Below are 71,102 nucleotides of genomic sequence, written 5' to 3' on the forward strand. Positions count from 1 at the left end.
AGCTGTCCGAGCGGGATTTGGAAATAGTTACAAACTTCCAAAATAAATCGATGGGTGGGAAACCTAAGGCCGCCCTGGAATTGGTCCAGAAAGAAACAAATGGTGCCGATCGGCGGGTTATGGGGCCGATCGGCCGGGCCGGCTATAATTATTTCATGGTCGTCTGGGATCCCGTACGACCGAACAAGATGCCGAGCGCCCTCTTCATCAAACCGACTCTCCATGGTCGCATACCATGGACCGTGAACGTTGGTCGCGGGTTCGGAGGAGCTTGCCATCTCGGAGAGGTGAAAGGATAGCAGGAAATCGAAGGAATGGGAACGAAAGAGGCAAAGTGAGCAGGGAAGACCTAGTAAGTGAAGGAAGAAGACTCACTGAGGAGGAAACGACCGGAAAGGGTCACTGATGAGATGATCGCCGCCTAAAAATGAACACTAGATCGCCGGAGACCGCAGCAACAGAATGAAGCAGAAGGACGAAGCGCGAGCGAGTGGGCGGCCGAGAAAGGGGACTGAGGCTTTATACGGCCGAGGCCGGTCAGCCTCCGCCGTTCGATCTAGGTCACGAGGAACGAGGACGCCATCGAGCCGTCCATTTCAAACGAGGGCGTCCCATCGTAAGTGACGCCGCCGCCACACGATGGTCGACACGTGGAGCTGTGTCACCAAACGCAATTAATGCGCCCTTACCGCGCACGCTTCGCCTTAATGAAAAAGATTGCACGATTTTCGAGAAGATTTAGACAAGCGAACATCCACGTTGAACGCCAAGGCATCCAAACGAAGAGCCGAGCGGCTGAATGTGGCCTAAGGGCCAAGCGGCTCAAGAGATTATAAGCAACGGTAAGGCGACTACCGCTCCGTTCGGACACATAGTCCAGTCAGTCGGACTCACTGCCTCCTTCGACTAGACTTGAAGGAGAGGCAAGTGATCCGGCAGTAAGAAAGGGGAGCCCACCTCCTGAAGGGTCCCAGCTTAAGGACGGATGGAAGGCTGGCCAAGCGGGTAATGGCCGCGTTGAGGAGATAAGCAGGTCCGAGTGGAGCCAGAGATAACCCAGCCAAAGGCTAGGGTTTCCGACGCCAAGGCAGGAGGATCGATGGGCCGAGCGGGAGTCCGCTCGGCTGGGACCGAAGGACCGAGCGGGTGCTCCGTTCGGCCAGGATAAGGGCGAGGATACAAAGATTAGCCAAGGACCTATCCGTTCGGCTCGAGGTATGGAATGTCTGCGGAGGCACGTCTGATGATTAGGCCGTACACAAGATTGCACGATGGAAGATCTCGCTGTCACATCATGGAGAGGTGGATACAGTAGCGGTATGTCCCCATACATGCCCTTCTGACAGACCCATACCTGGGCATGGTCGAAAGCAGATGATTGCTTCGATTGGCGTGCCCAGGCCCCTTCGATAGGTCTATATAAGGCCCCCAGTTCTTCACCGGAGGTACGCGCATCTGGACCTCTGAAGCCACCTCTTTGTTATTCCTCGCTTGACTTGAGCGTCGGAGGGTCGTCGCCGGGACACCCTTCCCGGCTCGGTTTTGTTGCAGGTTCGCCGGAGCACTCGAGGATCCAGCAGGGAGCGCCACGTCCCCAGCGTCCATTGACTCCTGGTTCAGACAGGATCAATAATGAACTAAACAAAGTACCAAAACTAATTAACATGCATCATAAGAAGATCACGAAATTAAGCTAACAACTACACATTAAACAAGCATAAGAACTTAACTATAAAATTAAACAAGAACAACAAATAAATCCTAGTTAACCAATCCAATCCTCCACGATCATACACCAAGCCAACTACCCTTCGCTGTCACACAAAGGGCCCAGATCTGGAACACCGGCACCGGTGAACAGCAAACTCAACTACTGCCCCTGATCATGACTGGAAATTGATACATAATTTGAAATGGAGCTTGCTTCTCCCGGAATTGGACACACTGAGATTGCTGGAATCATGCCAATCTTCGGAACACCGTCAATGGAAGTCCACAGCACTGCTCAGTGATGGAAGAAGGAGAAATTCGCCGGAGAAGAAGAATCCGCCGGCTGTCCCCTGTTGGAACCTGCTGCTTTCGGAACGCCGTCCGCAGGTAGATGTCCGCTGAGGTAGGGATGAAGAAGGACTACCTTGCCGGAGGAGAACGCTCCGCCGTCAAGAGAACCCTAGACCCAAGCCGCTGTCCACTCAAAGAAGTCGCTGAGGTTGCTGCCGTCGTCGCTTGGAGCAGATTGGAGAAGAGGAGGTTGGTTGTGGAGGACCGGCCGGCCGGCCGGCGGAAAAGGAAGAGAAGAGTAGCCGCCGGCCGGTGGTGAGGAGAAGAAAGGAGAAGGAGGCGCGGTGCCCTAGCTCCGCGGGGAAGAGAAATCGCGAGAGAAGAGGAGGGCCTCGGCACTGTGCCGTGCGGGTGAGAAAAGGTTTCTTAACGGGTTGCCGGGATTGGGTTAGGAGGTGAGGTTTTGTGGATTTGGTTGATGGGATTCGGATCCAATAAGAGATGAAAAATTGGGTTTTTAAAATTGAGCTTGAAAAGTGGGCTTTTGGATTGGGCTTGAAGATTGAATTTGAAGAGTAGGCTTTTGGATTTGAATTGGAGCTCCACTTCTTAGATGAACCCTTGGATGCCTTGATCTCGATCAACGGTCCAGATCGCTTTAAATCAGGATGAAGGGCTGGATCACTTAGATCTGAATGAAGGAGCAAGATCTCTCTACATCAGGATCAACGGTTCAGATTAATTTAGCTTGATCTCCTCCGTTTGACCTCCAAATCAAGTCAAATTTGATCTAGCTCGATCCTAATCCATGGCTCTTTGAATTTCCTACAAAACCACATAATAAAAACATGAAATTAAATTCCATAATTTGTAAGAAATTTGCAATTAAGTCCAAAATATATTCAACTCACAAAATGTAATATAAACACAATATTAATCATGTGAGAAGGTAAAAATGCTAAGTCTAAGAGCCAAAACAACCAATAAAAATACTCATTATCAACTCCCCCACATTTATTCTTGCTCGTCTCGAGCAAGTAAAATAAAACAAGAAAATAACTAAGATGAATTCCCCTAGCAATTGTCAATCATACATAGAAAATAGTAAAAGAGAGTTATCAAGGATTGTCAAATTCAAATAACTAAAACAATCATGGATTCAATTTATACACAAATTAACAAACATGATAACTTCAATTCATAATCAATAAATTGAGGATGATAACAAAATAACCTCACAAGGAAAGTGTTTATGGCTCTCTTCTCATATACATGTAATAGTGGAGCTCACTCAAGCTACTCATGGATTCATGCACTACCATATGCTTGCTTTGCTTCTAATCTCCACCACTATATACATAAGAGAGCACAATAAAATAATGAAGACATTATTGAAATGTAAGGGAAATATAATCAAGGCAAATGATAGTGGTAAGAAAAGAAATGAAGAAGATAAAGCAAGATTATGGTGGAAGACATGGATATATTGGAATGTTACATAGATGAGTACAAGAGAATAATGCCCAAAAAGATATTTCATCCAAACTTCCAAGCTAGCTTTTCACAAACTCAATAAAAAATATGAACAACCTTTACTCTAGCATTTCAATAAAAATACCACTCATGATATACAATAAAATCTAAATGTTGCTAAAATAAAGATTATCACTAACAAAAAATTCTATCACTCTTTCAACAATACAATAAAAATGTGAACAATTCCTACTCTAGCATTTCACACTAAAATTTTACACTTGATATACAATAATATCTCAATATCACTAAAGTAAAAATTATCACTCACAAAAATTCTACCACAAGTGAATACAAAATATCACATGTCAAAAGCTCTTTTTGTTTCTTTTCATTTTTTTTTTCTTTTTCTTGTTTTTTTTTTGTTTGCTGTTTTTTTTTTCATGTTCTGATTTGTTTTTTTTTTTTTCTCTCTTTCTTTTTTTTTTCACTTTTTTTTTTCAACATGTTGTGTAACTTTCCTATGCATCATCAATAGCTCAATAAAAAAGATACAAAGCATGGTTTACCTATGGTGATCAAGCATGGTTCAACTATGCTTTCACTAAATTTCACTAAGCTATTTCTCTCCCCCCACACTTAAATTTTTGTATGTCTCAGACAAAACACTCATAATGTAACATCCAAGATATCCACATCCAAAAGAAGGTAATAGAGGGAAATAAATGGAAATAAATGAAGAGAGAAAAGAACGATATGATAAATAACATGAATTTTATTCAAGAAGCATGTGATAATAAAAGGGATGAATAAAAGAAAGTGAGATAGTCTTCATAAAAATCATGCAAACCTATGATAATGTGGTCTCGAAAGAATTAAGCAAGTTCTAGAGTAGCATTAACCACAAGTGCATCACACATCCATAGGAATAATAGGCTTAAAAATATCCTCACTAGGTATATAAAAAAGTATCATCTCAATCTACCAACATAAAATCCATCATCAAGTTGTAATCACATGCAATCCAAGAATCCAATCATGACAATAAATCATCGAACTCGACAATCAAATTTAACTAACTTTTACAATTTCTAAGATGATAAAAAGAATGCATAGGAAATTTATTATGAAAAACCTAACTAGACAAACTAAAAATAAACTATCAAGCAAAAGTAAACCAAGCAAACAAAGTAAAGAAATATATACAAGTAAAAATAAAAAGAAAAAGTAAGATGGAACCGACTCCCCTGAAATTCTGGTGGTCGGAGTCGATTCAGTTCCAGAAACCATTCTGGAAGTAGGATGAATGTAGATGAAGTGAGGATCGCTCCCTCCACCTTTGACTCCTCAAAAATTTTCTCCGGTGGACGAAGACGGTTCAGTTGGAGTGTCCACTCCAGGAGCTTCATTATTGCATAAAATGTTAGGGCTTTCTTCAAGTGGTAGCAAGCATCCTTGAGTAGTAGACTGCTAATGAAATATCTGTAGAAATCCTGCACACTAAAAAGAGGACGCAATTCCTGCACGCATGTTGTGTGAGAAGGACTAGAAATATTAACAAAATCAACAGAGCATGAATCACAAAATGCATCACATCCACTACAATCAAAATGAACTACCTCCATGGTATTTCCTAAAAATTCAGAAGAAATATCATCCTTACCATTCTGAACGATACCTGAAGGCTCTAGTATAGTGAATGTGGCATCATCTCGATCAGGTAAAGGTACTGGCTCTGGATCAGGTTCAATCAACAGAAGTGATTCTTGATTTTGCCCTACACTTCCATCGTCACTAGGTACAATAAAAGGCTCAATTGGTGGTAGAATAATCGAAGGAAGTGATTCTTGGGTCTCCCCTACACTTCCATCATCACTAATAACAAAACCTGCAACATCAAGACTATCTAAAACAACAATATCATCAACAAAAATATTATCATAATCAACTACAACATCACAATGTAAAAAAGTAGAAGAATCATGCAGAGTAGCAGAATCAAAGTCAGGAATATCACAAACTCTACAATCCATCTCCTCGAGAATTGATGTAGTAGGTTGATCTGATAGCAACTGTAACTGTGTCGATGAATGTGTTCTTGGCTGAAATTGTGTTTCTTGATGTTGTACAAGTTGTTGTGACTGCCCCCTAAAATCCTGCTCAGGCTGATGCTGAAGATATGATTGATAATGTTGAGACCAATCAGAATTCCCTTGTTGTGTGTGTTAGGATCGATGGTCGCGGCTAGAGAGGGGGGGTGTGAATAGCCGCCCCAAATCGTTCGTTTCTTTCTACAAATCAAGGTTAGCGCAGCGGAAATAAATAATAGAAACGACAACGGAGAATAGCAAACCTCAAACTCGTCGATGTAACGAGGTTCGGAGATGAAACTCCTACTCCTCGGCGTGTCCGTAAGGTGGACGAAGCCTATCAATCCGTCGGTGGATGAGTCCCCGGAAAACCGGCTAATAAGAACACTTCTTCTGGGTGGAGAAACCTCGCCACAGAAACTTCTTGCAATAGCAAGAAAGGTGTACAAAAATACAGCACAAAACAGAAGATAATATGAATGTACAAAACAAAGCTTGTCTACTGTCCTTGTCGACTGGAATCCGAAGCAGCAACTTCAGGAAACTCACAGCAGCAGCTGATCAGTCGAGGAAAGCTCACCCGAAGCTTCAAGAAGGAGCTCACATGAAGCTCAGTAAGCTAAGAGCTCAGCAAAGCTCGATCACAGTCAGGAGTAGGAAGAAGAAGAGAAGCAGCCACTGTAGAAGCCCTTGAACTCCTTTTATAACCTGCACTCAACCTGCACTGCACCTGCAAGAAGAAGATAAGACTAGCCGGAGCCAACGGCTAGGGCCGGACCGATCGAACATCTCTCGACGGTCCAGAAGACCGATCGGTCCCGGGACCGATCGAGCTTCTCGATCGGTCCAGGGACCGATCATGCATGTCCCTTCCTTTCTCCCGAACTTGCCTTCGATCATTGTTTCGATCGGTCTTGAGATCGATCGATAACACTCAAGAGGCTATCGTTTGTTACCGATCGGTCACCGGACCGATCCGGATACTGATCACCGGATCGATCCATCGATCGATCCGAGCTTGGTTTTGCCCAAACCAAGTCCCAAACCTTCCAAACCAACATCCGGTCAACCTTGACCTGTTGGTAGCATCCGGTCACTCCCTTGACCTGCTAAGACTCCCCAACAAGTGTCCGGTCAATCCCTTTGACCCACTTGGTCTTTCCAACACCAGATGTCCGATCACCCTTGATCCATCTGGATTTTTCCCTTGCCCGGCTCCACTCACCAGGACTTTCACCTAGCTTCACTCACTAGGACTTTTACCTGGCTTCACTCACCAGGGTTTTCCATCTGCCCGGCTTCACTCAATAGGACTTCCAATCTGCCTAGCTTCACTCACTAGGACTTTTACCTGGCTTCACTCACCAGGGTTTCCCATCTGCCTGGCTTCACTCACCAGGGTTTTCCCTTTCACCTAGCTTCACTCACTAGGATTTTCACCTGGCTTCACTCACCAGGATTTCCCGACTGCCTGGCTTCACTCACCAGGACTTTCACCAACTGCCTGGCTTCACTCACTAGGACTTTCACTTTCACCTAGCTTCACTCACTAGGGTTTTCACCTGGCTTCACTCACCAAGATTTCCAATCTGCCTGGCTTCACTCACCAGGACTTTTCCGTCTGCCTTCCTGATCTAGAGAACGAACTACTGAGCCCTCTTTGACCTAGTCCGAAGAACGAGCTACCGAGCCCTCTCCGTCTTTCACTTCCGGTCCAGAGAACGAACTACCGAGCCCTCTCTGACCTAGTCCGGAGAACGAGCTACCGAGCCCTCTCCGACTTCCACTTGCCAAGTTCCCATACTTGGACTTCTCCGTGCCAAGTCTCCATACTTGGACTTTCTCCCGTGCCAAGCTCCCTGCTTGGACTTTTCCCGTGCCAAGCTCCCTGCTTGGACTTTTCCGTGCCAAGTCAACTCACCTCGGGTCAACCAGGTCAACCTTGACCAAGGGTTGCACCCACAACCTCCCAAGTTTCTGTTCTTGTCAAACATCAAGATACAACTTGAGTCAGGTCAACTCGAGTCAGGTCAACCAGGTTGCACCAACAATCTCCCATCATGTTCTCGTCAAACATCAAAATACAACTCGAGTCAGGTCAACTCGAGTCGGGTCAACCAGGTCAACCTTGACCTAAGGTTGCACCAACAATCTCCCCCTTTTTGATGTTTGACAAAACCATAACCTAACTTAGGTTTTCTAATGTTCTTCCTTGAACATTCTCCCCAAACCTACACTCTCCCCCTTTTTGACACACATCAAAAAGAGTGAATCAAGGTCAAGAGTTTCTTTCTAATGAAGGTCTCATACCTTTCATTGAAACCCTTAATTTTCCCCTTGATACTAAGGTCAACAATTAACTTAGTGATAATCTCATATCACTCAAGTCTTTAGGAGTAAAAACTCCCCCTAAAAGTCAACTTCCCCTTGACTAATAGGTAAAACTCCCCCTAAAGATCAACTCCCCCTTGACCATTGCACCAACAATGTCTTGGAGAGTTTCAAACCTTTAGAACTCTAAAACACTACTTCCATAGCTGCAATTTCAGACAAACAGTCGAAATTCAGCAGGTTGGCACGCCCTGATCGGTCACCAGACCGATCAGGCTCCCTCTGGATCGGTCACAGTGACCGATCCAGGCTCCCCTGGACCGATCAGAAACTCTTCTGATCGGTCCACAAACCTGATAAAAGTCTGATAAGTTCTAATTTCTCTCCACGAAATTCAGAAACCTCTAGAAAATTACAGAAAATTCCAAAAATTGTGAAATTTTGAGGATACATTCCTCATAACATATACTATCATGGAAAAATAGTTTTCTATTAAAATAACTTCCATTTTTCAATCTTGATACAAATTTCAAAAGTCTTTGAAATAGCTCAAAGTTAACTTATCTTTGTATCAACTTGTTCAATGATGAATGCTATCACTAGAAAAGCTTCATCAAGGTTTTTCAAATTAATTTTGAAATGATTTTAAACCAATTCAATTTAGGACCACAATCTTAGGGCTAAATGTACATAACTTGTACATAAGCTTTCCCTATGATCCCCAATTTTGAATTAGGCTCATCTAGGTACAAGAACTATGCACCTTGTTCATAACTCATCATACTAATATCTCACACACATCTAAGGTGTATCAAACACATCCAAGTCAATTTTGGTGTGAGATATGGGTTTAGGTTATCTTAGGCTAAGGTCTCATGCATTTTCTAAACATCAATTTGATCTCCATATCAAATTGTGTTTTTAACCTTAAATCAATTTCATTGATTATAAATGCAAGAAATGATGACATGGCATAAAATGATATCATACATAATAACATGTGCCAATGTCATGATGTCATGGCATAAAGTATGAAACTTAAATAAAGCATGGCATATAACTAACCTAAGCATTATCATGACATTTCAAATGATAATAAATTAAATATGATGTCATGACATGGCATATGACAAACAATATATGGCAAATAACATGTAAAGGTATAGAAGATATCTAATTCTAGCCTTAATTGCCATTTTTGATATTTTTGATCATTTTGCCATAGGTTCTATATTCCTAAGTGTAATAGACCTAGCATCTTATACCAAAGATTTTTAGATCACTATGTGCCAATTAGATTGACTCTAGACAACTCCTCAAATTTGATTGGCACATCCTAATCACCTTAGGAATAACTTTTCATTTCATTTTCAAGGCTTGATTACACCTTGAAAATTCCTAAAGTGCCACCTTTTGCCATGATTAGGTTAACTACCTATTCAAGTAAGGTTGGCACACCCTAAACCATCTAGCGTGATGAAATCACGCTCCTAGGAACCCAATACCTATTTGAGCTCATTGGGTTCACTAAATATTCACTAGGGATGACTTCCCTAGCAACCCTCCTAATGACCCTCCTAGGCTTTAAAGCCTTGGTCATTTGGGACTCATCAAGATCAACTCTAGGGGTGACTCCCCTTGTGACCTTGGTGATGGTCTTTCTAGCCTAGGTCTTGTTCCATAATGGAATGGAACATTATGATAATTGGGCTTGACTGCTTGAGACTTAGGTTTGTGACCCAAACCTTTCTTGTCCTTGGACTTGAGTTTTTGACCCCTAGACCCTAGAGTCAAATCCTTAAGAGCCTTTTCTAGAGAGTCAAGTCTTGACCTCAAGACTAGATTTTCTTTCTCTAATACCTCAAGCTTTAATTTATCATTTTTCTTTGAGGTATTCCTAGGCATGTGTCTAGTTGATTTGGGATTTCTACCTAGGTTCTCCCTAACCTTAGATGAGTTAATCCTAGGATTGACATTTCTAGTGTTGTCCTTACCTAGGCTAACATGTTTAGCACCTAAGCACATATATTGGTTCCTAAAGTTAACATGCTTATCATTATTAACAATTGCAACAAAACTACTAGCATGTGTCTTATTGCAAGAGTGAGACTTAAATGTTACCTTAGGGTTTGCCTTCGCTCCCCCTATTGACGTGCTCGGTCTCTTGTCCTTATGAGGTTGCCTCCCCCTCGGACATTGACTCCTATAGTGTCCCCTTCGCTTGCATTGGAAGCACACCACGTGCTCCTTGCCCTTGCGTGTTGGGACTTTGGCGTCGGTAGAGTCTTTCTAACCCTCTTTGGACATTTACTCTTGTAATGTCCAAATTCCCTACACTCAAAGCACATTATGTGTAATTTGCTAGAAACTAAATGGCTTGAGTTACCTAGAGTTGAGGATGGATAAACGCTCTCTCCTTCATCCCTTCCGGAGGTAGAGGCTTCTTCTTCTTGCTCCGAACTTGAAGAAGAACTCTCTTCCTCTTCTTCTTTAGATGTTGAGTGACCCTCAACTTCTAAATCCATTCCTCCATGAAGTGAGCTACTTGGCTCACTTGACTCCTCTTCATGACTTGAAGTGGAGTTCTCCTCATGGAACTTTGCCAAGTTGTTCCACAACTCCTTGGCATCGTTATATCCACCTATCCTACACAAAACATCATTAGGTAAAGAAAATTCAAAAATTTTCAATACCTCATCGTTGACTAGGGATTGGTGGACTTGTTCCTTGGTCCACTCCTTCTTCTCTAGGGTTTCTCCTTTCTTGTCCATCGGAGGCTTGAAACCTAATTGAACACAACTCCAATTTTCAAGGTTAGTCATAAGAAAGTACTTCATTCTTACCTTCCAAAACGCGAAGTCGTCGCGATCGTAGAAAGGTGGAATTGTGACGTCTTCTCCAAATAACTCCATTCTCTAGCTTGTGCTCCCCCGGGTGTTGATCCAACGAAGAGCGACCTCGCTCTGATACCACTAGTTAGGATCGATGGTCGCGGCTAGAGAGGGGGGGTGTGAATAGTCGCCCCAAATCGTTCGTTTCTTTCTACAAATCAAGGTTAGCGCAGTGGAAATAAACAATAGAAACGACAACGGAGAATAGCAAACCTCAAACTCGTCGATGTAACGAGGTTCAGAGATGAAACTCCTACTCCTCGGCGTGTCCGTAAGGTGGACGAAGCCTATCAATCCGTCGGTGGATGAGTCCCCGGAAAACCGGCTAATAAGAACACTTCTTCTGGGTGGAGAAACCTCGCCACAGAAACTTCTTGCAACAGCAAGAAAGGTGTACAAAAATACAGCACAAAACAGAAGACAATATGAATGTACAAAACAAAGCTTGCCTACTGTTCTTGTCGACTGGAATCCGAAGAAGCAACTTCAGGAAACTCACAGCAGCAGCTGATCAGTCAAGGAAAGCTCACCCGAACCTTCAAGAAGGAGCTCACACGAAGCTCAGTAAGCTAAGAGCTCAGCAAAGCTCGATCACAGTCAGGAGTAGGAAGAAGAAGAGAAGCAGCCACTGTAGAAGCCCTTGAACTCCTTTTATAACCTGCACTCAACTTGCACTGCACCTGCGAAGAACAGAAGACAGAAGACTAGCCGTTGTGAGCCAACGGCTAGGGCTGGACCGATCAGAACATCTCCTGATCGGTCCAGGAAGACCCTGATCGGTCCTGGGGACCGATCAGAGCTTCCTCTGATCGGTCCAGGGACCGATCAGCATGCATGTCCCTTCCTTTTCTCTCGAACTTCTTGCCTTCTGATCGTTGTTTCCTGATCGGTCTGCAGATCGATCAGATAACACTCAGTAGGCTACTGTTTGGTTACTGATCGATCACCAGACCGATTCAGATACCCAGTGTATCACTGGATCGATCCACTGATCGATCCAGAGCTTGGTTTTTGCCCAAACCAAGTCCCAAACCTTCCAAACCAACATCCGGTCAACCTTGACATGTCATGCTTAGCATCCGGTCACTCCCTTGACCTGCTAAGACTCCCCAACAAGTGTCCGGTCAATCCCTTTGACCCACATGATCTTTCCAACACCAGATGTCCGATCACCCTTGATCCATCTGGATTTTTCCCTTGCCCGACTTCACTCACCAGGACTTTCACCTAGCTTCACTCACTAGGACTTTTACCTGGCTTCACTCACCAGGGTTTTCCATCTGCCCGGCTTCACTCACCAGGACTTCCAATCTGCCTAGCTTCACTCACTAGGACTTTTACCTAGCTTCACTCACTAGGGTTTCCCATCTGCCTGGCTTCACTCACCAGGGTTTTCCCTTTCACCTAGCTTCACTCACTAGGATTTTCACCTGGCTTCACTCACCAGGATTTCCCGACTGCCTAGCTTCACTCACCAGGACTTTCACTTGTCTGGCTTCACTCACCAGGACTTTCACCAACTGCCTGGCTTCACTCACCAGGACTTTCACTTTGACCTAGCTTCACTCACTAGGGTTTTCACCTGGCTTCACTCACCAAGATTTCCAATCTGCCTGACTTCACTCACCAGGACTTTTCCGTCTGCCTTCCTGATCTAGAGAACGAGCTACCGAGCCCTCTCTGACCTAGTCCGAAGAACGAGCTACCGAGCCCTCTCCGTCTTTCACTTCCGGTCCAGAGAACGAGCTACCGAGCCCTCTCTGACCTAGTCCGGAGAACGAGCTACCGAGCCCTCTCCGACTTCCACTTGCCAAGTTCCCATACTTGGACTTCTCCGTGCCAAGTCTCCATACTTGGACTTTCTCCCGTGCCAAACTCCCTGCTTGGACTTTTCCCGTGCCAAGCTCCTTGCTTGGACTTTTCCGTGCCAAGTCAACTCACCTCGGGTCAACCAGGTCAACCTTGACCAAGGGTTGCACCCACAACCTCCCAAGTTTCTGTTCTTTTTAAACATCAAGATACAACTTGAGTCAGGTCAACTCGAGTCAGGTCAACCAGGTTGCACCAACAATCTCCCATCATGTTCTCGTCAAACATCAAAATACAACTCGAGTCAAGAAAACAGGGCTTTAGAGACGAAAAAATCTGTCTCTGAAAATCATTTTTCCGTCTCTAAAGAAAGTTTGAGACGGAATATTCCGTCTCAAAAATCCGTTAGTGAAAGCCCCGTAGCTAATTTTGAAACGAAAATATTCCGTCTCTAATTTTTAAAACGGATGAAAAAACTGTTTATAAATTTGTTTTCAAATTAACAAAATAAAATTAATTTCAAATGTAAATTCTGTCTCTAATTTTGTTTTAAATCTGTTATTAATCTTGTTTATAAATCTGTTTACAATTCTATTTATAAATCCGTATATAATTTTATTTTTAAATTTATCACTAAATATTATTATATTATATTTTTATATTTCTCATCAATATATTTAAATAATTCTTCATTTCAAATAAATTAAATTTATTAAAAAGAAATAACTTCTAATTCCAAATGTATTATACAATTAACATTAAAATAAATAAATATTTACATTATCCAAAGAAATTTGACCAATAATCAAACTATAAAGACCAAATTCTCCTAGATATAAATGATTTGTATATTCTATTTCTTGAATCATTTCCGAATCATCTCCTTGAGATTTTCTTCTCTTTGCCTACCTTCCTCAATATGATTTTCTTTCCTCTGCCTATACTTTATGTAATAACAAGTTTTTTTTCCTTTCAATAATTTGTTCCTCCATCCTTGAGCTAATAGCATGCATGCCTTCAATTTCTTCTTTTTGCCCTCCCTGTCTTCGAATTTCATGAGATAAATTGTTTCTCTTGTACAAATTAATGAACCAACCACTTTTGTTGAGAGAATCTAACAAATCAAAACATGAAATGAGTAAGTCTTGCAATATCAAAATTTTTAATGCAAATAAATTAAAATTGTGCAAAAGTCATAATCAATATCAATGATCACCCACTAATTAGTCCATAGTTGTCAATGCTAAAGAATTAACAAGTCATGAAGACTCTTTTGGCTCTGAAATAATAGGCATCATAAAACCATAAAAATTATGTCAGTGTGAACAAATACTTAAGTAGGATTTTCTTTGAATTTGAATCTTAAACATAGAATCTCTAAGTACATATAACAAAATCAAATACAAGATAATAGAAAAGACTTGATAGTCTTCTTACTACACATTGATTAATTTAAATCACAAACTAAAAAAGCTTAATATCTATCAACATAATACCACATGAACTATAAATATTGCTAAGAAATAATCCTATAATATTAATAAACAAAACTATAGAAGATAGTAAGCAAATAGAACCAAGCAAAAGATTAAAAGATGGTTTTGAATCCAACATTTACTCTTTGTTGTTGTGGCTAATGCAACGTTTGCTCTTGGTATCCTGCATGATACTAACGAGTGAAACATAAGTCACAATAGAATATGGAAAAGTAGAATTACCTAATTAAATAATTACGGATCATTCTTGGATAACTTGATTACCTCTAGATAAACTCATTCTCATCTATAAATTAGTTAGAACATTATGGCTATAAGGAAACAATATGTAACAACCTAAAATACAATAAACACTAAACATTGAAATGAGAATGCAAAGAGTACAAATGTTACGAAAAAAAGGGAAAATGACAAAAGAAATTCTTGTGAATAAAAAATAAAAGAAAAGGGTTCAAAGTAAATCCTTTTTAATAGTTACTACAACTGCTGCAGATAGATTAACCATATAATAGCAACAGATTTACACTTGAGAGTTTAAAATAGTATGAGAAAATTTCCAACCCAACAAAGTCAAAAAATAACGAATGATCATGTTTAGTTTGTTATTTCCTGATGCAGAAACAAATGAATAAAATGATTGAATTATGAAAGCTTACCTAATTTCATCTGTTTGGACCTCAAATCTCAAGTAAGACTTGGAAGTGGTCTGGAAATTAGATGATACGTTGGGGCATAAAAGAGAGAAGGCAGAAGACAATGACTTGCTATTCTTTTTCATCAAATGCTGAATTGTCTGGTTTGAGTTCAAAAGGTGCTTAGTGTCAACAATGTGGGGGAATTTTTCATGGACAGCTTGCACAAATTCCGTCAAAGATGAAGGAAGAGGACCAAAAAATTTGTTGTATATATGAGCTAAATCTGTTTATATAAAAGTAAATTGATCAGATGGTATTGGTAAAACTGGAAAAAAAAAAAAGAAAGAGAGACTTCTATGAGCATAAACAGCAAACCTAGAAGACAATTATGACCAACAATCAATTTTCCTGTTGATGCAAGAAGATCAACAACATGCCGAAATCCAACAGAAGACTTGATTCTTTTTTCTGCATTTTTTCTCAGATCTTCAAGGACATCTTTCTGCATATAAAAAGTAAATAACAAATTTAGTATTCACATGGTTGAGCTTCAGTCAAAGTCCTGTCAAACATTGTTTCTGAGATATAACTGTTCCAGAATATGGTAAGGTTAAAAGTTATAAAAGCCTCTGCAAGACATAACTTCATTCCATACCATCAATACAGCCTTATCTTCATTTGTGTCAACATAGACTACCCTCCTTTGCCATGAGTTGTCCTCATCAACAACACGAACATACATGAGGTCATTGAAGTGCTTTTTCACAACCTGTAATTATTAGCTTTTGTTAGAAAAGGAAACTAGTATCTAACAATTAATGCATCTTTACACATAGCAAGTTAAAAATGAAAGATAAATTTTATTGACACAAGGCATTGTAAAATTTGTCACCAGTTATTCAGAGAAGCAGAATCCTCATGGGATTAACAAATGCTTAAGATTTAAATAAGTCGAACATCAAATATACACTGGTAACTACAACTAATGAGTTCTATGACACAGCACAAGAAACTGCTAACAGATAAAAAGGGCATGTGAACCTACAGTCGCCCAACAAGCATTGGAAGGAGTCCCCTTGCCTCTCCAGATTTAATAAATGACTAAGTAGATAGAACGACTAATTGAGACTTATCTTTTAGTGGTATGATGGAAAGGCAACACTGTATGTATAGTAGGATGCGAAGAACTTGATTGAGAAAAGCACCTTCATATATGCATGCATTGAAGTCAAATTGGCATTTAGCAAGGAAGTCGATGGATGTTACTTGCCATAGGAAATCATCAGGTGGCCCATGAAGTGGCAACTCATTCCGTGGAAAGATATAGAAGTTATGCCTGCAATGTAAAGAGCTGCAGATGTCACACGAAATCCAACAAATTTTTACAAACATGAAATCATACAGAATCTTATATTAATAACTAGGTGATCTAACACAAATTTCGTCTACAATTACCTACCAATGTCTGTCGAGACTTGTCCCATAGAACAAGCAAGTATGACTGATAAATTAACCCAAAAATATCAAATGAATAGTCCTGTATCGGTAAACTACCACCATCTCATCAAAACATAAATTGGATATCCGTCAAAAGAAGTGATAAGGTAAAACCACACAAAAATCAGTCATGAATCTCATCTGCTTGACATATGAACAGTTTTTAACCTTTATCGCAAGCAGGCCTAGCTTCCAGAGGGAGAAAACGTGAAAGAATATCCTAAACAAGGCATTCGATTTGAACAGGAGAATGAGGTAAAGATCACTTTTTCCCCACAAAAATAAAAACCGATAGAGAAGTCAATTCATCACTTCCATTTTCTCTAAAACCACATTGAACCCTATCATAACAAAACGAAAACCAAATGATGAAGAACACTAACGGATGGGCGAAGGAGCCCTTGGATGAATCCAAGCGGAAGGGGCAGACACCGAACTGCACGACAGTGAACTTCTCAGCGGAGTCCTTCAGCTTAAGGTAACGGACATCGGATCGGTCGAACTCGAACGAGTCCCTCCATAGGGCACTCGTCACGCCGGTCATCTCAAGGTCAACGGCCACGAAGTCCGACTCCTCTACGCAAGCCCTAAGGCCCTCCAGCGCCGCGTTGAAATTGGACCTCGTCACCTGCATCACGGCCACGCTGCAGCCACCGGGCGCATCGGTGGAGAAGGGACGGAGGCGAGGCAGCAGACCTAGGGTTAGGATCGGTAGCACACCCAAACAAATGGCAGATTCCGCATGTCTTAACCTGCCATGACCACTTCGAAATCAGAACTCGACATTTATTGTCTGCAATTGTATTTTCATTTTAACTTTTAATTAATTTATAAATGAAATTGGTCACAAAAATTATACGGTCTTAAATTTTATTTATAATTCATATTTATTTTTATTTATAAAAATTCATATATAATTTCCTTTCAAATTTATTTTAAATTCTGTCTAATTTTTTTAAAAAAATATATAATTTACTAAAATGAAACGGATTAATAATTCCATATTAAATCTGTCTCTGATTTATATACATCTGAAACAAATTTTATTTTCATTTTAATTTTTAATTAATTTATAAACGAAATTTATCACAGAAATTATACAGTCTCAAATTCTGTTTATAATTCATATTTATTTTTGTTTATAAAAATTTATATGTAATTTCGTTTCAAATTTGTTTTAAATTCTGTCTTAATTTTTTAAAAATATATATATAATTTACTAAAATGAAACGGATTAATAATTCCATATTAAATCTGTCTCTGATTTATATAAATTTGAAACAGATTTTATTTTCGTTTTAAAAATCTGTTTCTGAAGCCCTGTTTTCTTGTAGTGATCAGGTCAACTCGAGTCGGGTCAACCAGGTCAATCTTGACCTAAGGTTGCACCAACAGTGTGTTCCCATACTCGAATCCTGCAACGAAATTATACCTGTCCTGTTGATGAGTCTGATAATACTGAGGATCAGGCTGGTGATACTGGGTTCTGGTTGGGAATACACTGGCAAAGGAATGAACATCTTCGGTAATCATCGGTCTAGTCTCATACTGCTGATAATTTGCAGCCATAATCTCGATAAATTCTCAGGCCTGAGTAGATGTCTTGTTAACTAGAGCCCCTCCACTAGTTGCATCAACCATACTCCTGTCCATGGGAAGCAATCCCTCATAGAAGTATACAATCAGTAGCTGATCGCTTATCTGGTGCTGAGGGCAACTAGCAACAAGTCTTTTAAATCTATCCCAATAATCTTGAAACGATTCTCCTGTGAATTGTCGGATTCCACAAATACTCCTTCGAATAGCTGCAATCCTAGAAGCAGGAAAGAACCTCGTCAAAAATAATTTCTTCATCTCGGTCCAACTGGAAATTGAATTGGGTGGGAGACAATACAACCAATCTTTTGCTGAATCTGCTACTGAAAATGAAAATGCTCTAAGTCTAACATCTTCTTCTGATATGCCAAGTGGGTTCCATGAAAACAAATCATCTCCAAATCATGCAGATGTCTGTTGGGATCTTCACTAGAAAGTCCATGAAACTTCGATAATAGATGAACAATTTTCCATAACTCGAAGTCTGCATCTAAATCAGAATATCTGATGCAAAATGAATCAGCTAACAAATCTGGTGCCCAAAGCTCCCTGAGAGTCTTTTCAGTGTTCTTCTCCATATTGCTCATCAAGTCTGAAGGTCTGATCACACTGAATCTCTAAAGCTACTAATAACACACAAAAGATTTCCTGGTCTTACCTGGAACACTCATGCAAATATCATCAAAAGACACAGGAAACAGACAAGATAGCAAACATGCATACAAGAGATGAAATAATTAAACCTCTAACAATATTTTTGAATTTTTGCAACCACAAAAACAAAAAAAAAAATAGAAACAAGAAAAGAGAGAAAACAAAGAAACAATCCTAAGATTATCAAACACCGCTACTTTGTCCTCGGCAACGGCGTCAAAATTTGATAACCAGTCTGTCACACTCGTAAATCAAATTAACAATATATTATTTTCACTGAACCTCTTAATTAAACAATAACGTTGTAGTAATGAGCCCAGGATCGATCTCGAGGAACTAACGGTCGTATGAATTTTAGGATTGTCTTTTTATTCCTATTTTTGGGGTTTTAAACATATAAATGGAATTTGGGGAGTTTTGCAAATAAATGGGGGGTTTAAGCTTGAATCTAAATCTAACAAATAAAAATAAGCAATTAAGAAACTAATCTAAAGCATAAATGAAATCTACTTGTGTGCCAACAATCAAACCCAAATGCATTGTCACTCTACGTTGTGATTAAATTATTAACACACACTTAAACTAAGATATAAAATAGTAAGACACAATTAAATCTGATCTAAAGCAAGATGTAAACCCTAACTATGTACTTAAACTCTAAACAATTAACCAAGCACAAATTAAACACAATTAAGCTTCAACAAGATAATGAAATACTAAATTACTTGCATAAAAACATAACAACATAAAAGAAATCTGTTATAAGCTGTAAAAAAACTATAACAAACTGAAATAAATCCTAACCAATCCAACTCACAACCAATCTCACCAACTTCACACTCAAGCCGTCACACAAGAGTGCCAAAGTCGAGACCACCCAACTCTAGACCTCAGTGGAGACTCTCTACAGCGTATCAGTTTCAGGATTGCTCAAGAACGCCGACGGACCACCCCCGATGAGCTAAGAACAACCCAAAACCCCAAGAATGGCCGAAATCTGAAAATCTGTCTCTGGATCTGATGGAAAGCTGTGGAACGCGGATGAACATCGAGTGAAGCTCAGGAACACCGGAAGACCACCTCCGAATGTTGCTGATGGGAATCGGAGCTCGGATTTGGAGGACCACCTCCAAATCTAAGGTGAAACAGGGAGATGCCGCGAGCCAAATTCCACCGGAGAGAACACCCTCCAATGGCTCCAGAAGATCGGGATGATGCCGCCGAGAAGCTCTCCACCGAGATTGAAGCTCGGGAGATTGAAAGGAAAAGGAAAGGAGGTCGAAGTCCGCTGGAAGACGCGCGCCGGAACTGAGCTGCGTGAAGGGGATCGACGAAGAAGCTGGGCACTGTAGCTTCTCTGTTTTAAACATATCTCAGATTTGAACCAACGGCTGAGATTGATTTGGAGCTAAATCAACGGTGAAAGTTTGCCCAAAATCTGATCCGAAGGTGCTGATCTTGATCTAGGGTCTGGATCTACCCTCCCGTAGGTCGGATCGATCAGATCATCACTGGATGGCCCAGATATTCACAGTCTTCAATGAACGGTCCAGAATGTTCCGGGCTGGATCAATGGCTAGATGAACTCAGATCTTGATCAAAACTTCTGGTTCTTCATCAATGGCTTATATCTGCCCCCCATTAGGTTGGATCGGCCAGATCTTCAACGGATGGTCCAGATCTCTCCTATTCTTGATGAACGGTCCATAATGCTCCAAAGATTGATCTTCTTGTTTGAACTCCTATTTAAGCCCAATTTCGGTCCAAATAGATCCAAATTTAAGATCCTTTGATGCCTATAAAATAAGAATCAAATATTAGCATCAAATAATATAAAAATAAAGTAATTTGCAATTAAGTCCAAAAATACACACAATGCCCAAAATGTGATGTAACCATGATTTTAACCTATGAAATCAACATCAAACCATGCATATATGAATCAAAATAATGTAGTAAAATCACGGTTATCAATGTGCAAGCTTAACTTTTATAAATTTTGTGCTCTTGGAAACAGAGAAAAGTATAATTCAAGACGACAACAAACAAAACGAAGGAGATTCTGAACTGCATACATACAGATCTCTACAGATAAGCTAGTGTAGCATCACATGAAGGGCACTTATATTTTGTGAGTTTTACTGATGATTACTTACAAAGGTTGAGGTATACTTTATGAGTCACAAGTCGGAAACTTTTACAAAATTTAAACTGTGGAAAACTGAAGTGGAGAACCATATTGGAAGGAAGATCAAATACCTTAGGTCAGACAATGAGACTGAGTACATAGATTCAATGTTTCAGGATTTTTGTGAGTAGCATGGATAATGAGGCATTTCTCAGTTCACAGGACACCTCAGCAGAATGGGGTGGCGAAAAGGCTGAACAGGACGATCATTAAGAAGACAAGATGTCTCAGGCTGAATGCAAGGCTAGCAAAGAATTTATAGGCAGAAGCGATTAACATAGCATGCTATCTCATTAATAGATCACCAAGGGTAGCACTAGAAGGAAAAGTATCAGAAAAAGTATGGACAGGGAATCAAGTAGATTACTCTCATCTTTAAGTTTTTGGATATCTAACCTATATGCACATATCTAGTGAGAAAAGTTCATAGCTGGATGCAAAGTCAAAGCAGTTTATTTTTCTAGGGTATCAGAAAAGAGTTAAATGCTTCAAGCTTTGGGATCTTAAAGCAAATAAGGTAGTGATTAGTAGAGATGTAATGTTTGACGAGAAAACTATATTACAGTGTACTCATGAAGAAGGAAAAGAAACACACTACAAGAAAATCCTTATTCAACAACATTCAAACGACAACGGTTTTATACCAAATCGTTATTTTTTTGCCTTTTAACAACGGTTTTAATAAAAAATCGTTGTCTTTTAGTAGTTATTTTGGCCCACGACAACCATTTTTAAAAACTATCGTCTATTTATGCCTTTTTGGGGCTACACTAATGATTTTTACGGCTACGACAATAGTTTTTGAAAACTGTTGTCTAAGTGTACTTTTTTGGGGATTACGACAACGATTTTGAAAACCGTTGTCTATTAAGTGTTGTCGAATACTGTTGTTTTTTTTCCTTCACCGTTTTTCCCCTTCGCAATATTTTGCCGTTGCGTTTTTTCTTTCCCTCTCCTAGAAATTTTTTGCCGTCGCATTCCCCCTCTTTACCTTCTCGATCCCTAAGTATTTCCGTCCAACTTACGATCTCTTCACCTAGGGCTGCAAACGAGTCAAGCCGCTCGTGAGCCGCTCGGTCAAAGCTTGACTCGAGCTTGATTTTGACCGAGCTCGAGCCGGCTCGTTTAGTATTCGAGCCGAGTTCGAGCTGTTATAATACTGGCTTGATGGCTTGTCGAGCTTTTTCGAGCCAAGCTATATGTATAATATATGTTTTTTATTTATTCATGTTTATTAATAAGTTTGGTGTCACATTAATACTGGGCCGTCACAGTATATTTTATCTATTCTATTAATAGCATATTAATGTAATTAATGGTAAATACTGGGTAAAACTGTAAATTTCAAAAATTTATTTTTAAAATCTAAATTCAATTCCTAAATTCTAATTCTAACTTCTAAGTTCGCTCAGCCCTAATTTCTCTCAACTCGTAACGCTCAACCGGCCCTCACCCTTCGCCGCCACCATCTCAACCCTCACCCTTCGCCGCCGCCATCTCAACCATCGCCGCGACGCCGCCTACTCAGCAGTCACCATCGTTCCTACTCAGGAGTCGTCGCGCGTGCCTACTCAGGAGTGGCTGTAGTGCCTACTCAGAGTCTCAGCCACACCCAACAAACCTCTCGCGTGCGTTTATTTTTTGGTGAGTTTTCGGAAAGCACTGTGTTCTTTGCATTTCTTGCTTCTTCTTGTTTCTTATGCCATAAATGCACAAACTTGGTTGTTCAAAAGATTCACAGCCCCAATTTAAAAAACTAGGGTTGTAATAGTGGCTTCAAAGTGGCATCATTCATATTATAAGCTTTTGGCATGGTGATGTGGTAGACAAAGCTGTCATCATCAGGTAACTCGTTGACATCATGCTTGATGAATTTCACACTGACATGCTTGATGAATTCAGAACCACTAGTGCAGTCTCCAATTATGTTATGCCGACTAATCCTCTTAGTTTTGTAGAATGGCAAATTTTTATCCTTAAACGATATATATCCCTCATGATCACTTACCTTCCGAAAGAGTCTAATTGGTTGTCCAGACTCCAGAAATGTAATTTGTTTCGATAGTCCAGAAATGCAATTTGTTCTCCTTAAAGTTTAATTGGTTGTTGTTTTTATTTTTTTTTTAAATTCTAACAAATTCTATGCACTATAAATTACAAAAAACATATTGGCGTGAATCCTGCCTTTGTTTGTAGATTATCTTTCTCTTCTTATTATTGTTTGAGTTTTTTATAATTTATTTGGTAATTTTTCATCTCTTGATCAGTTATGTCTATGGAAGAGTCATCTATTCCACTTACCGTAAATAGTGTCATAGATGAAAGTAATGAGGTTAATCTTGAGATCAACAAGCAAATTGACACAGCTGGTCAAGAAACACAAGAAAATGCTGAAGAAAAAGAGGAAGAGGGCTTTCAAACAAAGAAAAGAAAAAAAATTTCAGAAGTATGGAATGATTTTGATACAGTGGATGGATCAAAGAAAGCAAAATGTAAACATTGTCAATCTCTTTTTACATTGGGTAAATCAGGGGCCACATCAAGTCTTTTGAGACATAGATTAAATTGTGTGAAGAGAAAAATTAATTTGCGAGCAGCTGAACAACAAACAAAGTTGAGTTTTTTGCCCACTGATTCAGCTTCACCATCCATTCTTACTTTGCATTCTGGAAAATTTGACATGGAACAAATGAGGGAGGCAGCTGCTCATTGGATCATGATGCATGAACACCCATTCACCATTCTTGATGAAGAGGGGTTCAATTTAATGATGAGGCGTGGAATGCCGGAATGGCAAAAAATTAGCAGGACAACATGCAGAGCAGATTGTATGAAAATTTATGAGATTGAGAAAAAGAGGTTGAAGAAAAGTCTTGAGTGTGTTGATAAAATAAGTTTAACAACAGATTGTTGGAAGTCAAAGACTAAAAAAATTGAATACATGGTTGTCACTGGGCATTGGATTGATTCTTGTTGGAATTTACAAAAGAGAGTTTTAAGTTTCATTAACATTCCACCACCAAGGGGAGGTCTTCAAATTTCCGATGCCATTTTCAAGTGTATGAAAGAGTGGGGCATTGAAAACAAGGTTTTTACTATTACAGTTGATAATGCTTCAAGTAACGATTTGGCTATTCGATATATGAAAGATACCATTCAAAGGTCTAGAACATTGGCATGTGAAGGAAATTTATTTCATGTTCGCTGTTGTGCACATATCTTGAACTTGTGCGTTCAAGATGGATTGAGGGAGATTGAAGGTATTATTGGTAATATAAGGGAAAGTGTAGAATATGTAAATCGTTCAGAGGCAAGACGTGTGCAATTTGCAGAGTGTGTGCAACAATTACAGTTGAAGGATAAAAAATTGATTCGTGATTGCAAAACCAGGTGGAACTCGACTTTTGAGATGTTAAGTTGTGCACTCAAGTTCAAAGAAGCTTTTAAGATGTTTAAAGAACGTGATCCCTTTTATGGTTGCTGCCCTCAAGAAGAAGAATGGGATAAAACTCAAAAGATTTGCTCACTGTTGGAGGCTTTTTGGACAGCCACACACATTATTTCAGGTAGCGAGTATCCTACTTCAAATTTATTTCTTCAAGAAGTTCAAAAAATAAAGTCAGCATTGGATATTTATGCACAACATGAAGATTTGTTTCTTAAGCAATTAGCTAGTAAAATGAAAGAAAAATTTGACAAATATTGGGGTGATTGTAATTTATTGATGGCTATAGCTGCTGTGTTAGATCCAACCAAAAAAATGCTTGCAGTTGAATTTTGTTTTCCTAAGCTTTATTCTGAATTGGATGCCTCTAAGCATATCTCAAAAGTTAAGGAGATAATTAATTCTCTTTATGAGGAGTATGTTGTTGAAGAAACTAATAAAGGAGTGCCTCATTTACCTGAGTCTGAGAGTTTTGGTTCTTCAAGTGTTAGAAGAAGTCAACAAAATTCTGTGTATAATTGGGATGATTTTGATGAATATTATGCAAAAGTTGAAACTTCAGAGACTAAGAAATCTGAATTGGTAGATTATCTTGAAAAGGGTCGTCTAAAGAAGAATGAGATTCCTAAAATTTTTTCATGTTTAGAATGGTGGAGGATGAATAGAATGCAGTATCCAATATTGTCAAAGATAGCAGCTGATATTTTAGCTATTCCAGTGAGTTCAGTGGCTTCAGAAGCAACATTTAGTGCAGGGACAAGAGTTATTGATTCTTATCGTTCATCTCTCTCTCCAGACACAGTGCAGACTCTACTGTGTGGGGGTGATTGGCTTCGATATATACATGGACTGAAAAAGAAGACTAAAGTAAGTTAAATTTCATTATTAGCTTTCTATGTTACATACTAATGAATTTAATCGCTTATTTATCTAATTTTTACTTTTTCAGAAAGCTAAAAATTATCAAGAAATTTTTCTTCCAGTATCTACCTCTTAAAGTAAGTAAGATTTCAGTTCTTTGTTTATCATGTTGTTTCCGGTGTAATTATTGTGGTATGATTGCTGCAGAAATTTGATATGGAATTTTGGAAACACATGTTAAACAAAGAAGAAGATATGGAAATTGCTGCAGAATTTTGATATGGAAACACATATGTTAAACACATGTTAAAGTAAGTAAGATTTTAGTTCTTTGTTTAACATGTGTTTCTAGTGTAAGATTTCAGTTAAGCTTAATATCACTTCGTATTATTAAATGCAGGTTGCAGTATAGGTGGTATGATTGAGAATTTGATATGGAGAAGAAGATATTGATTGCTGCAGAAATTTAATGTTTTGAGTAGTTTGGGTGGTTTGAATTTGGAATATTATGTTTTTGGATTTGGTTAATTTTGTTGGGAATTTGAGATGAAGTTTGGTATTTTGGCAACAAGAATAGTGTTTTATCATATAATTGTGTTTTTGATTTATGTTTTTTTTATTATATATTTGTGTTGTGACTTGTGAATTTGTGATGTTCAACAGTTCAAGTAGTTTTTTCTTTTATGAATAATTGGTATTTTGATGTTTAGTTTTAGTCTTTTAGAGAGGAATTTGGTCATTTTTTATTTAAAGTTGTTATTGTTTGATATTTGATTTACAGAAAAATTGGCTTAGGTTATGAATATTTTAGTTTTTAAATTCTGACAATTTTAAAATTCTATGGATTGTTTTAGAAAACGGATAATCTGCAATTTTGTATTCTACATTGTAGAATTTAAAAAATGACTTAGGTTATGACTTTGGCTCGAGCTCGAGCTCGAGCTTGAAAGCTTGAATTTAATTCGAGCTTTTCGAGTCGAGCTCGAGCCTTGGATTAAATGATCAAGCCAAGCTCGAGCTTAAATTTACAAGATTAATCGAGCTCGAGCTCGAGCCGAGCTAACTTAAATCGAGTCGAGCCGAGCTCGAGCTAAGACTGGCTCGAGCTCGACTCGGCTCATTTACAGCACTATCTTCACCTACTTTTTTTTCTTTCTTGATCTCTTCACACTAGTGAACCCCATCTAGCTGGCGAACCCCTCAAACGCCTTTGTTTTTCCTCCCTTCACGTTTTCCTTCCTAAACCTAAACGCTTAGTCAATCGAAGTTGATTGAACCTAAACGTGAAGGAAAACGCGAAATACTTCCGTATTAGTCAATCGAAGTTGCCACGCCATCGATCGATTTCTTGGAGTCTCCCTTGACCTCTGAAAACCTTTCTCCCCCAATGTAGTTAGGTTCGCTGCTTTGGATTTGGTTTCTAGGGTTCCGATCCAGGGACGAGGCCGATTGAGAGGGAGGTATGGTTTGGGGAAGCGTGACCGCGGAGGATCTGTTCAACGCCCTGCATGAAGTTGAGTGGTCCTCGCCGTCGCGCTCCATCTTGGAGTTCTTCTCCCGATTCACCGTCCCCAGATCCTACTCTAAATGGAGCAGTCAACTTAAGTGTAATCTTTACTAGTAAGATCGATAACTGATGTAAATGCTCGTCGTTTGTGGTTCGTTCGACGTTTTGGGGATTGCTTATAAATTTTTGATTTTTCATGCTATGTTTTTTTTGGTTGGTATTCCTCGCTGATAATCTATGGCGTTTGAAGTTCGCTTTCGGATTCTGCAATATGCTGCAGTGTTGAACGATATTTTCTAAATTTTCTCTTGAAATTTTTTATTACAGCTACATCACGAATTACTTCATCCTGATGTTTTTTGTTCTTGGTATGAAAAACAGCTAGGCCATGTCTGTTTCTATATTCTTAAACTTCCTTTGTTGTATTAAGTTTGCCTACCTAATGCCCTCCTATTTTAAACTTCTTGCTGCAGCTGTGGGATTTCTTCTGAAGCCTCTTGCTGTTGTTGCGGCCTTTCTCACAGGTTTAAGCAACACATTTTTAAACTATAGGTAAGACTGCCTATTGTCAAGTTGCTTCTGAACTATGAGGAGTTGATTCTCAATGTTTTCATACGTAGAACAAAAAATTGTTCCTTAAAAAAGTAGGCATCATTAGCACTTAATCCTTAGCGCCAGTTGATAAAATGTTCTATCCTATTTTTATTTAGGCGGATCTATTACTATATTAGTTTGCATACTATTGATTAGTTGTTTCTTTGTCTTGGAGTTACAAAGATGAAAATGCATATGGCCCATTTTATGGTGGGATTTCGAAATGAATGCTTTCTTTTCTACCTATGGAGCTGAAATTCTGTCTCCAGCTCTCCATCTTTCACCTTAAGCACATTTGATCTCTTAATCCGATCTATTTCCTTTCTTTTTTATCCCAGTGAAATGTTGGCCAATTTCACATCAAACTCCTTCCACATTGTCAACTGTTCGGCCATTATCTCTAATGAGAGGAAATTCAAAGAAATGACAAACAACATGATATTTTCGTCACCTTGCTGTCTAATGTGAATGATGTTTTGACCTTACTGTTACAATCCATTCAAGTATGCATGTTTCTGGTTGCTTGTCAAATAGAACTTCTGTTTGATTAATTGTAACTTATGGACCATTTGCATTGGTCTTCCTTAATGTTGATAGGCTAAAGTTTGTCCTATTGTTTCCTCTTCGTTGTAACTTGATCCTGCACTATGCCACAAAATAATGGTTACAGAGATTGGTCTTATGGCAACATTTATTTTTTCAATTTTTTTTTTGTGGTTCATAATATCTAAAGCTTCTATTCTCATGAAAGAGGGAAATAAAAATTCAGAACTAAACCTTGCATCTGGAGCTTTAGTTGACTTGACTTATAGATAAATCATTAGTGGCTTTACTCTCTTTTAGTATAGCATGTATATCTTAACATGACTCACTGAGAAAACACCTGAGTAGTTTGAAAATTATGTTGTGTTCAGATAATCCCTTCTAGCTAGTGTTATGGTGGTTATGTATCACATATAGTAGGAGTCTTATTTGTGAAAAAAGAAGTGGCTAATCAGGCTGAAATTTATATATGTTTTACTTAATGATAGTCTTTTCTTAAACATAATTAGAAGTAATTTAGGAGATTTGAGTGGTCCTATTGATATAGTTATGTATAAAGTTTAACAAAGGTACAAGTTTCATACAACCATCCTTAAACTATTGAGATTGACATTACTTGTCGATGCCATGATGTTTGTTTAAAACCTTTATTTTCTAAAATTTTCTCCAAATTCAAGCTTCATGTTTATTCTATTAAAACTCACATCAGCTAGCATAATATCAAACAACATTCACCATTTTATTCTATCTAAATCTTTATCAACTAGCATAACATCAAATCATACATAAAGGAGACCTATTTTGAATATGTTGACAAGTTCACGTTGTCTTGATGGTGAAAATCAGTACCTTTAGATAACTGTATTATTTTAACTAAAGGTATTACCTCAACAAGGTTCAAATGGCACAAAATGTTACATGCTATTATGAAATATTTGCTTTCCTTTTTTATTGTGATTTCCTAAAGCATAGTTTCATGCCCAAAATGCTTGTTTATTCTCTTGAATATTATTGCTCTGACTTCTTTTCAATGTGAAGATTGCAAGTATGTTCATTATGCAAATATGTTTATATTTATTTGATTACTCATGCAGATTCTCAAGTATGTTTATTATACAAGAATCCAATATTTTTTACACAGGCAAAAAAAGAGTACATTGCCTGTATCAAATCTTTTGATTACCAATCATAGAAATGCAAGCACCTATCAAAGAAATACTTGCAATGCCGAATGGAAAGATTAGTTTGCATCTAGTTTAGCTTTTTCCCTCTTAATGGAACATTCTTGAGATAGAAATGAGTGCAAAATAAGTCTGTTAATATCTTAGTTGTCTTAGAAGAAGTCGATTGTGTTACTGGTGTTGGGCTACTGTATAATTTGAATACTTAATTCTATATTTTTCCCTTTGCTTGACGTTATAATTGTTCCTCTTTGAAAGTACCCTTAATCTTAGTCCTTCATCTCCTATTGACTTTATTCACAAATTATTAGTCTTGATGAAGCTCATACCTCTTGGGTGCTTGACAGATGAGTAGATTAGAAATCTTTGTTTTCTTAAACACACTAATGACTTTATTTTGTTTCTAGAAATTTAATGGTGAAACAAGACCTATCAGAGCTTAGTTTCCGCAATGCTATAACAGATTTATCCGAGAAGCCCTTGATCCCTCCTTTGAGATAATAATTGTTGATCAAGTTGTATCCGCTATAGCTTGAATCAGTTGATTAAGGTTGCAAGTTGATCCTGTACTTTCAATAAGACTAGAAATTTTATCCTTTAATCAAGTAGCAGCTTGTTGATGGAGTTTATTTAGCATATGAAACTCATTTAAGATTTATGGTTTGTTGTTCAAATTTTTTTTTTTTTTTTTTGACCTCATACTTGTTATAATTTTTGGTTTATAATGTATTGGACCTTATTTAACATTGTTTAAATTTTAAAGTGTGTATTTAAATACATATCTAACAAGTAGCCTTATTGAAGAAACTACAGTGCCAAAGAGGGACATTACTGCAGCCATTCAAAGCTTCAATATCCAAGTTAGCAATTTGACTCAAGTAAGTTTTACAATAGCTTCTTTATATAACTATACTTACATGTTAGATTTCCCCTTGAATGGTTGTCAATCAATAGCTTCTAAAATATTCTATGAACTTTGTTTACAAGTTGCTTTCCAGGATTTGGTTATAGATAAGGAAAAATCATAGATTTTTTTGTCCCCATTTTTTTTTCTAGTATTCGAAAGTTTCAGTTATAGAGGAGAAAAGAAGAAACCTCCTCGTTTTCTCTGGTTACAGTTCATGCAGTTACTACAATTATCTTTTCTCTTATATTTTATATTTTTCTTTGATAAGGTTTGTTTAATTTCTCTCCTTCTGACTTTGTTTACATTAAATCAATGGTTTGAGTTTTAAGTATCGATTAATTGACTTTCTCTTGCAGGTACGTAGCTCAGGGGCAATTCATGAGGATTAGGATTTTTGATGCAAGGAGTGAGCTTTCTTTAGTTTCTAGGTTGCCTTGCTAATGCGAAGAAGCCATATAGTGAACATCGTAATTGGAAAACATGTGATTTATGGTTTGATACTACTAAGTTTGATGAGTGTACAACTCTTTTTGTATATTTTAGCTAGCATATTTTGGATTTCGATTATACAACTATTATTTTCTTATTTTGATGTGTGTAGTTAATTTTAAAATTTTGAAGATAACATTTTCATGGATTGATTGTAGTAAATATTTAGTTTTGTATTGGTACGTGGTTTGTTTATAATTAAATAAAGAATGATTGTTTGTTATTATCATGTTACAACATCAACATTAAAGACAACGGTTAGAAACGTTGTAAATAGTATGTAACCACAACGGATTTTTTTTTTTTTTTTGTCAAAAGTGATAAAAGACAACGATTTTATTTGTTGTAAAACATATTAAAATTATATACCACAATGGGGTAGCCACTCACTCGCTCAACCTCTTTACTTGCTCGGCCACTCACTTGCTCGGTCAATCACTTGTTCGGGCCCTCTCTCGATTTGCTTGGCTGTCTGCTCGCTCGCTCGGCCGGTCACTCATTTATGTTCAACACTTGGTAGAAACTAGTTTCTTCTAGCAACCTGAGATTATCTATTCAGGTCATCTCGATAGATAAATTGAATTTAGTTTGGTATATTTAAATTCAATTAATTCCTAAAATCTCCGACGATGGATTATTTTATCCAACATCTTATACTTACAATGACTACTATTAGAAAGAGAGAGGCAACGGTGGAACTTGTAACTTCAATAATTCAGCCATAATCACTACTACTGACCCTAGTAAGTTTGGCTCAGTCAATTGAGAGTTCCATGGATTTACTGTTCTATTTGTTTATTTGATCAGTTAACTGTTACGAGAAATCTTATGTTGCGGTGCCTTATGTGCGGTTTTGCTACGGTACTTGTCACGCCAGCGAGAAAAAACAAAAAAAAATCAACGCTGATCGGTCACCAGACCGATCAGGAAACGATCAGGAGGCAGAAAAAAGTAGGGGGATCGGTCTGTGGACCGATCCACCTATAGCCTGATCGATCCACAGACCGATCAGGCTTCGAAGCCAACTCTCACAGAGAGTTGGTTGATCGGTCTGGGGACCGATCAGCCTAGGGCCTGATCGGTCCACAGACCGATCAGGAGACTCCCAGACCGATCAGGTTGGAGCCTGATCGGTCCAGGCCTAGATTTCTGTGTTGTTCTTTGTCTTCTTCTTCGCAGGTGCAGATATAAATCAGATGCTGATTTTTTTTTGTGTTTTCTTGCTGACGTGGCAAGTACCGCAGCAAAACCGCACATAAGGCACCGCAGCATAAGATTTCTGTAACTGTTACATTTATAAAAATTGAGAGTAACTTTCAGAATAATATTCATCAACAATGTCATTGTTACATGATGTTTTTGAATTGAGTTCCTTTGTCATTACAGGCCATGGTTCCTGCATCTTCACTGGAAGTTAAGTTTGTTGATCCATTTGATCTGATCGTTAGATGAAAAAATCATCGCATCACCTTGTGATAATGGCATAATCACCAATAAACCAACCGCCTTCGAGCCCCATTGATTATGGTGGTCTTGACTACCCATTGCAATTCCCCAGAGAAATCTATCTGTTTCTTTTGATAGTGCATCTCTGGCTTTAAGATATGAACTTGGTTATCATTCATTTACATTTGGTAGGGTGTAATCTGCCTTGTAATATAATCAGAATTATATTACAAGATTGATTATTTTGTTTGTTTTAACTTTAAACCTATAATATAATGTAATCTCGATTACAAAATGTAGTGAAGTTTTGTAATCTGGATTACAAAGTAAATACTATGTAATCCGATTATATTACGAAGTCACTGTTTAATCAAAATTTGAATGCCGAATATACCCCTAATCAGTCGTTGCTCGCCCACCGCCCACCGCCCGCCGCCACCGCTGTCGGTCGGCGGTCGCCGGCTGTCGGTCGGCGGCCGCCGGCTGTCGGCAGTCGCCGTCGATCGCCAGTCGCCGCCGCCGATCGCAGGTGCTGCCCACCGCCGCCGTCGGTCGCCGGCCATCATCGCCGCCAGTCGTCGATCGTCACCGATCGCCGACCGTCGTTGACCGCCGCCACCGGTCGCCGATCGTTGGCCGCCGCCGTCGTCGGTCGCCGACCGTCGCCAATCGCCGCAAGCTCCGACAGAAGTACAGTAGTCATCGGTAGAGGTCGTAGGATATTTTTGTTATTTTATAATAATATGAATTACAATCCTTATAAAAAATAATGGATACCAAACAAAAAAATGTAATCACCTTTGTAATCAAAGATTACATACATTATATTACCAAACGTAATAATGTAATCAAGATAACATTACATTATATTATAAATTTGATTACATTACAAGCTCAATTATATTACACTCAACCAAATGTAACTTTAGTGAAGAGGTTTATAAAGGGGGAAGAAATGGAGATTTTGATGCAATCTTTGTTTGATTGTGAGAGCTGTAGTTTTGTAAACCCTCAAATGACTAGTTAATTACTTTCATAATTCCATTTCTTGATTTTGATTCTTCTCCTGTACTTGTACTGTTATTTAGCATCATAAAATTGTTCTAATTACTTCAAGGTTCGAGATTACTCCAATCAATAAAATTATTTATTTTCTTAGTTATTAAGCTTGAATGATAAAGTGGAAGACTTTAAATAGTATATAAAAAAAGGGAAAAATACAAAATAATATATGGGCCAAGACCAAGTTAGTGGTTTTTTGATGGAGAGTATGGCGAGGTCTCACTCAATGCATCAGATTTTGCTTTGCACGTGACCCATACTCGGGGGAGGACAAGCCGAGGAGGTTGCTGAAATGAAAGCTGCCACTGCTGCTCAAATCGTCACGCTCACCGCATCAAACCGTGGTGATGAGGGAGACCTTCCATCACCTATCTCACTGCCTTGTCTTCTTTCCCATTCCCTCTGCCTCTGCCTCCGTTGGTCGCCTCGTCCACCTGCGGAGCTCAAACGCTCGAGCCGCGGTCAGGGTCCTATGCTTCTCATCCTTAGCCGCCGGAGGGTACACGCTGAGAAGACACAGTGGATTCGGCAAGGTGGAAACGTAATCTCCTCCAATGGAGCTAAGGCAGTACACGTTCACCAAGGCATTCACAGCTAGTTGGTTCTAGGGCTTTGGAGCAGGGGTGCTTCCGCACACCCTTGCGCAGCTGCGCCTCCTTGCCTCCGCTACTAATTGTGGCAATCAATTTAAAAAATCTTTTTTTGGTCACATAACATACCGAATCGATTGCTACACTGTAATAATTGATTCGACAAGCGAAAACAAATTAGCGAACGGCTAAAATGAGTATCGAGTACACGATTTAGGTATTTTCAAAGTATCTACGTGATCTGGATAATATGAAACTTAAACTACGTGGTTTAATAATTTATCTTATTTTTAAATACAAATAAATAGTCGACAAGATTGTCGAGGGAGCCCCAGACCTGACGGGTGGGCTAGCCATAGGGTCTTGGTGGCAGGAGGAGGGGAAGTGGGTGCACGCGACCGCGTGCACCTTCGTCTTCCTGAATTGGTCTAGATACTTGAGGAACTCCACCAGGTTGGGCGCTGCACTCAACTTCTGTGCTATATTGTAGTAAAAAGATGATTACACTTACCCAAGGCGCCCCTCATAACCTGTTCCCTAGTTATGTGAAGGAAGATAAATAATAAGATTAGTTTATAGCTAATCGCCAAGTGGCTATGAGGTGAGAAGAGTTTTTTTCCCAATAATATGCGGCCGTCGAAAATTAATCCCTCTGTCATTTTCTAACTTTATAACCGAGCATCCCATGGATAACTTCAATGCTATATAAGCGAACCCATAATATATATATATATATATATATATATATATATATATATATATATATATATATATATATATATATATATATATATATAATCCAACCACTAAATTTTAAAAGTAAAATTTTATTAGAATAAACGAAGGACTACAAAATAAAACAAAAAAATCAAAAATATAAATAAATAAAATCCACTTGTCCCTAAGGTAGGTCCGTAATATATATATATATATATATAATTTTCATCTCCTGCGGTGATAGTCCTGTGGTTTCGTGCAGTTTGGTGATATGGCAAGTTCCATGTCATCATCCGCTGCGATGAGAAGTCGCTAACGCGTGTAGAAAAGTTTTGACGCACAAAAAAAATTTTAGTGCAAAAACCCATTCCTCGCATTTTCCTCTCTGCAGAACCTTAGCCGCCGCTCCTCCATCTCCGAATCACCTCTCTCACCGAGATTTAACGGTGACTTTGTTCTCTCCTACGCGAGTTCTCCCTATGTCATGATCATCCCTCGACACCAAACCGCACAGTTATGTTTTCTCTCATCCCGAAAATCCTTTTCCGGTAATTAGGGTTTTCATTGGTAAAAGCTCCTTCTTTCTATTTAGTGTTGATTGTGGGTATTAGGGTTTATGGTTTCACCGGTAAATCTCTCATTTTGCTATCTATTTTTTGTGACATACTTCATATTTGGATCATCTCTGTTCTCTAGTTTAATAGTAAGAAATTTATTTGGATCACACTTTCTATTTTGTGTGACATACTTTATATTTGGATCATAGATAATTTAAATCAAAAGAGGACTGGTTGAGATTTTTTGTCCTTCCAGCATTTATATTTTCAAGCCTCATCTGAACATGCATAGAGAGCAATGAGAAATTGCTTGAATCGCAATTTTTCTTGAATCCAAGTGGCCCTACAACCTCTTTGATATGGAATTTGTTAACTTTTAGATGTTTGAACATAGCCTTATGCATTACTTTACTATTTCTTTCCTGAGAATTATTTCTATATATCAGAATCGCTTTTGTTTTATACCAGTATCAATTCTCTCTCACTTTTGTTTTATTCTGTTATTATGCTTTAGACAACTGTTAGAGTTTAGTGTCTCTGTCAAGTTAATTATAATAGTTTTTATTTATTTATCTATTATCAAATATAATACGAGGGTGCTCAGAAATGAAAGTTAAAAAAGTTGATGATCATGAATTCATTCCCCAAGTTGTAGATGATCAAAAATAAAAAATTGGAATGAAATTCTCATCTCTAGAGGATGCATATTCGTTCTATAACCAATATGCACGAAAGTCGAATTTAGTTCAAGGAATAGCATGAGAAGGAAAAATAAGATGACAAATGAAATGACATGAAAACAAATTATATGCTTTCAAGAAGGGCATATAGATATAATGAAACACAATAAACATCCAACCCCTAATCAACTAATAAGGGAAAGACCATGTGGCGTAGTTAAAATAGGTTGTAAGTCAAATATTGCATTGTCAAGAAATAGACGAGACTTGATTGGGTTACCTGTAACTTCATAGAAACCCATAATCATCTCCTCTCGACTCCATCAAAGGCACATTTGCTACGCTCACATTGTAGTGTTTCGACAGCCAAAAAAACATTGACAAAACAGTTTTTAGAGGTCAATGTGCCAACTTGTCAACAAATACATTTATTGGAGATAGAGTTTGGAGGCCCTGAGTGGGTAGGTTGCACATAAATTGATATTAAAAACTTTGAGAGAAATCTAAGGGATGAACAAAAGGGTATTGATGTTGAAACACTAATTAAGATATTTACATATGAGCAAGAGAAAAATTCAATTTTTTTCTTTGATTACAAGACTAATTCAGATAAGAAATTTTGTAGGTACTTTTCGGCTGATCATGTATCAAGAAGGTCATACAGTGTATTTGGTGATGTAGTTGTATCTAACACGACATATAACACCAACAAATATTGCTTGCTTTTGGCACCATTTATAGGAGTTAATCATCATCATCATACAATTCTATTTAGTTGTGGGTTTCTTAGTGATGAGAAAAGTGAGTCTTTTATTTGGTTACTTACAAAGTTCTTAGAAGCTATGTCTAAAGGTGCACTAAACATTATCATCACTGATCAGGATTCTGCTATAACAAAAGTTATTGCACAGGTTTTCCTTCAAACAGTGCATTGATATTATTTGTGGCACATATTGAATAAATTCTTAGATAAATTAGACTCTTTGACTTTTCGAAACCACTATCACAATATAAAGAATGTCATTGCAAATTCTATAACTCCTGATGATTTTGAGAAGTCATGGGAAGAGACTATCAAGTGTGCTAACTTAGAGAAAAAATAATTAGTTGTCCTTGATATATGAATTATGACACAGATGGGCGCCAACATATTTTAATCATGTATTTTCTACAGAAATGTCAAGTAGTCAAAGATTTGAAAGTTCACATGCATTTTTCAAGAAATATGTCTCAAATAAGAACTCATTAATGAATTTTATCACTCATTTTAATAAAGCACTGAGACACCAAAGATACAATGAGTTAGTTACGGATCATATTGATATGAATGAGTACATAAAAAAGAAATACCTGGAGTATCAAAGTGAAATGATTGAGAGTTATAGTTATTATGTGCAACAGACATTTATAGGAGTTGCCTTAACGATTTACCATGTGATGAAATTGTAAAGTTCTTCCTCAAAATCAAGAGTGCTCATGCATGATAGACAAAGGGACTACATATCATGTAGCTGAATGAAATTTGAGTTTGAAGGCATTCCATGCAGACATATGTTAGTTTTTTTCCTATTAACCAAGTATTTCATTTGCCTGATACGTATATACTCAAACGATAGACACGAAATGTAAAAGTTGGAGCAATATATGCTTTAGGGGAGCAAAATATCATTGATAATCCAAATTCAAAAAGGTATTTGATGTCGAGGCACTCGAGGTTATACTATAAAGCTTCAATATTAGTTGATGATGCATCTATGAGTAATGAGAGGACAACTTTCTTAGATGAACAATTCGATTGTATCTATAATAAAATGAAAGAGATGTCCATTAGTACTATATACAATGATAGAAGTAAAAAAAAAAATCCATTGATGAGGATCTTGGTATTATTGATCCTTCTGCAGTAAGAATTAAGGAATGTAAAAAGAAATTGAAATCATCAAAGGAGAAACTAACCTCAAATTCTAGGCTTTGTTGTGGATGCGAACATTGAGTAGTGTCACATGACAAGCGTAACTGTCCCAATTTGCAAAAAGGGTATGTGTCGATTCTATTTTGCATTTTTATTATATTTTTTCTTGCAAATACAAATTAATTTGATTATATTTTGTGTATGACAATGTGTCAATTATCAGATCAATTGAAGATAATAATCATATCAGTCTCGATGACACATATAAACCTGATTTGGGATATATAGCAGGTACTATTAAAGTTTTATTTTGTTAAATTATAGTGGTTTATTGTTTATGAGAAAATAAAATTAATAAATTATCTTTATTTTGCAAGTTCTAACAACATGCGATAGGATGTTGTAATTATCTATGGCTGGTATTCATCTATTTCCTTTCTAATAAATTATCTTTTCATTAAATTCCTAGTCTTTCACAAATTATCTTTCTAACAAATTATCTATGCGTACTGTCATTTTCCTTCTTGATGTAAACACTTACAGGGTTATGGATCACATATTATGTGAAAAGTTAGTCTTTTTGTAGCCCTTTTAGGTTAAGGCTGTGTTGTATCTAATTTTACTTCAAACTGATCACAGATAAATAACAAGAATTCTGGAACCCCACGGACGGATGATTGAATTGAATTCTTGAGTTCCAAATGGAGAGCAACCTGAGTGAAAGACTATTCTCATTATGCAATCTGGAGACTTTGTTTTCAACTATGCTGTCATGGATTGCTGATTTTGTTCTTATTTAAGGCATAATTGTATTTTACTTCTTGCAAGAAATATGTACAACGCTTGCTTGTAAGGAGGGGACATAGAACACTAATTTTTCTTAATCCGTAGTTTCTACCTTCTCTAATATTTTGGTTGAGCTGATGAATCAATTGACATCTGCGACATTTGTAACATCAATTTGCATCATTACTTTTTGAATTCCTTTTATTCACATCATGCTATCTCTATAAAACTATTAAGTGGTTGTGTGTCGATCATTGTCGTTAATCTATTACTTCTAGTTGCATCCGTTTGTAAAGTGTTTACTCTGTGAAGTTCATTAGTTCCATATAAACGATAAGCTAAAGTGAACTGTTAAATCTTCTTCTAATAAAAAGTGTAGTGTTTACTAAATGCTAAATACTGGCAAACATTTAACACCTTAACTTGATCCAAAATTACAAGGGTGACAATTGTGGATGGGGAAAAGGTTTACACTGTGGTTTTTAATAAAAGGATTGCAAGCATTCACGTGGATCTTCAAGAGTCGATCGAGATTCATGCCGAAACAAGTATTTAGCCGGAGCAAGGAATTATAGCACTATACAAGTTGAAATTACAACACCAATATTATTTAATAGTGTTTAACGACAAACTAAGTTTGCGTTCAGAATTACAAACATTTAGCCAGTTATATTACAACGCCAACATTACTTAGCACTAACTAACCAGATGAACTAACAATCAAATTAGGATTAACGCTAAGGGAATCAAGTCCGCCATCACTAATATCCAAATGAATTTTAGTATTTTGATTATTCCTACATTATATCCACGAGAAGTATTGTGTTCACTTTCAATTTTACAGGATGAACTAGTATTGGTAGTCACCCACTTTTGCCATCTATGTCGCCCACATTTATAATACTGTCTTCCAGGATTCTTGGTTGATTTAAAAACACACATAAATGTTCTTTGTCCGCAGTCCTTACATGTTACAGATTGAAATCTCGTATTGTTGAGCTGCTATAACTTAATGATGCCATTAAATAACAACCTAATAATCAAATTTTCATTAATTAGATTAAAATTCTTTTTACAACATTCATAGATTAAAATTTACAACATTCAAATGAAGGAAGGGAGTTATGTTCATGTTCAATCTCTCTTAACTATCATATTCATTACTGGTTGAACATACATTTTCAAGTCTAATCAATTTTAAATGCAAGGATAGAATCAAGTGAGACATCTAAACTTGTAGCGTCAGAGTTAATTTTAGAACTTCAACATTTCATAGAGCTTCAAAGTAGTATATCCTTAGCTAGATTTATTATATCTTAGTAGCTAACATTTTGATCTATTATATGTCAATAGTTAACATTTTGAAAAGAAAGAGCATTTTGTAGTAGAAGAGCAGAGAAGTCACAAAACTTTGAAACTATGCATCACAACCATTCAAATAAATGCTCCAAGTTACCATACACCTAACAACACATCCATCAAAAAACATATTCATCAAATAACAGCAATATCAGAAGAAGCTAAGTTTCACAAAGAGTTAAAAAATTGAATTTGCAAGGGAGAATCCCAAAGCTCAATCCCTCAACTGAATTAAATGTTTGGATCATTTGTTTGACAAGACACCAAATGAACTTCCTACAACAATAAATGAGAGAATCTTTTACCAATCAACTTCCTGCTCCATTGAGGTGAAACCTGTTGGGACTTTGATGTCATTAGAGGGGGAGGGGTGAATAGCTCATCACCCAAATCATCGCTTCCTATGCTTGTTAGTGCACGACGAAAATATAAAATAAAACTAACAAATAGAAAGCTAAACCTAGAGGCAATAACCAAGACAATCAAACCTCTAGCATGTTGATGTAATGTGATTCGGAGATCACTTACTCCTACTCCATGGCTATCCCTAAAGTGGACGATCCCAATCCATCGAGGGATGATTCTCTAGAGAACTTTCGGCTAGCTCGTGTAGCTCTTTGTGGGTGGAGAAACCTCACCACAACTCGTACAAACCATACTAGATCACTTGAGTACTTGGAGACTCTAATTAGGGTTGACTACCACTAATTTTATCACCTTGCTCAAGCATCCCGAGCTCCATTAAATAGAGCCCAGATGGAAACATCCAAGCAATGTTTCCGCTACCAATCGATTGTCATATTTACCAGTCGACTAGCCTTCGTGGATTTTGATTGTTAAAGGCCAACGACTCGATACCAGTTGACTGATGAAAATACCAGTTGACTGCTATAGTAATGCTACACTAACGCTATAGTAAACTGAAATTTTACCCTAAGTATAGTCTCTCGTTCACTCGTCCTTACCCGCACAACCTAGACCTAGCCTTCTAACCTCGTCCATCAGCCTTGCGTCCCTTAGATGTCTCTCCATCCTTCAAGCCTTGCCTTCTAGAGCATCCATTAGTCTTGTCATTGTTGTCAGATCTTTCTTTGCCAAGAGCCTGCTCATCCGGGACTTCATCCATTGCCAAGCCATACTTGGACTTATGTTGCCAAGACTATATGCTTGGACTTACATCACCAAGACTCACCCTTGGACTTTCCTCCTTTGTCAAGATCACACTTGGACTCTCCTTGTTGTACCTGTATCCTGCACACTCACAATACATATTAAATACAACAATAAATGTAACTTAAACCTTTGCTCAAATATCAAAACCTAGGGCACGTAGATTGCTCTAACAATCTCTCCCATTTTGATGTTTGACAATCATTTAAGTTAAGGAAACATAAATGTAATAACAATGCAAATAAACATGCATATCTACTCATGCATAAGTCATGGAACCTAACCCTAGGCTTGCCCTTTATCTAAGCTCCCCCTTGAGGTAGGATTTCTCGTAAAATTATTCTCCCCTTTGCCAACAAGTGAGCAATTACTCCCCCTTCACCTTATAAGCTCCCCCTTGAGCTAGGCTTTCTTGTAGGGGTATATAAGTTTCTCACTTAAACCTAACACTTCTCCCTCTTTACCATACATAAAAAAGAGCTCTAATAATATTCTAATTATTAGACTTTTTAACCTCTAATGACCATAAACATCATGTATTAATTTCCCATAAGCTTACATACATGTTCACCATCCTTTTGGTCATTTCCTATTGCTAAAACACATTTTCAAATTGTATCAGTCGACTGCCATTAACCCCAGTCAAATGCCTCTTCAAAACAAGCTCATGAAGATATTCTGTGCTCGTGAATAGTATTACTAGTCCACTAGTAACTACATCAGTCGACTGATACATTATTTCAATCAAAAATAGCACTTCTGACCTAACTTTAAAAATGCATCAGAAATTTTACAGACCTCTAAAAATTTTTAAATTTATGAAGAGTTCTGTTTTACCAATATCTACTTGAGAAAAATATATATATAAATATATTGATCATGGATCCTAAGATTGACATAAAATCCAAAACTAGCTAAATGGTTCAAATAAACCTTGACCTAAAGTCCTAGTTTTGATTTTTTTTTTCTTGATGTATCTACCCATACTAAACCATAATATATCCATACCATTAGCTTATATGACATCTATACATCAAAAATTAATTTTTATGCAATATATGTTGGTGCAGCGGGCCTGACAAGAGGGGTGAATTGCCTGTTAAAAATAAAGCGAACTTTTCTCGCTCTTTCAACTCTAGTTAGTAGCACAGGTATACTAAACTGAATAATAAAGCTGAACAAAAAGTAAGAGGGCAATCTATTTACTTGGTTACTGTTGGTGCAACCTTAGGTCAAGGTTGACCTAGTTGACCCGACTCGAGTTGACCTGACTCGAGGTGTATTTTGATGTTTGACGAGAATAGAAAAGTTGTATCTTGATGTTTGACAAGAATACAAACTTGGGAGATTGTGGGTGCAACCTTTGGTCAAGGTTGACCTAGTTGACCCAACTTGAGTTGACCTGATTCGGGTAAAGTCCAAGTATGGAGACTTGGCACGGAAAAAGTCCAAGTATGGAGACTTGGCACGGAAAAGTCCAAGTATGGAGACTTGGCACGGAAAAGTCCAAGCAGGGAGCTTGGCATGGGAAAAGTCCAAGTATGGAGACTTGGCACGGAGAAGTCCAAGTATGGAGACTTGGCACGGAAAAGTCCAAGTATGGAGACTTGGCACGGGAGAAGTCCAAGCAGGGAGCTTGGCACGGAAAAGTCCAAGTACGGATACTTGGCACGCGAAGTCGGAGAGGGCTCGGTAGCTCGTTCTCCGGACTAGGTCAGAGAGGGCTCGGGAGCTCGTTCTCTGGACCAGACGTGGAAGTCGGAGAGGGCTCGATAGCTCGTTCTCCGGACTAGGTCAGAGAGGGCTCGGGAGCTCGTTCTCTGGACCGGACGAAGTCGGAGAGGGCTCGGTAGCTCGTTCTCCGGACTAGGTCAGAAAGGGCTCGGGAGCTCGTTCTCTGGACCGGACGTGGAAGTCAGAGAGGGCTCGGTGGCTCGTTCTCGGACTAGGTCCGAGAGGGCTCGGGAGCCTCGTTCTCCGGACGAAGTTGGAGAGGGCTCGTGGCTCGTTCTCCGGACTAGGCCGAGAGGGCTCGGGAGCTCGTTCTCCGGACCGACAGAGTTGGAGAGGGCTCGATAGCTCGTTCTCCTGACTAGGTCCGAGAGGGCTCGGTAGCTCGTTCTCCGGACCGGATGAGGAAGTCGGAGAGGGCTCGGTAGCTCGTTCTCGAGATCAGAGAGGGCTCGTAGCTCGTTCTCTATACCGGAAGGCTTTAGGTTTAAGGTCGGAAATTGGATCGGTCTGCACCGATCGGATGATCTATGGGTTATCCGACGGTGGTGACCGATCAAGAACCAAACAAAGGGCTCATCAGAAGGTATCGATCGGTCACCGACCGATCAGAAACGATCGAGGCGAAAAGGTAGGGGATCGGTTTGTGGACCGATCCACCTATACCCTGATCGGTCCAGACCGATCCCAACTCTCACAGAGTTGGTTGCAGAGCCCGATCAGGGAACACCTGATCGGTCCATAAACCGATCAGAGACTCGCAACCATGTTGGAGCCTGATCGGTCCAGCCGTTGCGACACAACGGCTAGATTTCTGTGTTGTTCTTTGTCTTCTTCTTCGCAGGTGCAGATATAAATCAGATGCTGAGCGCCTCTACAGAACGCTCTTCTTCCTCACTCTTGCGATCTGAGCTTTGCTGAGCTCCCTATTCCTGAAGCTTCGTGTGAGCTTCCCTCGACTGGGTGATCAGCTGCTGTTGACATCGTGAAGTTGCTGCTTCATCGAACTCCAGTCGACGAGAAGGCAAGCAAAGTGTTTTTACATTTATATTGTTCTTGTTTTCTTTCTCTATTGGTTGTACTCCATTCTTGCTGTTGCAAGAGAGATTGTGGCGAGGTTTCTCCACCCAGAAGGAGTTCATATTAGCCGGTTATCCGGGGTCTCATCCACCGACGGATTGATAGGCTTCGTCCACCTTACGGACACGCCGAGGAGTAGGAGTATCATCTCCGAACCTCGTTACATCATCGTGTTTGAGGTTTAATCTTCTCCACTTTTGTTTCTACATTGTATTTCCGCTGCGCTAACCTAAATTATAGGAAGAAACGATAATTTGAGGTCGGCTATTCACACCCCCCTCTCTAGCTGCATCCGAAGGTCCTAACAGTTACTGTTGGAACCCCAAGGTTATTTTGGTGTGATCAACAAGTTAAGTTAGGTCCTGCGTTGTTTCTAACCTTGTGTCTAAGTGTGCAGGAGCTTAGGAACACAGGTAGTCGAGCGGAAGACGCAGCTAGCGAGAAGGACGGCAGTCCGAGGGACGAGGTGCTGCGGAAGCGCGCAGTGGTTCCGAGGGACGAAAGCCGGAGCGGAAGATTGCTCGGGGAGCAAGAGACGCAGTTAGCGAGAAGGTCGACGACCGAGGGACGAAGACTGCGGATGAGTACACTGGCGGACGAGAAGGAAACACGCGGCAATTCCGAGGGACGAGAAGCCGGAGGAAGCCCGCTTGAGAAGACCGGAAGTTGGGTTCGGGTGAGCCCTTTTCCGGATGGCAGAGATCACCCAAGTAAGCGAATCCGGAGCGGAAGACCCGGACCGAGGCGGGACTAAAACGGAGCAGAGGTCCCGGACGCAAAAGTCAACCAGAGTTGACTTTTTACTCCGGGGCGCCCGGAACAGTCCGGGGCGCCTGGAACGTGAAGTTTGACCAGAACGCGTCTTTCGCGTTCTGGACGTTGGGGGATAAAGTTTTATCCCCCCCCAGGGCACCCGGAACCCTTCCAGGCGCTCCGACCAAGACTATAAATATAGCCTTGGTCCAGAAGCTGTCAATGATTCAGAACTCACGCATTTCTTTCAAACACTTGTACGCTTTCTGTAGTTAGCTTCTGTTGTACGCTTCAACTTTGTAAGAGGCTTCTCCGCCTGAAGGAGAAATTCTAGTGCGATCATCTTTCTTGGATTAACAACCTCCCCGGTTGTAACCAAGTCAAAACCTGGTGCCTCGTTTTCTTTTCTGATCTTAGTTTATTGCTTTGATTATTTTACAAGTGTTAGTTTAAGAGTTCGAAAAGGGTGTTTGCGTTTTTGATTTTTGCAGGGCTATTCAACCCCCCCTTCTAGCCGGCCCAACGGTCCTACAAGTGGTATCAGAGCCAAGACGCTTCAGGAGGACTAACCGCCAATCGAAGCAAAGATAATGGCCGGACCAAGCATCCACCCGCCGAAATATGGAGGAGATTTCGCTACGTGGAAGAATCTGATGCAGGTATTTTTTACCACAGACTTTGAATTAACTTTAACAATGGAATCCGGTTTTGTAGCTCCAGAAGGTAAGGAAAAATGTCAATGGACAAAAAAGGAGCAGGCTGAATTCGTGGCGAACGGCAAAGCAGAATACCATTTGCTAAGCATTCTTCTACCTCAAGAAGTCAACAGAATCGGACAATACCACTCGGCAAAGGAACTTTGGGAAAAGTTCCTCGAGCTGCACGAAGGGACTTCCGAAGCCAAGTTCGCCAGAAGAGATCTGCTTCGGAATCAGCTCACCAGCCTGCAACTTGGGGAAGATGAGACAGTCGCGCACTTGCACTCGAGAATCAAAGAGATCATCACCAGACTATCGAATCTCGGAGAAACGGTAAGTAACCGAGATTCATTAAGGTACGCACTAAATTCATTTCCTAGAAATTCAAAATGGGCATCACTAGTAGATGCCTTTTATATTTCTAAAGATTTAGAAAAGATCTCGTTAGAAGAATTTTTTTCTACTTTTGAAGTGCATGAGTCAAGATGTGCAGGAATGAAGGAGCCCAAGAATAACGTCGCCCTCAAAGCTTCGAGAGACGAACCAGAGTCGGAATCCTCTCTCGATGACGAGGAAATAGTAATGATGGTAAGAAGATTCAAGAAGCTTTGTAAATCCAGATCTACTAACCATCCACAGGGGAAGAAGAAAAGGACGATCCGCTGCTACCACTGCGACGAAGAAGGGCACGTCAAGGACAATTGCCCCAAGCTGAAGAACAAGAACAAGGAAAAGGGTAAGAAGCCTATCCAAAAGCGAAAAGCCCTAAAGGCGACGTGGGATGATACGTCGTCGGAGTCGGAAGTCGAGGCATTCTCCGGACTTGCTCTAATGGCAAGTCATCAAGACGACGACTGCGAGTCAAGCTCTTCCGAAATGAGCATCGAGAGCATCGATGAAGGGGGAGCTTCGTCAGAAGAAAGCAGCAGTTCAGGGGGAGACACGGAAAACAAACTCGACAAGATAAGTCAGGTACGTTCACTTCCTCCCGATAAACTTTATAAATTTGTTAAGTTATTAACTAAAGACTGCTGTAAATTAGAAAAAGAAATAAAAAATTTAAAAATAATCTTAGCTAAATCCTGCCCTCTAGAAGAATTAGATAAATCAAAATTAGAAAATGAAAAATTGAAAATTGAAAATAATGATTTGAAAATTCAAGTAGATAATTTGAAAAATCATGCATGTTCATCTAATTCTAGAAAATTTAAAATTTTAAATTGGTATTATAGATATCACCCGGGACAAATTAAGAATATCTCTAGGAAATATGTCCCTAAGAAATTTTTAATCAATCCAGTAGGCTGGAACCTTTATTGGGTTCCTAAATCTTGCTTAGTCTAAGTTTTAAAATTAAAATTAGCGCTTTTCAGTGAGAAAATTAAACAATGAATTTCTCTATGAGGTTTTGTCTAAGGAAGTGGTTGTTGCTCCAATAACCAAGAAGGCTTAGTGCCTCGCCACGACCTGGAAGCCAAAATATTGAAATAAATGTTTAATTAACTTTCTGTCAAAGAATTAAAATTAGAATTAATTAATGCTTTCAAAGTTAAAAAAAAAACATTTTTTTCAAAATATTTTTATACTTAGAAAAATACTTTTTGCCAAAGTCAAATTTTCACTTAGAAAAATTCTCAAAGTTTTCACTTAGAAAAATTTTCTGCTTAAGTTACTTAGAAAAATTCTCATTTTTTGTTAATTTAGAAAAAATTTCATAAGACAATTTTGTTTAAGTTAAAAGACCATTTCGAAATTGAAAATTTCTGCTTAAAGTCTTTAAGAATTTTTTTTTACTCTAAGTCTTTAACCCTTAGTTCTTTTTAAACCCCATTTTTTTTGTGATCAAAGGGGGAGAAGAATTAGTATAAGTCTAGGGGGAGGTAGAAATTGAAAATTGAAAATTTTTGAAATTTAATTTTGTTGCACATTATTGCAATAACTTATTTTAATGTCTAGTTTTGACCCTAGCTTAACTTGGGTTGATCACACCAAAAAGGGGGAGATTGTTGGAACCCCAAGGTTGTTTTGGTGTGATTAACAAGTTAAGTTAGGTCTTGCGTTGTTTCTAACCTTGTGTCTAAGTGTGCAGGAGCTTAGGAACACAGGTAGTCGAGCGGAAGACGCAGCTAGCGAGAAGGACGGCAGTCCGAGGGACGAGGTGCTGCGGAAGAGTACACCGGCGGACGAGAAGGAAGCGCGCGGTGGTTCCGAGGGACGAAAGCCGGAGCGGAAGATTGCTCGGGGAGCAAGAGACACAGCTAGCGAGAAGGTCGACGACCGAGGGACGAAGACTGCGGATGAGTACGCTGGCGGACGAGAAGGAAACACGCGGCAATTCCGAGGGACGAGAAGCCGGAGGGAAGCCCGCTTGAGAAGACCGGAAGTTGGGTTCGGGTGAGCCCTTTTCCGGATGGCAGAGATCACCCAAGTAAGCGGATCCAGAGCGGAAGACCCGGACCGAGGCGGGACTAAAACGGAGCAGAGGTCCCGGACGCAAAAGTTAACCACTCCAGGGCGCCCGGAGCAGCCCGGGGCGCCCGGAACAGTCCGGGGCGCCCGGAACGTGAAGTTTGACCAGAACGCGTCTTTCGCGTTTTGGACGTTGGGAGATAAAGTTTTATCCCCCCCAGGGCGCCCGGAACCCTTCCAGGCGCCCCGACCAAGACTATAAATATAGCCCTGGTCCAGAAGCTGTCAATGATTCAGAACTCACGCATTTCTTTCAAACACTTGTACGCTTTCTGTAGTTAGCTTCTGTTGTGCGCTTCAACTTTGTAAGAGGCTTCTCCGCCTGAAGGAGAAATTCTAGTGCGATCATCTTTCTTGGATTAACAACCTCCCCGGTTGTAACCAAGTCAAAACCTGGTGCCTCGTTTTCTTTTCTGATCTTAGTTTATTGCTTTGATTATTTTACAAGTGTTAGTTTAAGAGCTCGAGAAGGGTGTTTGCATTTTTAATTTTTGCAGGGCTATTCAACCCCCCCTTCTAGCCGGCCCAACGGTCCTACAGTTACAACCTAGATGATTGTTAATCTAAGACGTTGAAAAAAGCTCCACTAGAAAAACTCCTTTGTTGAAGGCGGAGTAGCCTCTTACAAACGTTTACATCTCACAAAATGATTAGGGAGTAAATACAAGACTTGTAGTTCGCTTGTTGTATTTTTTCTAGGTCCAGGGGTCTTTTTATAGCCTCTGGAAAATCTTATCCGAGGCTGAAAGGCGCCTTCAATAGGGTGGAAGGCGCCGCCAGCGTGGCAAGTTCGATCAGTGCAAAGATAAAGTTTATCTTCGCAAACGGTCACTTGAAAGGTGCCTTCAAAGGCTGGAAGGCGCCTTCGCACTGTTCATCGAAGGCGCATTCCAACCATGGAAGGCACCTTCCACATGGCAACTCAGCTCAACACTGATCTCTTCGTGAGGCTCTTCGCGTAGGTGATTCTTGGGCCATCCGAAATTGAGCTCACCCAAAATTAACTCTGATCTTCTCCTCGAGTAGGCTTCCTCCCCAACTTCTCATCCCTTGAACGTCATTCACGTCCTTCTCATCCACCGATATACTCTTCCGCAACACCTCATCCCTCGGATGCACTGAGCCCATTGGCTCCTTTCCTGTACCACCTGTTGGTGCAACGAGCCAGCAAGAGGGAAGAGGTGAATTGCCTGAAATAGAAAAAAATACCCTCCTCGTTCTTTCAACTCCAAAATTGCAACAATAAATAAAAATAAAAGACCTAAAGAAGACTCAGTAGTTGATTTGGTTACAACCTGGGTGGTTGTTAATCCAAGACGGTTGAACAACTCACTAAGAATCTCCTTATTTGAAGGTGGAGAAGACTTTTACACACTGAAAACTCTAAGAGTTGCTAGGAAGTTAGTACAAGATTTGATTGATTTTTTCCTAGCTCCAGGGGCCTTTTTATAGCTCCTGAAAATTTTATCTAAAGGCTTGAGGGTGCCTCTAAGGCAAGATGAGTGGATAAACTTTTATCCACTAGAAAATGATCAAATTGACTGCATTGAGGGCATCCTCAATGACATTAAGGGTGCCTCCAAGGAATGGAGGGGGCCTCCAAGACATAGAGGGCGCCCTCCTACCTGAAGAAGGCGGAGGCGCCCTCAACACTGCATTGAGGGCGCCTTCAGCTTACTTTTCCAGCTCCTTTTGACCTTCGGATGTTTCGATCGCTTGGGTGATTGCGGCCAACTGAAATAGGGCTCACACGAACCCAATTTTCGACCTTCTCCTCGAGCAGGATTCTGCTCCTGCTTCTCGTCCCTCGAACGTTGCGTACGTTCTTCTCGTCCACCAGTGTACTCTTTCACAGCTCTTTCGTCCCTCGGACGCACCGAGCCCGTCGACTCCCTTCTCATGCTGTCATTCTCGCCAGCTACATCTTCCACTCAACTTCCTGTGTTCCTAAGCTCCTGCACACTTAGACATAGGGATTAAAACAACATAGGACCTAACCTAACTTGGTTGATCACATCAAAACAACCACGGGGTCCAATAATCTCCCCCTTTTTGATGTGCATCAACCTAAGTTCAAGTTAGGGTAAAACAAACAAGTAATTTAAAGAAATTATAGAACTAACATCATTTCAAGCATAAAGTTTACAAAACAAAAATTGTAATACTAAAATGAATTGATCTATTAAAATTCAAAAAAAATAGTTTGACAAAATATTCTAACTCCCCCTAAGCTTGTACCTATCTCTCCCTCTTTGATCACATCAAAAAAATAGGGTACTAAAAAAAACAAGGCACAGAGAAAAAAAATTTCGAGATAAAAAAAATTTAAGTTGCAAATTTTGAAAAATTTCAAATTTCCCAAGTTAAATAAACTTTAAAACAATTTCCAAGTTAGAAATTTAAAGAAAAATTTGAAACGCTTAAATAGTTGATAAGAATTTAAAAGTATCATCTTAATTGCTTGTCAGTTTGTCAATTAAACATTTAATTCGATAATCGGCTTTCAGGCTGTGGCGAGACACTAGGCCTTCTTGGTTATTATATCATCAACCACTTCTAGACAAAGCCTTTTAAGGAATTGAAATATTTAATTTCTTCTGAAAGCCTTGATTAACAGAAGGTTTTAATCTATATATGATAGAGGTTCCTTCCCACTGGGTTAGTTAGATATTTAGGGAGTACATATCCTTTAGGTATTCTTCTAAGTTATCCTTGATGTTTTCTAATGTACCAGTTTAATTTTCCATAAATCTTAAGTTTGATTTTTGAAAATTATTCAAGCATGCATGGTCATTTTTCAATTTTTTGATTTCAATTTTTAATTTTTTATTTTCTAATTTTAGATTATCATACAATTATAGAGGACATCCTTTTGCTAAATTCAATTTTAATTTTGCATTTTCCTTTTCTAGTTTAACTAGATCTTTAGCAAGACTTTTAATAAATTTAAAGGACTGTTTAGGAGATAGAGCACGTACCTCACTTACCTCAATTTTTGATGCTCCCCCTTCATCACTACTTTCTTCTTCTGATGATCCTCCCCCTTCATCTATGTTCATTTCTGAGCAGGTCTCATCTTCATCTTGGTGGATTGCTGTTAGAGAAAGCCCGACGTAGGCTTCAACTTCAGATTCGGAGGACGATGATTCATCCCATGTGGCCTTCAGACTCTTGCGTTTAGAGGATGTCGGTCTTTGCGACTTTTCTTTCTCCTTGTCCCTTTTCTTTGATTTTGGGTAGTCATCCTTGATGTGCCTTTCCTCGTTATAATTGTAGCATCAGACCTTCCTTTTGTTTCGATAATCTCTTTTTGTCTGTGATTTAAACTTATTAGACCGAACAAATTTATTGAGTTTACTTACCAGAAGAGCTGCTTTGTTTTCATCAACTGATTTGTTAGAGTCTGAATCATTGGTCCTTTCCTTTAGGGCAACGTTCTGACTCGTTCCTTTTCTTTGTCCTACGCACCGAGATTCGTGTTATTCGAAAGTAGAAAAAAGACTTTCTAAAGTACTTACCTCGAGATCCTTGGATATATAGTAGGAATCTACTATAGTTGTCCATTCGGATGTTCTTGGGAACGTATTTAACGCATACCTTTGTGCGTCCCGATTCATTACCATTTCTCTGAGGTTTGTTAGTCCATGATCAACTCCTTGATTCTTCCGTGTAGTTATGCTACTGACTCTCCTTCTTCCAACCGGAGGTTCGTCAGTTGATTCCGGAGCACGTCTCATCTCGCAAGTTTTGTTTCGGAAGTCCCTTCATGCAACTCCAAGAACTTTTCCCAAAGCTCCTTCGCGGAGTTATAATTTCTGATCCGATTTACTTCCTGAGATGGCAACACACTAAGCAGGTGGAACTCGACTTGTCCGTTCGCTACGAAGTCTGCTTGCTCCTTCTTGATCCAGTGATACTCTTATTTTTCTTCTCTTTGGGGATTTTTGAGAGCTACAAAATCATATTTAATTATTAATAATATTTCAAAATCAGTTTTGAAAAATATCTCCATTCGTTTCTTCCACGACAAAAAATCTCCCTCGAATTTAGGTGGAAAGATTGTTGGTCCGGCCATAGTCTTGATCTGGTTGCTTCATACGACGGTTAGTCCTTCTGAGGCGGTTGAGCTCTGATACCACTTGTTGGTGCAGCATGTAAAATACCAAAAATTGATGAATAATAATAAGGGAATTTTTCGGAATTTTTCAGGAATTTTTCGGATCTCGTATAGACGAGTTTACAGGGATAAAAACGGGGGTCCGGAAAGCCTATTTAGGCTACCCATTTAAGTGAGGAAATGTTTATTTTTCTTAATTTATTTTCTTTTTCTAATTCTTTCCTCCGTTTTTCTCCGTTTCCTTCCTCCTGATTTCCCCCGCGACGCCGAAGCCCTAACCAGCAATGATTTTTCTCCTTGGCGATTTAAAGTCTTCCCTTCTTCTTCCCCCAGCCGATTCCCCCTCTTCTTCTTCTCCATTCATCGCCGTCGACCACCAATGGCGAGAAACTAGATGTCGACGCTGCCAACCAGTGACGTCGCCGGCTATTGGAGACCTATTGCTGTCGGCTGGTCCCCAACGTTGATCTCAGCCTAGGATTCTAATCTCCTCTCTTCCACGGCAAACCCTAAATCTCCCGATCTCCTGTTTCCTCCTTTCTCATGTTGCCACAGCCGACACAGCCATTTTCTTCTACTCTAGTTATCTATCCAACCTTCCCTACTGCCCTAGCGTCGAGTGCTTGGCATCACCCGTGGCGAAGCCGTCGGTCTCCAGCCAAGGGGGGAAGGACCATACTCTAGAATCTGTCACTCTCCTCTGCCGAAGCCTCAGCCGCATACCTGAGGTGTTGTCCACCATCGACCGCGCCACTGGTCGACCCACTACCGTCTACTACAGTCACCTTCCGATGCCCTACTGCCCTCTGCCTTAGTTCACCACCACAATGCATCCGGATTTCCATCTGAGGGAAATCGGTGGACTCAGTTAGGGCTTTTGGCGGCCAGATTTGAGGGATAACTGGACTATGGTTTTCTCCAGCAGTGGCTCAGCAGTTGAGACATTCAGATTTGGGTGAGTATTTGGATTTTAGTCTTTGGGTTGAATGCCTTGATACGAATGTGATGATATATTTTTTTTACTTAGGGCTTTTGGAATTTGCTGTGGCGATCTTGCTTCGGCTGAGGACCTCAAGGAAGAGGTTGCTAAGGTGAGTTTTAGGATATGTTTTAATCCGAGCTATGAAGGAAGTGTAGGATCGTGATACATTTTGTAGTGAATTTGGATTTACATGTTAGATGTTATTCATCTTGTTCGTTAGGTTTAATCCGAATGATGGAATAATTAGGGTTCCTGGTAAATAAGGATTTGAGTTTAGCTATTTTGGTTTACAATAAAACTTAGCTAAACCATACGATTTATTACAGGATTCGGATTCAGGACGAGCACTTCGACACAGAGGTTCATTAGCTCGATCTACATTGGAGGCGGGTACCTTGACTTATCTTTGATAACGTCATGTTGATATGTTTAGTAGGTTATATCCTTTAGTAATAATTATGTTTGTCCTTGTTTCGATACATCTCTACCGGATACCTGTTATATGCTTGTTAGCTCACCTATTATACATTTTATGTTAGTACTCACATGATTATATATTTGTTCATAGAGGTAGTGACATACCCTGCCTTATGATGTTCAGGACCTAGGTTTTTATTTATACCATAGCGTACCTGTATACCCTACATTTGTGGATTTGACTTATTGATACTAGGGTACACATTTTTATATACATGGATTGGTTCAGGATATTGTCATGCTTAGTGTCATGCACCATTCGCATGATTGCATGTTGCGCGATAGTCTGCTCCATTATTGTTGAGCACATCGCCAGTTTCATCCCTGTCGGTGCTCTGTTGGTCCGCTCATGGATAGCATGACGCAGTGTGGTAGCACATCAGTTTGCTCGGTGGTGCTCCGCTGGGACGCTCATGGGTAGTGTACTGCAGCGTGGTAGCACGCCGGGATCCCTCCCCGTCATCGTGTACCGGGAGATGAGAGCATTGTGCTCCCCCACTTATGATTTGGGGTAGGAGGATAGGTGTACTCCGACAGCATCTCGTCACTCGGTCACTCATCAGGAGCAGTGACGTCAGAGTGCACGGTTGTCACAACCCTACCCACTTGGTCTCACCATTGTGTATGAGATGGCTGACTGGCGTCAGGGGTGACCATGTCATTGGCATCATATGCATTGATGCATATACTAATTGTGTTTGTTGCACTTATATGCTGCATTTGGATGGATGCATATGTTTGACATGCATACAGGATTTATGATACTCTCGGTCTGACGATCTGACTATTCTGATAGGAGGCCCTGGTGAGTACAGTTCTCTTCAACCTTTTCTATTGTGCATCTTCCATCTTTTGTCCAGGAGACTGTACTCCATAGTTATTACCATTTATTATAGTTTACTATACATGTCAACTAGGTATCTGCTTAGTTGTCAAACTCACCCCCGTGGACACTATCTTTTTCATGTACCAGGTTATTTATGGAGTCGCTTGGAGTATCCTACTTGCCGGTCCCCACGTCACATTAGAAGACTAGTCTTCGTATTTTTGTTTATTTTTATCTTGGTATATGATATGTGTGTATTTGGCTTTGTGTTCCGGTTTTATTTCCGGAGTGTTGTGTTGTTGTGTGGTGTAAGCCTAGCCGGCTAGCAGTCTTTGTTTATAGTTGTATGTATTGTCTATTGGATTTCCGCTGTGTTTGGTTTTGATACAGTCGAGTGGGCTCTTAGATTTATATATAATTGCGTGGTTGTATTTTTATGGTATCAGCCGAGTAGGCTGCATATAAACTGCGTGGTTATGTGTATGTTTCAGCTGCCTGTGGCTTATGTATATTGTGTCTAGAAATGTTTCAAATTGTCACCCGTACAGGGGTGGTGTTGTCAAAATTTCTTCGGACAGAGACTTCCCCGAGGCGTGACAATTTAGTGGTATCAGAGCCAGGTTACGATACTTGCTATGTGTTCTGAATTTTCGAGATTTATCTGATACCAATTTATTGGTATCAGAGCTCGGTTTACGGGTCTTATTTCTCGTGTTTCGGATTTCATGTTTTAGTTTTCTTGATGTGACTTTTCGGGTTTTGGGACCTGGCAGCAGCAGGATATCTCCAAGCTATAGGAGGTATGTTGGTATATTGTTATCATATACTTCTGTTAGTGTATGCATTGTTGACTATGATAGTTATGACATGTATTAGCACGTTGTATTTAGTATCTGTCTAATGTTGTAGCCATATTACATGTGATTGGTTAGCCACTGATGATGATCGACCCTATTAGAGATCAAGGATTACAGTTTCTGATGATTTTTAATATCATACACCAGTAGTTTTAGCTTCTGTTACTACTAGTTGGTTAGCAGATTGAGGCACATACCAGCCTCTACTATTATTAGCTGGGTAGTGGATAGTATCTATATCTTCATGTTGACCTAGCCAGTAGTATATCATTTTATCTTAGTTAATTTCATCAGTAAATATTGATTTACTCTTGCTAGATCGGTCAGTAGAAGACTGATTTACGTTTGTCGACTTGGGTAGTCGTAGATCGATATACCTTTGTGATTGCGGAGGATTAACGTACATTTGTTAGATTTAGATAGTCGATCACCGATTCATTATTTTGGTTGGTTCGATCAGCAGGGGATCGACTTACTTTATTTTATAAAAATACTGATCTTTGGGTGATTCGTGCTTAGTTGGATATCTTGAGTACATTGGGTACATAACTTGTACTGACGGGGAGAAGACTGAATTAGCAGTATACCATTATCGGTTTGGTCAGTCTATAGAGGATTGATGTATCCTATTCCATGTGGACTTTTATTTTTGACTGTATGTACCTAGTTGGATAACATAGAAGGTGGCATGGGGAATACCAGGTTGATTGGATTAAATATGCTGATTCTGTATATCTATGTGGTGTGTACATATGATTATTATGTGTTGTAGGAGTGTTATGATGGACGGTCTAATTACATGTAGTGGGTGTATATTTTTCTAGTTATGATTGTTGTGGGTTTCTAGTAGATTATACCCGAGTGGTCTGATTGGTTTATTGGAGGTATTTTGTCGATTAAATCTATGTTGTGAAATGTGCACCTGTGTTTGAGTGTTTTATTGGAGGTATCTTATCGATTTAATTTGAGTTGTGATATGTGCAGATATGTTCGGTGTAATATTCTATGTATCTTGTTCATTATATTTATTCTGTGTGTACACTCGTGTCGATTATGATTTGTAGAAAGTATTACGTTGATTATACTCTTGGCATAGGTATATATATATCATGTGAGTGTTGTTTGAAGTGTATTGTCGATTATACCTATGTTGATATATGCACACGGGTTCGGTATGCATTGTTGGATGTATCACGATGATTTATACATATGTTGTGTGTACACGTGTGCCGGGTGTATGGTTGGTAGCATCATGATGATTCTACCTATGTTGAATGTAGAATGTTGAGTGTCTATATTATGTTATTGGTTGTATTACCCTGTCAACTAATTCTCCTATTAGTGGGTGACCGACCCACTAGGATGATGATATAGTTGACTATAGATTTGATTTGCTTACTAGGTTGTTATACCCTAGGCTAACCACAGTGATATGTGGTTGAGTGATCTCGTGCAGTTTCTAGTTGGATAGTAAGATGTCTTGGTCCCATATATTTTGGACTGTTTGTGGTGGAGCGCTGCTCCCACATATTATGGATTGATTGTGGTGGAGCATAGCTCCCACATATTTTAGATGGTTGTGGTGGAGCGTTGCTCCCACATGTTATGGATCGTTTGTGGTGGAGCGTTGCTTCCACATATTGCGGATTGCTTATAGCGGAGCATTGCTCTCATATTTATTGCAGATACATATTTAGGATTATTTGTGGTGGAGCGTTGCTCCCACATATGGAGGATTTCTTGTGGTAGAGCGTTGCTCCCATATATGTGGTATTTTGTGTGATGGAGCGTTGCTCTCACACTCGAGGAACTATTCTTTGGTGATTTATATCGTTGGTGATCAGATTCCTGACTTGTTGTCCGGGATCTTATGGTTAGAAATGTCTGTGATACGGACATTATGTGTCTTGGTTTTACCATTAGGGCTTGCGGAGCCTTAGATGTGTTCATGGACTCGATGATTTGGGTATTCCTAGGATGTTTGGATCGGTTTCCATTGTCTTTGTTGACGATATTGTGATCTATTTCGGATTCGAGGTGAGTCACGTACACCATCTTCGCATAGTTCTAGAGATGTTTCGACGGAAACATCTATATGTGAAGATCAGTAGTGTGTATTTTGGTTGTCTTCTGTGAGATGTTTGAGACACACGGTCACCAGTAGGAGTATACCGTGGTTCCACAGGAGATAGAGGTTGTTACCGTTGGGAGTAGACGGAGTCTATAGAGGAGGCTCGCAACTTCCTTTGTTTGGCTCAATATTTCCGGAGATACGTTGAGGGTTTCTCTCGGATTGCTATGCCACTTACACGCCTGACCAGGAAAGGCGTGAAGTTCACTTGGACTGAGGATTGCGAGACCAACTTCCAGGAGCTGAAGCGGAGATTAGTGTCGGCTCCGATTTTGATTTTACCTTCTGGAGAGGACGGATTCGTTCTATATACCAACGCATCTCTACAGGGGTTGGGCTCTGTTTTGATGCAGCACGGCAGGGTAGTCTCCTACTTCTTGGCAGTTGAAGGAGTATGAGAAGAACTACTCAGTACATGACTTGTGGATGATCGCCATTATTTTTGCCTTGAAGATTTTACGACATTATTTATATGACATTACATTTGAGATTCTCACGGACCAAAAGAGTCTCAAATATCTGTTTACTCAGAAGGAACTTAATCTCCGACAGAGGAGATGGATGGAGTTCCTGAAGGATTACGATTGTACCATTAGCTACCACTTTGGGAAAGCTAAAGTGGTTGTCGATACACTCAGTAGGAAGTCCAGAGGGACTTTGATTCAAGGTTTCTCCGAGTTAGGCCTTCAGGAGCAAGGACAGACAGAGCAGGGTATTCTTGTTACCATGGTTGCTCAGTCGTTGATCAGGATGAGGATTCAGGAGGCCCAGATCGGAGATCAGTATTTACAGTCCATAGGCTGCCAGATAGCTTCCGGGCAGTAGACCGAATTTACTCGAGATGAAGCGAGTATTATATACTTCCGAGGTAGATTATGTGTACCTTAGTCTCACTCGGTCTTGTAGAAGCTACTTCAGGAGGCTCATCGCTCTCGATTTACGATCCACCCAGGCGGGACCCGCATGTATCGGGATTTGAGGCGTTCCTATTGGTGGAATAACATAAAGAAAGACATCGTGGAATTTGTAGCGAGAGGTCTTGTTTGTCAGCAAGTAAAGGCTGAGCCTCAGAGACCTGCCGGATTACTTCGGCGGATTCCTATTCCTTAGTGGAAATGGGAACACATCACCATGGACTTGTGGTGGGTTTGCCTATGACACGACGAGGCCATGCCGCAATTTGGGTAATCGTTGATCGATTAATCAAATCAGCGCCCTTCTTAGCGATCCGGAAGACTGATTCCTTGGATTGACGGGCAGATCTGTATTGCAGGGAGATCATCAGATTACATGGTGTCCCTCTAACTATTATTTTGGATAGAGACCCCCGGTTCAAGTCTCGATTCTGGCAGAGTCTGCAGCAGGCCTTGGGCACTCAGTTTCGTTTCAGTACAACTTTCCATCCGCAGACAGATGGACAGTTAGAGCGGACCATTCAGACTCTAGAGGACTTGCTGAGGTCATGTGTTATGGATTTTGGAGGCAGTTGGAAGGACCATTTGTCATTGGTAGAGTTCGTCTACAACAACAGCTTTCATTCGGCTATCCAGATGGCACCGTTTGAAGCGTTGTATGGTAGGTCTTGTCGGACACCCACCCTCTGGGATGAGGTTGGGGAGGCCCAGTTGTTGGGACCTCATGGTGCTCAGCATGAGGCAGAGTTGGTCCGTACTATCAGACGGAGGATGTCAGAGGCATAGGACTGCCAGAAGGGTTATGCTGATCGGAGACACAGACCCCTGGAGTTCTCTACGGGCGACCATGTTTTTCTGTGAGTTTTCACCATAAAAGGGGTGAAGAAATTTGGCTTCAGAGGTAAGCTAGCTCCGCGATACATTGGGCCTTTCCAGATTTTGGAGAGGATTAGAGCGCTAGCTTATCGTCTGGCACTACCACTGTCCCTGGCAGGCGTTCACGACGTGTTCCACGTATCCATGCTCAGGAGATACGTAGCCGACCCAGCATATGTGCTGACAGATATCTCAGTTCTTATTTAGTCTGACGTCACTTACGAGGAGGTTCCGATACGGATTCTGGATTGGAAAGAGCGTTAGTTGCGGAACAAGACTATCCAACTGGTTAAAGTCGGATGCCAGCATCATTCTGAAGAGGAGGCTACATGGGAGCTCGAGGATACGATCCGAGCACGATACCCCCATCTTTTCACTTGAGGTTTGTGATTTAATTTATCGTTAAGCATTTATACTCTTTACCCGTTATTGGTATTTGCTGATGGTAGATAAAGAAATTTGGGGACCAAATTTTTATTAGTGGGGGAGAATGTAAAATACTGAAAAATGACGAATAATAATAAGGGAATTTTTCAGAAATTTTAGGAATTTTTCAAGAATTTTTCGGAGCTCGTATGGACGAGTTTACAGGTATAAAAATGGGGGCCCGGGGAAGCCTATTTAGGCTACCCATTTAAGTTAGGAAATGTTTATTTTTCTTAATTTATTTCCTTTTTCTAATTCTTTCCTCCGTTTTTCTCCGTTTCCTTCCTCCTGATTTCCCCCGCGACGCCGAAGCCCTAACCGGCGACGATTTTTCTCCTTGGCGATTTAAAGTCTTCCCTTCTTCTTCCCCCAGCCGATTCCCCCTCTTCTTCTTCTCCATTCATCGCCGTCGACCACCAATGGCGAGAAACTAGATGCCGGCGCTGCCAACCAGTGACGCCGCCAGCTATTGGAGACCTATTGCTGTCGGCTTGTCCCCAACGCCGATCTCAGCCTAGGTTTCTAATCTCCCCTCTTCCACGGCAAGCCCTAAATCTCTCGATCTCATGTTTCCTCCTTTCTCGTGTTGCCACAGCCGACGCAACCGTTTTCTTCTACTCTAGTTATCCAGCCAACCTTCCCTGCTGCCCTAGCGCCGAGTGCTTGGCATCACCCGTGGTGAAGCCGTCGGTCTCCAGCCAAGGGGGGAAGGACCATACTCTAGAATCTGTCACTCTCCTCTGCCGAAGCCTCAGCCGCATACCTGAGGCGTTGTCCACCATCGACCGCGCCACTGGTCGACCCACTACTATCTACTACAATCACCTTCTGATGCTCTAGTGCCCTCTACCTTAGTTCACCACCACAACGCATCCGGATTTCCATCTGAGGGAAATCGGTGGACTCAGTTAGGGCTTTTGGCGGCCAGATTTGAGGGATAACTGGACTATGGTTTTCTCCAGCAGCGGCTCAGCAGTTGAGACGTTCAGATTTGGGTGAGTATTTGGATTTTAGTCTTTGGGTTGAATGCCTTGATACGAATGTCATGATATTTTTTTTACTTAGGGCTTTTGGAATTTGCTGTGGCGATCTTGCTTCGGCTGAGGACCCCAAGGAAGAGGTTACTAAGGTGAGTTTTTAGGATATGTTTTAATCCGAGCTATAAGGAAGTGTAGGATCGTGATACATTTTGTAGTGAATTTGGATTTACATGTTAGATGTTATTCATCTTGTTCGTTAGGTTTAATCCGAATGATGGAATAATTAGGGTTCCTGGTAAATAAAGATTTGGGTTTAGCTATTTTGGTTTACAATAAAACTTAGCTAAACCATACAATTTATTACAAGATTCAGATTCAGGACGAGCACTTCGACATAGAGGTTGATTAGCTCGATCTACATTGGAGGCGGGTACCTTGACTTATCTTTGATAACGTCATGTTGATATGTTTAGTAGGTTATATCTTTTAGTAATAATTATGTTTGTCCTTGTTTCGATATGTCGCTACCGGATACCTGTTATATGCTTGTTAGCTCACCTATTATACATTTTATGTTAGTACTCACATGATTATATATTTGTTCATAGAGGTAGTGACATACCCTGCCTTATGATGTTCAAGACCTAGGTTTTTATTTATACCATAGCGGACCTGTATACTCTAGATTTGTGGATTTGACTTATTGATATTAGGGTATACATTTTTATATACATGGATTGATTCAGGATATTGTCATGCTTAGTGCCATGCACCATTCGCATGATTGCATGTTGTGCGATAGTCTGATCCATTATTGTTGAGCACATCGCCAGTTTCATCCATGTCGGTGCTCCGTTGGTCCGTTCATGGGTAGCGTGACGCAGCATGGTAGCACGTCAGTTTGCTCGGTGGTGCTCCGCTGGGACGCTCATGGGTAGTGTACTGCAGCGTGGTAGCACACCAGGATCCCTCCCCGTCATTGTGTACCGAGAGATGAGAGCATTGTGCTCCCCCACTTATGATTTGGGGTAGGAGGATAGGTGTACTCCGACAGCATCCCGTCCACTCGGTCGCTCATCAGGAGCAGTGATGTCATAGTGCACAGTTGTCACAGCCCTCTCCACTCGGTCTCACCATTGTGTGCGAGATGGCTGACTGGCGTCAGGGGTGACCATGTCATTGGCATCATATGCATTGATGCATATACTAATTGTGTTTTTTGCACTTATATGCTGCATTTGGATGGATGCATATGTTTGACATGCATACAGGATTTATAATACTCTCGGTCTGACGACTTGACTATTCTGATAGGAGGCCCTGGTGAGTACAGTTCTCTTCAGCCTTTTCTATTGTGCATCTTCCAGCTTTTGTCCAGGTGACTGTACTCCATAGTTATTACCATTTGTTATAGTTTACTATACATGTCAACTAGTTATCTGTTGAGTTGTTGAACTCACCTCCGTGGACACTATCTTTTTCAGGTACCAGGTTGTTTATGGAGTCGCTTGGAGTATCCTACCTACCGGTCCTCACGTCACATTAGAATACTAGTCTCCGTATTTTTGTTTATTTTTATCTTGGTATATGATATGTGTGTATTTGGCTTTGTGTTCCGGTTTTGTTTCCGGAGTGTTGGGTTGTTGTGTGGTGTAAGCCTAGCCGGCTAGCAGTCTTTGTTTATAGTTATATGTATTGTCTATTGGATTTCCGCTGTATTTGATTAGTCGAGTGGGTTGTTAGATTTATATATAATTGCGTGGTTGTATTTTTGTGGTATCAGGCGAGTATGCTGCATATAAACTGCGTTGTTGTGTGTATGTTCCAACCGCCTGTGGCTGATGTATATTGTGTCTGTAGAAATGTTTCAGATTGTCACCCGTACAGGGGTGGTGCTGCCGAAATTTCTTCGGACAGGAACTTTCCCGGGGAGTGACACAGCGGGCCGGCAAGAGGGGAGGGGTGAATTGCCTGAAATAGAAAAAAATACCCTCCTCGTTCTTTCAACTCTAAAAATGCAACAATAAATAAAAATAAAAGAACTAAAGAAGACTCATCAGTTGACTTGGTTATAACCTGGATGATTGTTACTCTAAGGTTATTAAACAACTCACTAAGAATCTCCTTCTTTGAAGGCAGAGAAGCCTTTTACACACTGAAAGCTTTAAGAGTTGCTAGGAAGTTAGTACAAGAGTTGATTGATTATTTCTTAACTCCATGAGCCTTTTTATAGCTCCTGGAAATTCTATCTAAAGGCTTGAGGGTGCCTCCCAAGGGGTTGAGGGCGCCTCCAAGGCAAGATGAGTGGATAAACTTTTATCCACTTGCAAACGGTCAAATTAACTACGTTGAGGGCGCCCTCAATGACATTGAGGGCGCCTCCAAGGAATGGAGGGTGCCTCCAATGTAATGACCCGACCCCTCGGCCCCTTGGGCAACCCAACTGGCGGTCCCTTGGGCGGCCCAACTGGCGGTCCAACTGGCGACCCCTTATGTCATCGACCGACGACCCTCGGTCGTGTCGTTACTCACTAAGTCTTCCCACCCCTGGCCAGTGGATTTTTGCCTTTCTCAGGATTCGAACTCTAGACCTCCAGGCTAAGTACTAGAGTTTATGAATCCTGATAGCCAAGTGAGCGCCCTAGCCAGTGGATTTTTGCCTTCCCCATGATTCGAACTCTAAACCTCCAGAATAAGTACTAGAGTTTAGGAATCCTAGTAACCAAGTGAGTGGCGCTCACTTGGCTACAAGGATTCATAAACTCTAGTACTTATCTTAGAGGTCTAGAATTCGAATCCTGCGGAAGGCAAAAATCCACTGGCCTGGGGTGGGAAGACTTAGTGAGTAACGACACGGCCGTGGGTCGTCGGTCGACGACATAAGCGGTAGCCAATTTGGGCCGCCAATTGGGCCGCCCAAGGGGCCGAGGGGTCGGGTCATTACATCCATGGCATGGAGGGCGCCCTCCCACCTGAAGAAGGCGGAGGCACCCTCCACACTGCATTGTGGGCGCCTTCAACTTACTTTTCCAACTCTTTTTGACCTTCGGAAGCTCCGATCGCTTGGGTGATTGCGGCCAACCGAAATAGGGCTCACCCGAACTCAATTTTCGGCCTTTTCCTCGAGTAGGCTTCCGCTCCGACTTCTTGTCCCTCGAACGTCACGTACGTTCTTCTCGTCCACCGGTGTACTCTTCCGCAGCTATTTCATCCCTCGGACACACTGAGCCCGTCGTCTCCCTTCCCGTGTCGTCCTTCTCGCCAACTGCGTCTTCCACTCGACTTCCTGCGTTCCTAAGCTCCTACACACTTAGACACAGGGATTAAAACAACACAGGACCTAACCTAACTTGGTTGATCACATCAAACAACCACGAGGTCCAACACTACCCTTCTCGCTAGTTGCATCTTCCGCTCAACTTCCTGTGTTCCTAAGCTCCTGCACACTTAGACACAAGGATCAAATATAACATGACCTAACTGAACTTGGTTGACCACATCAAAACTATCCTAAATACTTATAATATGAACCTAAATCATATTTCTATACATGAAACTCAATCTAATTGTTCCAATTTCTTGGATTTGAGACTCAAATCCGTCTCCAAATCACTTTGGCATATTTGATGACCCTTCTTGAGTCCCAATAATGGTTCACTTGAGATTCATTTACCATATATCCTAAAGACTCTTTGAGCTCCCCCTAGAGCTCTTAGCCCTAGCCACCTCCCTAGGTGACTCATCCATTATGGCTAGGTCATTTCGATGCACCTCGAGTGATACTTATCCTACAAACTTGACTTTCTTAACCTTAGATACCTTATCTTTGGTTAATTTCTTCTTGTCCTTAACCTTAAACACCTCATCCTTATCATAATTATATGCAACCCTAATATATTTCTTCACATTGGCTTTGGATGACACTCCCTTACCCTTGGCCACTCCTCCCTTACCATTGTCACGTGTCACCCTAGCACTTGACCTCCTTTTGGTATTGGAGGAACCCAATTTGATATTTATTTTTTCTTTGACCACCCAAACACATATCAAGTCCTCTAGGTCCAATAATGAAACTATCTAGGACTTTCTCCATTTTCCTTGAGCCTTGCCTTCAAGGCTTGATTCCAATTCTAAGATTCTAACCTTAGAATCAACACGTTCATTTTGGACATCCCTAGACCTACCCTTCCTAGTTATATATTTTTCCTTTTTGGGATTAATGTCTAGATTTTCAACCACCTTCCTCTCCTTAGGCAAGGTAGGTTGTTTCTTTTTAGGTCTAACCTTAGTGTATGATTTTCGAACTTGGATTAAACTTTAAAATAGGGATTACCTTCTCTTTTATCTTTGAAGCTCCTACTTGATTTGAGCTCCTCTTCTTTTCCTATTTCTTTAAGTGCATTAATTTCTTGAGCTCTCCTATGCTTGGCACTTCGTGTGGTAGTGTCCTCACTCACCACATGTGAAACACCTAATATGTTTCTTCTCCTTGACGTCATCCCTACAACCCACATTAGTTCTTAAAGTAATTTTACCAAGTTTAGGGATTACCTCCTTTATCTTTTTGAGTGAAGGATACCTACTCTTGCAATGCCCCATCTTACCACACTCAAAGCATTTAATGTGGTTTTTTGTGCTCTTCTAGGTAGTTGAGGTAGAGGGTTAAGCTTCTAAGTTCTCTTCCTTGGACTGCTCTTCTTCCTCTTCATTTAAAGATGTGGACGGTTCCACTTATTTCTCCCTTGAAAATGTGGATGATACCTCCTCATCTTCCTTCTCCTCCTTGGATGTTGAGCATGTGTCAACATCCAATTGTTCCTTCCCTTGGACCAATGAACCATTCTCCTTGGATTCCTCCACTCCTTAGAGTTGTGTAGTATCTTCATGGATTGCAATCACCTTACTCCAAAGCTCATAAGCACTATTTTACTCACCTACATTCAACACCATATTAGGAGATAATAAATTAATTAAAATTCTAGTTACCTCCTTGTCCACCTCTAATTGCTCCCTTTGATCCTTGGTCTAATACTAAGGTTGGAGGCATTTTCCCTTCTTATCGGTTTGAGTGTTGAATAACTCCTCCAATGTCATCCAATGGTTCAAATCCATTTGGAACCACGTCTCGAAGCGCGACTTCCAATAGCCGAAGTCTTCGCGCTCATATGGAGGTGGGACCCGGATGTCCCATTTGAGAGGTCCCTCCAACTCCATCTTTTTCTCTAGCAGTTGCACCTTTGACGATTAGTCCAACAAAGAACGGCCAAGTTCTGATATCACTTATTGGAACCTTAACGCCACTAGAGAGGGGGGGTGAATAGCTCGTCACCTAAATCATCGTTTCCTATACCTGTTAGTGCACAGCGAAAATACAAAACAAAACAAACAAATAGAAAACTAAACATAGAGGCAATAACCAAGACAATCAACCTCTAACACGTTTATGTAACATGGTTCGGAGATCACTTACTCTTACTCCATGGATGTTTGTAAGGAGGACAATCCTAATCTGTCGGTGGTTGATTCCTCGGAGATCTTTCGGCTAGCTCACGTAGTTTCTTGTGAGTGGAGAAACCTCACCACAACTCGCACAGACCACACTAGATCACTTGAGCACTTGGAAACTCTAATTAGGGTTAACCATCACTAATTTCATCACCTTGCTCAAGCATCCCGAGCTCCATTAAATAGAGCTCGGATGGAAACATCCAAACAATGTTTTTGCCACCAATCGACTGTCATACTTACTAGTTGACTGACCTTTATGGATTTCGGCTGTTATAGGCCAACGACTTGATATTAGTCGACTATTGAAAATACCAATCTACTGCTACTGTAACGCTATAGTAATTGCTACAGTACCCTAGAATTTTATCCTGAGTATAATCTCTCATGCACTCGTCCTTGTCCGCACAACTTAAACCTATCCTTTTAGCCTCCTCCATCAACCTCGCGTCCATTGGATGTCTCCCCAACCTTTACGTCTTGCCTTCTGGAGCTTACATTGACCTTGTCATTATTGTCGGATCTTTCTTTGCCAAGAGGCCGCGCCTTCGGAATTTCATCTATTGCCAAGTTACACTTGGACTTATGTTGCTAAGACTACATGTTTGGGCTTACACCGTCAAAACTCACCCTTAGACTTTCCTTTTTTACCAAAATCATACTTAGACTCTTCTTGTTGTACCTGTATCCTGCACACTCACAATGCATATCAAATATAATAATAAACCTAATTTAAATCTTTGCTCAAACATCAAAACCTATGACATCTAGATTGCTCCAACAAAACCTTGGTTCGACGGAGGGTGATGTCCTAATTCGTCGACGACTGATGAGAGACGAGAAGGAGAAGGCTCACGTTGAGGAAGAGCTCGCCGACCGAGAGAGGACTCACAGCGAGGGAGAGCTCATGGCAGGAGAGGGTTAGCTGTGAGAGAGAGTCGTAGCTTCGGTGAGAGAGGGCGACTAGAGGCCAGGAGCGTAGTGTGTCGCTGCATGAGAGCTCACATCCTGGCTTCGACGAGAGAGACAATTTTGAGAGGGAGGAGCGACGACTAAGGTTCTGCATAGAGGAAAGAGAGCTGCTTTTCCCACCCCCGCTGACACCCTCCCCTCCTCGGGCCCACCATAAAATTCAATTATATTTACCATTCTATCCTTCTCCTTATTCCTCTCATTCACGTTTCTTTTATTTAATTTTTTTAAGTTTTGTTTTTTTAACTAATTTTATTTTTTATCAATTTTATTTTTTAATAATTTTTTTATAATTTATTGAGTGGCAGTGCTTTTCCTACCTCCACGTTTTATTTTGTTTTGTTTTATTTTATTGTTTTTTGTTTTTTTTAATCAGTTTTTTTTGTAATTTTAATTCTTTTTAATTTTTTTATTATATATTTATAATCTTTTATTTATTTTTTAATCGTAGATTTTCGTACACACTCTCTTCCCAGTTCCATCATATTATTTATCTTTATATTATTTTTTTTAATATTTTCTTGACAAAAAAGTTATGCTTTTTTTATATTCGTAATATGAGATTAAATCTTTTGTCCCTAATTTTCTCTGTCCTCCTATCATACTCGTCGCCTCAAGTCCACTACCGACGGCCTCTGGTCGTCGCCCCAATCAGAACTATATCCTAGGGGAAGGTGAACCCCCAGGGGTCGCTATCAGGGCGATCGATGTTGAAATTTGGCTGAATTTAAGCAGGGACTCATATCACCGACAAAGAAAAGTTTACTCAAATCCGACCGAATTTCGGGATTGATCGCGTTGATGGCGACCGTATTCACCTTCCCCCTAGGATATAGTTTTAATCGGGGTGGTGGCCGAAGGCCGCCAGTGGTGCCACCGACGATGGGCTGGGGCAATGAGTGGGACACGTGGACAGGTGATATTGAGATAGAAGATTTGATATCTTATAATCTTTGTTTTTTTTTAATAATAGATTTTAGGAGTTATTATTTATAAAAAATTTGAAAGTAAAATATGGATAAAAAATAAAAAAAAATTGATGAAAAAAATAATAAATAAAATTTATTTTAAAAAATAAAATTAAGGAAGTAAATAAAATTGAAAAAAATAAACAGTAAACTAAAGAAAGTAAATAAAATTAGAAAAAAATAAAATAACTTGTTATTTTAAAGGAAAAGGTAAAAAAGTCATTTAACAAGGGAGAGAGAGAGGGAGGTGGACTGTAGAGGGGGTGAGAAAAGCAATTTACTATAGGAAATTGTGAGCAATGGATTTCTATGCCTCGAAAGTTGTATGCACGTCAAAACTTTTCTGCACGTGTTAGTGACTTCTCATCGTAGCAGATGATGACGTGAAACTTACCATATCACCAAATCACACGAAACGTATCACCGCAGGAGATGAAAACTGATATATTTCATAATTTATGAAGGCTCAGTTTAAATTTAGATATCTTTCATTTCTAGTTTTTAGATATTTATTTTTAAATCCAATTTAGAATTTAATTGACAAATTAATATTGAATATCTTATTATGTGTTTTCTTGAAACCTTTTTTATTTTGTATTTTGTATTTTGTATTTTGTATTTTGTATAATGTATAAGAATCCATTTACCAGCAGAGCATTAAAGATAGGAAATGACTGTTGTGTTTACAATGGCAGCGGCCTCACCTCTCCACGTTCTCCGTTCCATCCCTCGTTTTCAACCTCCCGAACTTAATTCTACAGCTTTCGACCGGCTTCTTCTCCCTCTCCTTCTTATTCCTCTCTCTTTCGATTGCATCGGTTGATGTGGCCGGCGTGGGGAAAAGTCCACCTCCCTCCGCGCGGCGGCGCTATCACGTCCCCCTCGCCGCCCCCGAAATCTTCATTTCTCATCCGCTCCTCTTCCCTCAAGGATATTCTCTCCCTCCTCGACGATTACGAAGCCGTCGATCGTAACCCCTCCACCGCCTCCTCCCGCTCTTCCTCGCCCCAGCCTCCGCCGCCCCCACCGCCGCTCGTCCACCACCACCGCCCGGCCTCCGCCGCCCTCCGTTCTTGGTGCTCTCCGCAGGAGCAGGACCCGTTCGGCCTCCCCCCCGGCGAGGAGAAGCGTGTCATCCTCTACTACACCTCCCTCCGCGTCGTCCGCCGCACCTTCGAGGATAGCTCCGCCGTACGCGCCATCCTCCGAGGCCTCCGCGTCGCCGTCGACGAGCGCGACGTCTCCATGGACGCCGCCTTCCTGCGGGAACTGAGGGCCGTACTCGGCGGCTGCCCGAAGCCCGTCGGCGTCCCGCAGGTGTTCATCGGGGGCCGTCACATCGGAGGCGCGGAGGAGCTCCGGCGGCTCCACGAGGCCGGCGACCTGAGGCGGTACGTGGAGGGGGTGGCTCAGGCGCCGCCCGGAACCTGCGAGTGGTGCGGCGACATCGGCTTCGTGATGTGCCGGAGATGTAGCGGTTCGCGGCGGTACTACTCCAAGAAGGGCGGCGCCGGCGGGGGTTTCCGGGCGTGCACCGCGTGCAATGAGAACGGGATCGTCCGGTGCACCCGGTGCTCTCCCCCCACCGCCGTCTGATCGCATCTGGACCGTCAGTAATAGATGTCTCTGTTCCTTGCGTAAAGCAAGGAATTAATCACAGTTACAATAATATATTAATAACAATATATAGGAAACCCGTACTGTGTTATATATCTTGATTAATTTCTGTTTAGGAGACATGCGATTTCCTCCTCTAATCCTTCTCTAATCGATCAGATCCGTTATTTTCTGCGAACTAATTAAAACGTGAATAACCCCACCATGCGTGATTTACATACCCAGAGTGAAAATATTTTCATCTCATTAATCTGTGTGATGAGTATGTTCATTACACTTAATTATAATATGAACTCTAATTATTTCCATCCCTTCACGCATTAGACCACAAAGACAAATGTAATAATTAGAGTCGTTATTAATTTCAAGAAACAACATTAATGTTGTACGAAACCGCTAGAATGTGTATGTTTACGGGCTGAGTAACGTTTGTACTCGAAAACGTGCGAGCGGTCGAGAAATTCTCGTGTGTCTGCAAGTTAATTAGAATACAACAAAAAAAATACTTAATCAATTTAAAATTGTGAACTACTTTTTATTGTTTATTGAAACGTGATCGAGCTGGAAAACAAAAGAAAAATCTTTTTTTAGGATTTTGGGATTTTAATTGAAGTGCTGGAAAAGAAAGCAGATTGCCATCCGTTATCCATCGTCTTTTTAACGACGCCGCTATACGCACGCATGATGCCGCGCATGCGAACGGAAGTAACGGACTCGTGTCTCAGGTGGCGAACGTGTCGCCTGGCGAGGGCTCACGCTTTCTCCGTCTTCCAGGTTTGCCTGTACGTGTCGTCAGCCTGGTGCCTTCCCCACCGCCTCCTGCTTCTTCTTAAGGACGCAGTACTAAAATGACACTTCCGGCAATAGCAGAGCTGCCTGCTGTGAGCATTTTCGACGGAGGCCGCGTCGCCGGAGGCTACATTATGTCGTCCGAACAAGAAAGGCGAGAGCTTGACGAGAGGGCGAGACGGGGGGAGACGGTGGTCCCAGGTGGTACCGGCGGGAAGAGCCTGGAAGCTCAGGAACGCCTCGCTGAAGGTTAAATTGATGATTAATTAGCTGGTTGAATTGATTAACTTCTGCACCATGAATGGGCGCAGGGCGTAGCCGTGGAGGGCAGACTCGCAGGGAGCAGCTAGGGACTGAAGGGTACCAGGAGATGGGTCGCAAAGGCGGGCTGAGCACCACCGAGGAGTCCGGCGAGGAGCGTGCGCAGAGAGAAGGCATCCCGATCAAAGTCGAAGTTCACGAAGCAAGAAGAGACTGATCGTGCATGATCCCCAATCTCTGTAACAACTCGTGGAAGTCTAATTGTGTATTTGAGAGTATATGTAAGCACGTAGCAACGATGGCTTAGGTTTGGTTAGTCTGGGTACGGCGCCGCACGTAGGTTTGTCAATCATGCACGCACTCCTGGTGTTTGTGTTTTTTGCAGTCTGCGCGCATGTTGTAGTTTGTACATCAAGTGTCTTTTCTAGTTGCATAATGAGATAGATGTAAACAGCTGCTTTCATGAGGTTCTATGACACTGTGCGTCTTTAACCAGCACATCGAACTACTTGTTCGATAACAGTGCCTACATATGAAGAGATCCACGCAGCAAACAATAATATAAACACGCACACAACGTGCCTGCGGATAGGGACAATTTATTTGATTGACTGAATATCATCAACCAAAGTAGAGCAAAATCGCAAAGCAAAATCGCACAATTGTTTTAAAAAGAAAGGCCGCCAAGTAAATGGGAACTGAAATCTCTTCCAGCGATAAAGAAAGATAGTGACTAGAGGATTAATCCAATAGTTGGGCAAAGGAAGGCATTGTTCGACTTTGAAACAGAAAAAACAAGTGTATGACCTATCATTCCATGTAGGAGCGGTCAGGGACGAGCAGGATTTCCAGCACCAACTGGACGAGGAGCTTGACCAGGCTTTGCCAGATCATCCTGCAATAAAAGCACATGTTAAACGGTGAAGCATTAATCAGATAAGAGGGTTGCACATTGTAGACATCATTCTTTTCGACTGTCGAGGGCTAACATACGTCTTTGCAAAAAGGGGTGCAAAAAAACCGTACTGATCTCGTTGTCGTCAATTGCTCTATGTTTGTGTCAACTATTTGGATTTTTAATGTAGAACCTAAAAAGGGAAAAACTTGGGGCTTCATTTCTTTTTAGTTGAATGTTTGAATGCAAGATGCGCACTTAAGTTATTTCATGCAAGCAGAAAGCAACATTAAGACACAAAAAAATGAGCC

At 40.4% G+C, this 71,102-nt stretch overlaps 6 protein-coding genes and 1 long non-coding RNA gene across 22 annotated transcripts in view; 5 read left to right on the top strand and 2 right to left on the bottom strand.

The window, feature by feature from the left end:
• Positions 1-4,651: 4,651 nt before the first annotated feature.
• On the bottom strand, positions 4,652-17,001 carry LOC122034481 (poly(A)-specific ribonuclease PARN-like). 13 transcript variants are annotated; one of them, XM_042593747.1, is made up of 7 exons: positions 16,607-17,001; positions 15,997-16,062; positions 15,382-15,495; positions 15,102-15,228; positions 14,748-15,009; positions 14,208-14,254; positions 13,326-13,709 (listed from the first exon to the last, which is right to left on the bottom strand). In XM_042593747.1, the coding sequence occupies exons 2-7, from the start codon at positions 15,997-15,999 to the stop codon at positions 13,534-13,536; spliced, it is 729 nt and encodes a 242-aa protein (XP_042449681.1). In that variant the 5' UTR covers positions 16,000-16,062; positions 16,607-17,001; the 3' UTR covers positions 13,326-13,533. The 13 variants fall into 13 exon arrangements, 10 of the variants coding, with proteins under 10 accessions (XP_042449686.1, XP_042449681.1, XP_042449680.1 ...); XM_042593746.1 differs by having other exon boundaries at positions 15,932-16,062; XM_042593750.1 differs by having other exon boundaries at positions 14,208-14,264; positions 15,932-16,062.
• Positions 17,002-23,341: 6,340 nt separating this feature from the next.
• LOC122034049 (zinc finger BED domain-containing protein RICESLEEPER 2-like) lies at positions 23,342-24,982 on the top strand. The gene has a single exon (XM_042593185.1). The coding sequence runs from the start codon at positions 23,342-23,344 to the stop codon at positions 24,980-24,982; it is 1,641 nt and encodes a 546-aa protein (XP_042449119.1).
• Positions 24,983-25,067: 85 nt separating this feature from the next.
• LOC122035285 lies at positions 25,068-25,505 on the top strand. Its single transcript, XR_006126943.1, has 3 exons — positions 25,068-25,104; positions 25,175-25,278; positions 25,368-25,505. It is a non-coding gene; the product is annotated as an uncharacterized LOC122035285 (long non-coding RNA).
• Positions 25,506-26,160: 655 nt separating this feature from the next.
• On the top strand, positions 26,161-30,291 carry LOC122035026 (PRA1 family protein A1-like). Of its 4 annotated transcripts, none has more exons than XM_042594387.1 (5): positions 26,161-26,587; positions 26,802-26,842; positions 26,948-27,026; positions 29,597-29,670; positions 30,056-30,291. In XM_042594387.1, the coding sequence occupies exons 1-4, from the start codon at positions 26,430-26,432 to the stop codon at positions 29,655-29,657; spliced, it is 339 nt and encodes a 112-aa protein (XP_042450321.1). In that variant the 5' UTR covers positions 26,161-26,429; the 3' UTR covers positions 29,658-29,670; positions 30,056-30,291. The 4 variants fall into 4 exon arrangements, 2 of the variants coding, with proteins under 2 accessions (XP_042450321.1, XP_042450322.1); XM_042594388.1 differs by having other exon boundaries at positions 29,606-29,670; XR_006126864.1 differs by lacking the exons at positions 26,802-26,842; positions 30,056-30,291 and having other exon boundaries at positions 26,445-26,587; positions 29,606-29,669.
• A 37,643-nt stretch (positions 30,292-67,934) lies between these two features.
• LOC122034868 (uncharacterized protein At3g28850-like) lies at positions 67,935-68,831 on the top strand. Its single transcript, XM_042594227.1, has one exon. It carries the CDS (start codon positions 68,052-68,054, stop codon positions 68,823-68,825), a length of 774 nt encoding a protein of 257 aa, XP_042450161.1. The 5' UTR covers positions 67,935-68,051; the 3' UTR covers positions 68,826-68,831.
• Positions 68,832-69,370: 539 nt separating this feature from the next.
• Positions 69,371-70,369, top strand: LOC122034869 (late embryogenesis abundant protein EMB564-like). The gene is made up of 2 exons (XM_042594229.1): positions 69,371-69,884; positions 69,947-70,369. Exons 1-2 carry the CDS (start codon positions 69,695-69,697, stop codon positions 70,111-70,113), a joined length of 357 nt encoding a protein of 118 aa, XP_042450163.1. The 5' UTR covers positions 69,371-69,694; the 3' UTR covers positions 70,114-70,369.
• Positions 70,370-70,584: 215 nt separating this feature from the next.
• LOC122033328 (40S ribosomal protein S26-1-like) overlaps positions 70,585-71,102 on the bottom strand; it is a 2,665-nt gene continuing 2,147 nt past the window's right edge. Inside the window, exon 5 of the mRNA XM_042592335.1 lies at positions 70,585-70,791. Within this exon, the coding sequence (XP_042448269.1) occupies positions 70,726-70,791 (66 nt within the window). The 3' untranslated portion in view covers positions 70,585-70,725. The remainder of the gene's footprint in view (positions 70,792-71,102) is intronic.

This window comes from Zingiber officinale, chromosome 11B, assembly GCF_018446385.1.
Source record: "Zingiber officinale cultivar Zhangliang chromosome 11B, Zo_v1.1, whole genome shotgun sequence".
NCBI classification, from domain to species: Eukaryota; Viridiplantae; Streptophyta; class Magnoliopsida; order Zingiberales; family Zingiberaceae; genus Zingiber; species Zingiber officinale.

What these genes read in the sequence shown, in the direction of transcription:
- LOC122034868 (XM_042594227.1), top strand. Translation starts at nt 68,052, where the DNA reads ATGTGGCCGGCGTGGGGAAAAGTCCACCTCCCTCCGCGCGGCGGCGCT.
- LOC122034049 (XM_042593185.1), top strand. Translation starts at nt 23,342, where the DNA reads ATGGAACAAATGAGGGAGGCAGCTGCTCATTGGATCATGATGCATGAA.
- LOC122035026 (XM_042594387.1), top strand. Translation starts at nt 26,430, where the DNA reads ATGGTTTGGGGAAGCGTGACCGCGGAGGATCTGTTCAACGCCCTGCAT. An exon ending in CCTGATGTTTTTTGTTCTTG is followed by an intron (nt 26,843 to 26,947) that starts GTATGAAAAACA and finishes TTCTTGCTGCAG; the next exon opens with CTGTGGGATTTCTTCTGAAG. An exon ending in AACACATTTTTAAACTATAG is followed by an intron (nt 27,027 to 29,596) that starts GTAAGACTGCCT and finishes GCCTTATTGAAG; the next exon opens with AAACTACAGTGCCAAAGAGG.
- LOC122034481 (XM_042593746.1), bottom strand. An exon ending in GTCCAAACAGATGAAATTAG is followed by an intron (nt 14,255 to 14,747) that starts GTAAGCTTTCAT and finishes AGTATCATGCAG; the next exon opens with GATACCAAGAGCAAACGTTG. An exon ending in CACAACAACAAAGAGTAAAT is followed by an intron (nt 13,710 to 14,207) that starts GTTGGATTCAAA and finishes TTGATTTGTTAG; the next exon opens with ATTCTCTCAACAAAAGTGGT.
- LOC122034869 (XM_042594229.1), top strand. Translation starts at nt 69,695, where the DNA reads ATGACACTTCCGGCAATAGCAGAGCTGCCTGCTGTGAGCATTTTCGAC. An exon ending in TCAGGAACGCCTCGCTGAAG is followed by an intron (nt 69,885 to 69,946) that starts GTTAAATTGATG and finishes GAATGGGCGCAG; the next exon opens with GGCGTAGCCGTGGAGGGCAG.